Below are 72,089 nucleotides of genomic sequence, written 5' to 3' on the forward strand. Positions count from 1 at the left end.
ATCTAACTCATGTTTATCCATATGCAGAGGACATTCTTGATTGAGATCCTGGTTGAGAGACATTCTTGTTCCAGATATGAGGACCGGCCTAAAAGCTGATGTTGTCTACAGTTTCTTTAATCCAGAGATTGGCGTGCTGAAAGATATGATAGCACTGATTACGCCTGACCATGTGGGGATGTTCTGTGAGGCTTATGGTGGTATTCTGAAGATGGTTTTCAGGCTCACAGACGAGGATAAGAGCGCCATCCATACTCTTCTCCAGTTTTATGATCCGAGTTTGAGATGTTTTGTCTTCCCGGATTACTTGTTGGGACCTTTGATGGAGGACTATGCCGGTATCCTGGGTATTCAGATCAGAAACCAGATTCCTTTCTATGCCACTAAGGAAGAACCTGACGTTGGTGAGATCTCTCGTGCTCTTTATTTGAGCCCCGAAGTGACTAAGGGAGGTTTGAAGGAGAAGGGAAAGTTGCTCGGTTTTCATCTGAGTTTCCTGGAGGTTAAGGCTAAGGAACATGTTGCTTTGGGCGATTGGAAGACTGTCTGTACTCTGCTTGCTGTAAGCATCTATGGAATCATCTTGTTCCCTAATAAGAAGAACTTTGTGGATATTAATGCCATCCGGGTGTTTGCTCAGGGGAATCCCATTCCTACCTTGATTGGGGATGTTTATTACTCGGTCCATAATCGGAACGAGAAGCGGCGTGAAGGATTGGTTAGATGTTGTGCTCAACTGTTATACAAATGGTTCATGGGATATTTGCCTTCTAGAGGTGCCTTTGTCTTTCTTGATCATACTGTCAAGTGGGCAACCAAGTTGATGGGTTTGCAAGCCAAGGACATAGCTTGGACTCACAGTGGTATGGCTGGACGAGATTTCATTTGCAGTTGCGGGAGTTTTCCCAATGTGCCTCTTATAGGAGTTCAAGGGTGTATTAATTACAACCCGGTGCTTCTTAAGAGACAAATGGGATTCGCTATGGAGGTTCCTCCTCTCGAGTGTGAGATTCAGGAGTCTTTCTACTTCCCGGTTGAGGGTAATCAGACATTGTTGAGGCAAGTGTCTGGAGCATGGCGCCACATTCAAAGGAAAGGCAAGATTCCTTTTGGCAGAATTAATAACAGGTCTTTTCCTCCATACGATGATTGGCTTAGAAAAAGGGTTGAGCTCACTCGTCTACCATTTCCTGTGGGTGATCCTTGGTATCCGTTGATTGAGGAACCACGTTCTTCTGTCAGTATGGAAGAATTTCTTGAGATGAAAAAGGCTAGAGATCAACTGCAAGCAGAGAAGACTGAGTAGGAATTGAGTGTTGCTAGAATTCAAATGGCTAATCAAGAAGTCAAGGGGAAAGCAGAAGACCAGGCTAAGAGACATGCTCTGGAGGTGAAACGTTTTGAGATAGACACCGCCTATTACTGTAAGATCAACCAAGCTTTAGAGTCATCCACGAAGGAGAACGACTGCACCAAGGAGAAGTTGGCCAGAGCGTTGAAAGTCATTGAAGATTGGAAGAGGAGACAAGTCCTTGTGAAGAATCAGAGGGAAGCTAGAGCCAAAGCCCTCACCGCCGAGTGGGAAGCAAAGCTGAAAGTTAAAGAAGAAGAGAGCGTGAAGATTATGGCTGAGAGAGATCATTATCTTGCGGAGAGGGATCATTATTTCCGACAGATGAAGATTCATCAGAAAGAGGTGGGAAGACTTCAGCAGGAGAACACTGAGCTTAGGTTCGCTATGAAGTTTACCAGGATGGTTGATGATGCAGAGCCTTCTGTGGGACCTTCTTCAGTTTAGACTTTTGTTGCAGTTATTATCCTGTGTTGGATTACCGTCAGGCATGTTGACGGAATTCGCTTTCTTGTATTTCTTTCTGATTCTGGAGAATTGTAAAGTTGATTTGTATCAAACATGATGTATGATATTCGCACGTGTGGTGCACTTTTTCTATACAGTGGTTATTATCGGTTAATGATTGATCTTCAAGCTTTATTTGCTTTTCTGTGTACACTCACATAACACACACATGGTCGGGTGATATCTTTGCTAAATCATAATTCGCTGCTCTGTATGATAAAACCAGATGATTGATGTCAGAACGTTGCTGTCAGATTATTATCTGTCTCAATGAAACCAGGATCGGAAGACAGAGTGTTCCTCATATGGATAGACATTGCATTCATGCATGAATCATAATAACTTGTCTTCTATTTTGCAGGTGTCGGTTTCTAACGTGTTTGATTGTTACAGGAATCATTGGTCACGCACGTAGAATCATTCCTTTGCACGTAGCTCGTCCGCACAGATACCCTACCAGGCGCAACAAATCCAAACTGATGGATCCACCCAACGCTGACATCCTCGAGCTGGAAGAGAAGATGGGAGAGTTGATCAACGTCATGCAAGGGTTTGCCTTCGGGCAGAAAGCACTTGTTGAGAAGGTGGAAAATCTTGAGCGGGCTTCGGCTGCCAATAGTGGCAATAATCAAGAGGGTGTTTCCAACAATGGTCTTGGTGGTTCTAGGGATGGTGGCGATCCCAGAAGGAAGGCAACTACATCTGGTGTAGTGATCAACAATGGTGGTGGTTTTGGTTTCGCTACAGGCGGAGGGCTAGGTCCTGTAGGCAACAATCTGAAGGATAATCAGTTTCCTCCTTTCTTTGGGGCCATGGAGGATAAAGAAGAAGATCAGTTCTCTGTGCTGAACGAGCAATTTGGTCAATATGGTGTTCAACCACCAAACAAAGAAATTCAGGTACTGGCAGAGAAGTTCAGGGCTCTGGAAAGCCATGCTACTCCTGGGGCTATCAACATGACAAACATGGGGCTAGTTGAGGGGATTGTGATCCCACAGAAGTTTAAAGTGCCCACGTTTGATAAGTATAATGGGAGTTCTTGCCCAGAAACTCATCTCGAGGCCTTTGTCTGAAAAATATCTGCCTATACCATGGATCAGAAGCTCTGGATGTACTTCTTCCAGGACAGCTTGTCTGGTGGGTCTCTGGAGTGGTATACCAAGTTGAGATCATCGGATATCAAAAGCTGGCAGGATTTGGGAGATGCTTTCTTTAAATAGTACCAATTCAATGCTGACATGGCTCCTAGCCGTACCCAGTTGCAGGGTATGTCTCAGAAGCCAAATGAAGGGTTTAAAGAGTATGCACAAAGGTGGAGGGAGTTGGCTTCCAGAGTTCAACCACCGTTGGTAGATCGGGAAATGTCTGATCTGTTCATGGGTACCCTGCAGGGGACTTTTGCTGAGAGAATGGTGGGTTGTCCCGTCACTGGTTTTGCAGATATAGTGGTGGCAGGTGAGAGAATTGAGAGCTGGCTGAAAATGGGGAAGATACAGGGAAATGCTTCGTCGTCTGGATCGAAGAAGCCCTTTGGTAACGGTCAGCGTAAGAAGGAGGGTGACACGAGTGCTGTGTATGCCCAGAGAGGACATGGTAGGGATCGTTACTACCAGCATACTGCTGCAGTAACAATTCCTGTTGATAATCAACCTGCACAACAGCAACAGCCACATCAACGACAGCCATTTCAGCAGAGAACACAACGGGTCGGGTATCAAGTGAGAGGGAGGATGACGGAACGTCAGTTTGATAGGCCACCCGTGACGTATTCATTTCTGTTAAAGAAGATGAAGGATCTTGGGTTAGTACAGCTGAGGACGTTGGCTCCGTTGAGACCAGACCAGAGGCCTGCCAACTATTATGAGAATGCCAAGTGTGAGTTCCATTCTGGTTCCCCTGGACACAATGTTGAGAATTGTAAAGCCTTCAAGCATGTTGTCCAAGATTTGGTAGACTCCAAGGCCATCAATTTTGCATCATCGCCGAATGTTAATGCTAATCCCATGCCGACGCATGGTCCGATGGGGGAAATGCAAATTTGGAGGGTGAGAGGAAAATTGGGGTGATGGAAGTGGATCGGTTGAGGACTCCAATGTCTACGGTCAAGAGACAGCTGTTGGAGAATGGAGTTTTTCTGGGTTGTGATGATTGTTGTGCCACATGCACTGTCGCTCCAAATGGATGTGTGATGTTGAGGGAGACGGTTCAGAGGATGATGGATGAGGGAAGTCTCAGGTTTGAGAAAGTTGGTTTGGAGAAGGAGGATGTTTCCACCATAACCATTTATTTTGATCCTGTCAACTTGTCAGCGCCAGCAGATGCAGCTCCAGTTACCATTACGGTGCCTGGGCCTATTCCATATGAAAATGACGATGCTGTGCCGTGGGATTATGGTGGGAAGGTATATTGCAATGGAGAGAAGCAGGAGGATCAGGCTGCAGGTGAAACCACCGTTTCAAAGGTGGATAATGCCAGACCTAGTGGTTTCATTCGCAACGGAAGGTTGTTTGCGCCTGACACATTAAGGAGTGGGGAGGCAGAAAAAGAAAAGAAAGATAAGGTCGAGGCTTTAGCCAGGGCAAGAGGTAAGCATGTGGTGAGTGAGGGTACTCCTATAGCGGCACCGGCGCCTGTTGGGTCGGAAAAAGAACTTGATGATGAAGCCGAGGAGTTTCTGAGGATCATCAAGAAGTCTGAGTACAAACTTGTTGACCATTTGTAGCAGACTCCGTCCAAGATTTCGATCTTATCATTGTTGCGGAGCTCAGAAGGGCATAGAGAGGCTTTGTTGAGAATCTTGAAGAGAGCCTATGTCCCGCAAGAGATTACGATCAATTAGCTGGAGACAGTGGTGTCAAATGTCAATGCCAGCCATGGGTTGGGTTTCACTAATCTCGATCTTACTGTGGATGGGCGTAATCACAATAAGGCATTACACATCTCGATGGAGTGTAAAGGAGCAGTGCTTTCGCACGTTCTGGTTGATACCGGCTCGTCACTCAATGTGTTGCCTAAGAAGGCCCTGGCAAAGTTGGATTGTGAAGGAGTGGTGTTGAGGCCCACTGATTTGGTGGTCAGAGCATTTGATGGCTCTAAGAGGGCTGTGTTTGGGGAAGTTGAACTCCCTGTGAAGATTGGGCCCGAGGTGTTTAAGTCTGTGTTCTATGTCATGGATATTCAGCCGGCATACAGTTGCTTGTTGGGTCGACCATGGATACACTCTGCAGGGGCAGTAACTTCGACTTTGCACCAGAAGCTAAAGTATATCTGGGACGGGCAGGTCGTAACAGTTTGTGGGGAGGAGGATATTTTCGTCAGCCACTTGTCATCGTTCAAGTATGTGGAAATGGACAGTGAAATATTTGAAACACCAAGTCAGGCGTTTGAAACCGTCAAGGTGGAGAATGCCATTTTTGCCAAGGAAGAGAAAAAGCCGTCCATTGCTTCTTACAAACAGGCCGTTGAGGTGGTGAAGAGCGGAGAAGCCCCAGGTTGGGGAAGAATGATAGACATCGCGGCAAAGGAAGACAGGTTTGGGGTTGGTTATCAGCCGGGCCGAGGCTCGTCTGGACAGAGCAAAGGACGTCGTCAGCCGTTCACGTTCACCAGTGTTGGAGTGCTAGATCCAGATCACGCCTGTGCGGTGGGTGAAGAGATTGATAGTGACTGTGAGCTCGACTCGTGGATAAAACCGTGCGTACCAGGGATGGAGATCCAGAACTGGAAGGCCGAAAAGATCATCACTGTCACTCTACGTGAAGAGTAATATTTCTGTTTTTCAATTCTGTCTGCATGAAAACCATGCGTTTTGCCCGAAACGTAATGGTTCATTGTAAGGGCCGCCTCATGTGTTTCACTTTGCAATATTTTCATCATTAATAAAAGGATGTTTTTCACATTAAAAGCGGTGTTCCCTGTTTTTCATTTATTTTTGTAGTTTAATAAAATAAATAAAAATGGCAATGTTTGTTTTCATTTTCCTTCTTTATTTGTAGCGTCCCGACTCTAAAGCAATGCATGAATCAACATTCATGCAGATGCAATCATTCTCCGGATCTCATTGATAACAATCCTGTTACACCCTCATATGACTTCGACAATCCGATCTATCATGCCGAAGAAGAAGGCGAAGAAGATTGTGAACTGCCGGAAGAATTAGCCAGGTTGTTGAAACAAGAGGAGAAGGTGATTCAACCGCACGAGGAGCAAGTCGAGATTGTTAATCTGGGTACCGAGGAGGTCAGAAAGGAAGTGAAAGTCGGGGCCGCTTTGGAGGTGAATGTCAAGAGCAGAATGGTAGCACTGTTGAAAGAGTATGTTGATATCTTCGCCTGGTCCTATCAGGATATGCCAGGGTTGGATACCGATATCGTTGTACACAAGTTGCCATTGAGAGCAGATTGTCCTCCAGTGAAGCAGAAGTTGCGCAGAACTCGACCTGAGATGGCCATGAAAATTAAAGAGGAAGTACAAAAGCAGTTGGATGCTGGTTTCCTAGCTATCACTAATTATCCGCCTTGGGTCGCGAACATTGTGCTAGTGCCGAAGAAGGATGGAAAGGTGAGGATGTGTGTGGACTACCGGGATTTGAACAGAGCTAGCCCGAAAGACGATTTCCCATTACCTCACATCGATGTGTTGGTAGATAATACAGCTCAATTCTCGGTGTTTTCCTTCATGGATGGCTTTTCTGGCTATAATCAAATTAAAATGGCGCCAGAGGATATGGAGAAAACAACGTTCATCACACCATGGGGCACTTTTTGTTATAAGGTGATGCCATTCGGTCTCAAGAGTGCCATGGCCACGTATCAAAGAGCTATGGTGACTTTGTTTCATGATATGATTCATCATGAAATCGAATGCTATGTTGATGACATGATAGCAAAGTCCCAAACAGAAGAGGGGCATTTGGCGGATCTGGCCAAGTTGTTTGACCGATTGAGACAATTCAGATTGAGGTTGAATCTGAACAAGTGCACTTTCGGAGTGCGGTCCGGTAAGTTGCTGAGGTTTATTGTAAGTGAAAGAGGAATCGAGGTTGATCCTGCTAAAGTAAAAGCGATACAAGAAATGCCTGAACCGAGAACAGAAAAGGAGGTTCGTGGTTTCTTAGGTAGATTGAACTACATTTCACGGTTCATATCTCATCTAACAGCCACGTGTGAACCCATATTCAAGTTGTTGAGAAAAGATCAAACGGTCAGGTGGAATGATGATTGCCAAGCGGCATTTGAAAAGATAAAAGAATATTTTGCAGGAGCCTCCGATTCTGATGCCTCCTGTGGAGGGACGACCGTTAATCCTGTACTTGACCGTCCTCGAGGAGTCTATGGGGTGTGTACTGGGGCAGCATGACGAGTCTGGTCGAAAAGAGCATGCAGTTTACTACCTTAGCAAAAAGTTTACCGACTGTGAAATAAGATATTCACTGTTCGAGAAAACTTGTTGTGCTTTGGTATGGGCTGCTCGCCGACTGAGACAGTATATGCTGATTCATACCACTTTGTTGATTTCCAAGATGGATCCGATCAAGTATATATTTGAGAAGCCAGCATTGACCGGACGGGTTGCGAGATGGCAAATGATTTTGACTGAGTACGATATTCAGTATACTTCTCAGAAAGAAATAAAGGGGAGTGTATTGTCTGATTACCTCGCCCAACAACCCATTGAGGATTATCAACCGATGAAGTTTGAGTTCCCTGATGAGGACATCATGTTTCTCAAATCGAAAGATTGTGAGGAACCGATCCCGGAGGAGGGGCCTGACCCTGAGTCCGAATGGATTTTGATGTTTGATGGGGCCGCTAACGTGAATGGTAGTGGAGTTGGTGCTGTTTTGGTTACGCCGAAGGGATCCCACATTCCTTTTGCCGCCCGGCTAACGTTTGAATGCACCAACAATGTGGCTGAATACGAAGCTTGTATCTTGGGTATCGAAGAGGCGATTGATTTGCGGATCAAAAACCTTGTTATCTATGGAGATTCAGCTTTGGTTGTGAACCAGGTTAACGGGAAATGGTATACGCATCAATCTCACTTAATTCCACGGGATTATACAAGGAGATTGTTGACGTTCTTCACCAAGGTGGAATTACACCATGTGCCGAGAGAAGAAAATCCTTTGGCAGATGCTTTGGCTACTCTGGCCGCCTTGATTAAGGTGCAGTGGTGGAATCAATTCCCTAGTGTTGAGGTGGGACGACTGGATAGACCGGCTTATGTGTTTGCTGTCGACACATCGCCTAATGATGAAAAGCCGTGGTATTGTGACATCAAACGGTATTTGGAGACCCAGGAGTATCCCGAGGGAACGTCTAAGAAGGACCGAAAGACTCTGAGGAGGTTGGCCATGGCGTTCTATCTGAATAAGGATGGGGTTTTGTACAAGCGAAATTTTGATTGGGTGTTGCTCAGATGTGTCGATGACAAAGAAGCAAGTCAATTGATGAAAGAAGTGCACGAGGGGTCGTTTGGTACCCACGCCAGCGGGAATGCGATGGTGAAAAAGTTGTTAAGGGCTGGATATTACTGGATGACAATGGAGGCCCAGTGTTTCAGTTTCGTGCGGAGATGTCATAAATGCCAGATTTATGCTAACAAGGTGCATGTACCTCCAAACGCGTTGAGTTTGATGTCATCTCCATGGCCGTTTGCTATGTGGGGCATTGATATGATCAGAATGATCGAGCCTACGACTTCGAATGGGCACCGGTTCATATTAGTGGCTATTGATTACTTCACCAAGTGGGTGGAAGCAGCCTCTTATGCAAACGTGACGAAACAGATTGTGGCCAGATTCCTGAAAAGAGACATCATTTGCAGATATGGGGTTCCCGAAAGAATCATTACTGATAATGGTTCTAATCTCAACAACAAGATGATGGCAGAACTGTGCCGGGAGTTCAAGATCGAGCATCACAATTCTTCTCCTTATCGTCCAAAGATGAATGGGGCGGTCGAGGCGGCTAATAAGAATATTAAGAAGATTGTGCAGAAAATGGTCGTGACCTATAAGGATTGGCACGAGATGTTGCCGTTTGCATTGCATGGGTATCGAACCTCAGTGCGTACGTCTACTGGGGCAACGCCTTTCTCGCTTGTGTATGGGATGGAAGCCGTGCTACCGGTTGAGGTCCAGATTCTGTCATTGAGAGTCCTGATGGACGTGAAATTGGAAGAGGCTGAATGGGTAAGGACTCGGTATGAAGAGTTGAGCCTGGTTGAGGAAAAGAGGCTGGCGGCCATTTGTCATAGGCAGTTGTACCAGCAGCGAATGAAGCGTGCTTTCGACCGAAAGGTGCGACCTCGTGTGTATCACATAGGAGACATGGTGTTGAAAAGGATCCTTCCTCCTCAAAACGATCGTCGAGGCAAGTGGACACCTAATTACGAGGGTCCATTCGTGGTCAAGAAGGTTTTCTCTGGCGGAGCCTTGTTGTTGACAACCATGGATGGCGAGGATTTTCCATCCTCTGTGAATGCAGACGCAGTTAAAAAATACTTCGTATAAGAGACCCGCTGGACGAAAAGAATAAAATAGTCCAGGCAAAAATGGGCATCCCGGCGAACCAAAAAAAATGAAAAAGGTTCGGGCAAAAATTAGGGATAAAAAGAGAAAAAATTGTACACCTGGCAAGTCGAAAACCCCACAAGGGCGACTTGGGCAAAAAAGGGTATCCCTGTGGACTGAAAACCCGAAAGGGAGGTCCAGGCAAAAGAGGGAATGAAACGAACAACTGCGTCTAGCATGGTCGTTTATACTATGAATATGACACATGGATAATCCCCGGCAGAGATCGGTTGGAAGCGTCTTGTTCAGAAGGCAGACAACACGGAGAGTCTTGAGGACATATGGGTGTAACCGTGTTGGAACTCGATGAGATCACGGTTTCACATTGCCATTAGGATAGATTTTCCTTTTGTGCACAATTACCTATTTTCAGGGATTGCTTCCTTTGTATTGCTCAGTTATGAGCCACCTTTTTCAATCAATAAAATGCATATTTAGTCAAATAATTTTGTTTTTATTTTCATTACCGTTTTGATTGCAAAAAGATCTGTTTATTTTGACAAAGAATCTTTGCATTTTGAGAACATACGGGTCCCTTCCAAGGCATGTTTATAGGATTGAGAACTTGAAATCTTATTCGGAAGGTTGAGTGACCTAGGTGTTGAAATTTTGGCACGCCTGGGGAACGTTTTTATCTAACGATCTCTTTTGCAGGTGCTGTTAGATATTTTCACTCACTTGCAGGTTGTGATGTGAAGCTTTTTGAAGAAAGATTCCTTCGAGTCCAATCAGGGACAAGAAATTGTAGGATGGTGAAGAGACGGCGAAAGAGTTGCGACGATCCTTGGGGGTTAATAAAGAAGACTCTTCAAAGTCTGTAAAAGTGGAAAGTTAACACTTCGGTTAGATGGTGAATGCCAGTGTTCGATGAGTTGGCAGGTGTTCCGTGTCAAACATTCCGTATCTCCCTAGCGGGTTTGAGGTCAGTGTTTCCTTGGCAGCCAGGCTTGAAGTGTGCTATTTCCCCTAACAGGGTGAGATTGTTATATTCCCAGCAAGTCGGAAGGTTGCTGTTTCCCCAGCGGAGGTATGCGTCGGTAGCTGTTTCCCCAGCAAAGTCCCCAAGCGGATCGGGTTCAGTGGGGGTCATCCTTAGCAAGGGTTGTCCTTTCCCCAGCAGCGGTGTTATCCCCAAGCAGGATTAGAGATTGGAGTGATATCGGGTTCCTCAACAGAGTTGCTCGTGTCGTCCCCTGAGGGGGATACTTTTTATACATTCATCATTTAGAAAAGCATAGCATATTGCATAATAAATTTCGTAGCATTCCCATGGTTATGGAGCATTACGCTGTAAAAAACTCATGCATCAGCATTGCAAGCATAAAACTAGTCTCGAGCCGTGGTTGTTGTTTGAGAATTGGTTTTGCTGGTGGGTGAAGATGTTACTCTGAGGAGTTTGGCATCGTGATTGTGAATCTACAATATTCCTCAGTAGTGCGATATTGGAGGAAAATTTCCGTCGTGCGGAGATGGGAATGAAGGTTGGATAACGTTACGCGATCAACGCGGAGATTGGGGTCCATCAGGAGAAAAGGAGACGCAGAGTGTCTTCTGGAGAACGGGGTTTGTTGTTTGACAGTAAAAATCAAAGAAGATTTGGGGTCCAAGAAAAGCAAAAATAATAACAACAAGGAGAAAATCCGCAGCGGATGTGGTATTCAGGCCAATTTTTCTGATGTTCAGATAGAAGAAGTTTCCGACGTTTAGGTCGAAGCACTTGTAGCATTCAGGCCAATTTTTCCGATGTTCAGATCGAAGAAGTGTCCGAAGTTCAGGTCGAAGCACTTGTGGCATTCAGGCCAATTTTTCCGATGTTCAGATCGAAGAAGTGTCCGACGTTCAGGTCGAAGCACTTGTGGCTTTCTGGCCAGCTTTCCGGTATTCAGACCGAAGTGGCCTTCGGGCCAGGTTTTCCGATGTTCAGATCGAAGAAGTTTTCCGACATTCAGGTCGACGCAACTTGTGGCACTCGGGCCAGTTTCTCGGTGTTCAGACCGATATTAGTCATCTCATATTCCGATGTCCAGTATTCAAATTGATGAGCGGCATTCAGGCCATGGTTATTCCTGTGTTACCAATTATTTTGGTATCCAGATTAACATTCTATTTTGGTGTTCAAACCGACTATCACCGTACCAGACGGATTTTTCTTTAAGATCACCTCTTTGCCGATTCTGACAGGCATTGTTACTTAATTCCCAACGGAGCACAAATTGTTCGTCTTTTCTGGGTATTCAACCACTCTTCACCCTGATCATCTGAAAGCCGAGGCTGTTCATATCGACAGGTTCACAGTGGATTGAATAGGGGCAACTGTAACACCTCAAAATTTGCCCTCCTCTTCTTGAGACTAGTTTGAAACATTACATTTCATATTTTAGGGCATTAGGCATTACATTTTGCATATCATCTGAAAATAAGAAAGTCATCCTCCAAAGTCTTTTCAAAGATGAAGAGGTTACATGATTCAAGCCTGAGGGTTACTATGAATTGATGATCAACCATCTAAGGGTTTGCTTTTCATTAGGGTTTCTTGATTCTTCTAAGGTCTTGAGCATCATCTGGTGTGCAAGGATATATTACCATCATCATGGTTCTATCATCATCAAGAGTTGCAGAGCTTATCTTCAAGTTCCTTTGGATAAGGGTTCTGACCTCTGGTTAACCCTAATCAATGCCATTATTCAAACTAGGGTTTCTCAAGGAGATGAGGCATTTTCTTGGGATGAGGATCACATGATTGTTATGAGGAGCTTACATGATCTAGGATTTCATTTTTGAGCAATTTCCTCAAGTGGTAGAGGCTCAAGCTGATCAGGGCATTTCAAGGTCATCTAAGGACCCAACAAGTCAACTGTGCAGTCAACTGAGGGCTCTGAGGTGGGGAAATGAGTTGAGACACCTCAATCATATTCAAAAGTGGTCCATTTATCATTTTAAACATCTATCTTGAATATTTTGAAGTCATGGCAAAAGTTTCCAAAAATGGAAAATGACCTGTAATTTCAAGTTTCCAAAAATGCCAAGTTTCTGGTTCATATTCAATTTGATTTTTCAACATCAAAGAAGTTTCAAATGGATTTTTGGTGAACATGAAAGTTGAAGATCTTTCTCTCCCCTTTTCAAAAAGTCCTATTTCATGATCATCTGATGATTGGTTGAGAAGTTATGACCAAATGATCACAAAGTATACATGGAAGTTCAAAGTGACATAACTTTTGATACAAAACTCCAATTTGGTCCATTCTTTTAACACATCATATAAAAGCCAAACCCTAACTGTTTTTGCTCATAACCGAATTTGAGATCTAGAATTTTCCATTTCCCTCCAATTTTTCTCTCACTTTGAATTTCAAATTTCTTCACACAAACCTTCAATTTCTTTGCATATTCATGTTCATCCTACAATTCTGAGCAAGAATCATCATCTGGATTGGACAATTGAGCAAGATTTGGTGCATATCAAGAGCTTGAACATATTGATGGAAGCTTGAAATTGAAGTGGATTTAGCTGTTTTCATCCATTCCTTTGTGTACAAAGCTTCAATAGAGATTCAGTGGAGTAGATCTGGAACTGTAGAGGCCTTGAACACGCGTGAATAGTGCACTGCATCTCAAGTAAGTTGAAAATCGATTCTCTCCTTTTGCAGTTTTGTGTACATGATTGTGTAGATCTTGCATGGCTGAGCTTGCTGATATGTTTGGATTTGAAAATGGATGAATATTGCGCATGCTATGTTGAATTAAAGTTTTGCTCATGATAATGTTTGCCTTCAATCCAGAAGATATAGGAAGAATTAGGATTAGTGAATATGATATTTGGAATGTGTGTTGGAAGAGCTTTCGAACGGTGTGCATTGCATGAAATTCTGGAAAAAATTTGTTGAGCTCCGCCGGAATTCCACCGGGGAAGACGACCGGAACCACTGTTCCGGCATCTTTGCGTGTTCCTAGGGTTTGGCTGATGTGGCTGCCTCGTGTTCGCCTGCTTGTCCAAACGCTTGGATCACGTTAGCTTGACCAGGCCATGTGTCCTTTGACTCGCTTATGTGGCTGCCAGCGCGTTAAATGAAACGCAGCGTTTCATGAGCGCCTTTAATCCTTAGAGCGTGTGTTCGATTCCTGGCTCATGCATTTTCTGAACTTCATTCAAATTTTGTTTTCCCTCCATTATTTCATATTATTTCATTTTATTTCTTCGACTTTAAAAAATCATTAAAATTGGAAAAATGCTTCAAATTGAGTCCAATTTTTTTTTCACATTCTTGTTTTTGATCTCTAGTTTTTATAGTGTCAATTTCATGATTTGTTTGTGTCTGGTTTTTTAATTGTGAATTTTTGATTGGACAATGTGTTAATTGGACATGTTATGATCAATGCTTTGTGAAATGCTATGTGTTGATCCAATTGATCTGAAATTTTGCATGCTTAATCTCCACATGTGATATGAATTTTTGATGATTGGTTTGGAATTTTTATCCTATGCTATCACTGTTTTTGACACATGATGATGTAGTGTGACAATTTGTGTCACATTTTGGATGTTGCATTTGTGCATTTTGATTCATCTATCATTTGAACTCTTCTGGATATGATTTTTTGCACATTGTTTGTTCATAACACGAGTAGCTTGCATAAACAATTTCAAGGCCATTGGATGCATTTCTGTTTTGATTTGGATTTTCTAAGTTGGATGTCCAATTTGTGCACCTTTGCTTGCCTTTGCTTTACATTGATCATTTGATGACTTTGCTTTGTGAATTGATACTGGTCCTTTTGAGGACATTTTATTGATTGATTGAATGTGCATTATGCAAAAAATTGACTTCTGTTTTGATCATTTGGTTTGGTTTTGAACCTAGTCTTTGAACTAGTGTTTTGTACATGAACTAATTGTGCTTTGTGTTTCAGGTTTGGACATTTAGCATTGATGGTTGGATTTGGTCTCACCTTGTGAGATGCAAATACCTTTGAGCATTAACTATTGTTATTTTGTAGGTCAATTGATGTGATGAACTCATTTGAGTGTTTGTATTTGTGCCTTGCATTGAGTTGTAAATATCGGAAAGTTCCACTGTTTGTCTGTTGGTTTTCTGATTGAGATATTAACTGTTTAAGCTTTTGTACATGTACATTAGTTGCTTGCTAGCTTTGCTTTTGCTTAAGCTTTGGATTGTGGTTGATACACCACTGAGGTAGTTTAGCCTTCTTACTCCATGTAGTCTGGAAGTCCTGTCACCTTTTGGAAGGCATTTTGGCTGAAGTCCTCCTTAAGAGGCTCTGTTTGTGTTTATTTACATTTGTGCCAAAGACCTCCAAGTGAGGCATGTTACTTGATAAGTCCTCCTAAGTGAAGAGGCAATTGACAGATAGAAGGGATTAGTAGCCAATCCCCTGTTATTCAGTGAGTCGTTCTTTATGCTCGCACTATGTGCTGATGCTCTAGAACATGTACCCAAGATCTTTGTATAGAGTCAGTCAAGTGGAATAAGGTCCCTCTTTCTGGATCCCCACGCTTTCATTGTCATGAGCTCACCCTGGCCAGGGTTAAGAGCAGGAGGTCTCATCCTCATTACCATTTTGATCTGCTCACCCTAACTCTCAATGTTAGTGGTTAAGAGCTTCTGTTTACCCTTACAGTTTGGCTTGTTTGTCGAGGTTGATATGACCCCTCTTGACTAAAGCCTACCCATTGTTTGGGCCTCTTGTGTGGATATAGTGTGTGATACTTGTTCACTGGTGTTGATGTTTTTGAGCTGACTTGCTTCCTGTGTGAGTTAGGTTCTGATTAGAGACCTCAATTTAGGGTTTGTGGATTGCATGACAACTATTAGGCTCGAGTTAGTCTCCCTTTTAGTTTGTTGTTTACCTGGTCTTTGGTTAGGAGAGTGTTGTACCCCTGTTAAGGGGAACTACGTCGCCCTAATTCTCATACCAGATGAGATACGTAGGCAGGAGGTTGTAAGCAATCTCTCCAGGCACCCTTTTGTTTTTTGAGTGTGTTCAACCTTTTATTTTTTGTTGATTTGTGTGTGTACCCTTTATTTGTTTCTTTGGTGGGAGTACTCTTTTGTTTAGCGTGTGTATGTGATGTGCTTATACCTTGAGGATTTTTTTTGTTATAATTGGGGGTTCAGATTGGGGTTCACTTATATTGATTTGGGGTTTACCATGTATCACTTGGGGTTCATATTCGGGGGTTCATTTGTGATGATTATTCACTTGGGGTTCATCTTTGGGGTTTATCTTTGGGGTTTGCTGATTAGCATTTGTTTTGTTTGGAGTCGGATGTAAGTCCATGTATTGGCATTCTGTTTCCTTTTGGTTGTCAGGAGTCGGATGTAAGTCCATATATTGGCATTCTGTTTCCTTGTTTGTGTTGTTTGTTTGGAGTCAGATATAAGCCCATGTATTGGCATTCTGTTTCCTGCTGAGTGTTTCTTTTGACGTCTCAGCGTCTCTTTTCAGTGTTTTGTTTCGGCGTGCGTTAGCCGAGCTACGAGTGCTCTGATTCTTACTCTGGATAGAGAAGATACGTAGGCATAGGATGCGAGGTCCTGGCGAGCATTATTTCCCATTCCCCGAACTACGTTGACTCTGATGTTTGTTGCTGACAAACTACGTAGGCCCAGGATGCGACATCCTGCCGAGTCCACTTCCTCCATCTTCTTTCACCTGTTCATTCTAGTTTGTGCATATTTCTTGGAGCAGTTTTTTATTAGCAACCTTATCCTATTCTTTGAGCTATCTTTTGAGCGTGGATCCCGTCGAGTACAGCGGACGTGAGGGGTGCTAATACCTTCCCCTTGCGTAACCGACTCCCTTACCTTGCAATCTCTGGTCGTAAGACCGTTCCTTTTCCCTTTCTTAGGTTAGTCATGCGCTTCCTTTCCGTCATAGGATGAATAGCGTCAGTGGCGGTTCTGTAAACAGTTTTTTTTCCGCCGGTTGTTTTTCGCGTTGCGACACTTATCAACACCCAAATTCTCAAGAACAATAATCGCAAGGAGGAAATTCAAAGCTAGAAGACACTCTCCAACAATTCATGCAAGCCTCCATGGCAAATCAGAAGAGCAACGAGGTAGCAATCAAGAATTTGGAAAGCCAAGTAGGTTAACTTGCGAAACAATTGTCGGAACAAACTGCGGGATCTTCCTTCTCCGCTAACTCTCAAACTAATCCAAAGGAGCATTGTAAAGCAATTTTCACTAGAAGCGGTAGAGAGTTGACAAGTGGAAAAAGTGAGGAGATTACATTAGAGAATGAGATGAGTGTTGTATATGAAAATAAGGGTGTGGATTGTGAAAAGGAGAAAGTGGCAGAAACTGTACAATTCGCGCCGCGATCTCCCTTCGCGCCGCGAAAAAAGCAGACCAGCAATTGATAGTAGAACAACAGTGTGAAGTGGAAATGAAGAAGGAAATCGAACCGAGAAAGAAGAAAAAAAGAGACAAAGGAGTGAATGTCATTCCAGTTCAACATCCACCCTATCCGCACGCACCATCAAAGAAGGATAATGCTAGACACTATGCACGGTTTATGGACATATTCAAACAACTTCAAATCAATATTCCATTTGCCGATGCATTAGAGCAAATGCCACGATATGCAAAGTTCATGAAGGATATTCTTACAAAGAAAAGGAGACATGTGGAAGACGAAACTATCTTGCTTGATGCACGTTGTAGTGCCATCATCAAAAAAACTCTCCCAAGGAAGGAATCCGATCCGGGCCGAGTCGTTTTACCGGTAACCATTGGAGGAACCTATTTTGCTAATGGTTTGATTGACTTGGGATCTAGCATCAATTTAACCCCCTATCCATTGTTAAAAGATTGGGAAATGTTGAGATCAAATCTACAAGGATGACTTTACAACTAGCTGATAAGTCTACCACTTCACCATATGAAGTTGCTCAAGACATGTTAGTGAAGGTGGACAAATTCTTGTTTCTGGTAGATTTTGTGATAGTAGACATGGATGAGGATCGTGATGTTTCTCTAATTCTTGGAAGACCATTCATGAAAACAGCCCGAATGATGATTGACATTGATGATGGACTAATGAGAGTAAGGGTGCAAGATGAAGAGGTAGCCTTCCATCTTTTTGAAGCCAAAAAGCAGCCTAATGATAAGCATGATTCTTTCCGAATCGATGCCACCAAGGAGGAACTAGTGGAGATCGCAAACCAGGTTCATGTTTCTAATCCATCACAGAGATCTCTTATCGGAGTCTATAAAGTTTCGACCGAAAATGAAGGAAAAGAGATTGAAGCAATGTTGCATGAATTAGAGTCTTGTGGAGAGCTTGTTTATCATGAAGAGACCAACGAAGGTTTGGATATGACAAAGAAAGTGGAAGAGCCAAAACTAGAGCCATACTTGAAGTATGTGTTCCTTGGTGATGATTGTACTAAACCGGTGATCATTAGCAATACCTTGTCCACAAAAGAGGAGAATCAATTAATATGAGTCCTAAAAAAGAAGGAAGTTGTCGAACTATTGGAGGCCGGGATGATTTGTCCTATTTCCGATAGTGAATGGGTGAGTGTGGTACAAGTAGTTCCGAAAAAGGGTGGTATTGGATTTTATCGAAGGTTCATCAAGAACCTCTTGAAGACAACAAAGCCCTTGAGTAAGTTGCTCAACAAAGCCGGATCGTGAAGAGAATCATTGAACCTTCGAGCTCAAAACGACGTTAAACAAAGCGCTTGTTGGGAGGCAACCCAACGTTCTAAGTCTGCATTTTATATTTTGTCAATTCTGATTGTTATGATATTCTATTGTGTTAATTTTTGTGAAACTTGAGTTCTGTACACTGCAAATTAATTTTTTCAAAAATTCCTTCAGTTCGCCCCGCGATCACTTTCGCCCCGCGAACTGAGCGTGGCAGAACCACTTAAGTTCTGTTTAGGTTATTTTCAATGTCATCCTTATTTTCACAAACTTCAACTTGTCTTGAACACTCTTACTGCCCCACTTCCAAAACTCAAATTTTTCCTCTCCATCTCCCAAATCCCAACTTGTTAACAAAGAACCAATTCAACTTCAACAAGGTATGTTTGTTCTCTTCATTTCCTCTCCATTCCTTTTGGGTTTCTCACTTAGGTATGAATAGGGTTTTGCAAAGATTGGAATTTGATACTTGAAATAACCTTGCATGTCTAAAGTGGATTCAGATTAGGATTATGATAGAGATTGTGATTATGACTGTGGTGGTGCAAACCTTAGGAACCCTAGAAGGCTCCTAGAATTTTCCTGGTTCGCAGAGTTCGCGCCGCGAACGGGCCTTCGCGCCGCGAACTGGGAAATTCCAGTCTCATGTTTTATGCTTTTGATTGCTAACTCCCCTTATGGTTTGTTGTGTGGTTGTTCTGATTTTTATTGCAGATGTCTAAAAGAACAAAAACCATGTCTTCCGGTCCTTCTCGTTCATTGAGACGGTTCACAAGTGATGAACATGAAGAAAGATTTGAAAAATCAATCAAGCGAACCATCCAACCCGAGAGATTCATCCGATTGTCGCCGGGTGGAACTTATCGGAATTTGGTATCAAATTTTAAGAGGAGAAGATGGAGCAAACTGTGTGAACCAGAGTCGGCAATAAATTACGATATTGTGCGAGAGTTTTATTCCAATGCTCTGCATCTTGAAGAGGGAGTAGCTTTCCATTACCAAACAAGAGTGAGAGGCAAGGTTATTTCTTTCGGTAGAGATGCAATTAACACGTATCTAGGTAATCCTCTCACCTTGGGAGAGAATGAGCGGTGCGAGTATCGTACCAAGGAATTGGCCAACGATTGGGATCTTCCAACGGTGAGCGCTACTTTATGCCTTGAAGGAAGGACATATGACTTAAATGATCAGGGGTTTCCAAAGTCATGGAAAAGAGAAAATCTGAATCTGGAAGCAAGGGCATTTTTGGTGCTGCTGTTGAACAATATTCGGCCAAGGAGCTACAACACCACTATCCCTTTGGATGTAGGGTGTTTATTGTATTACATCATGATAGGCAAATCTGTTGATGTAGCATCCATTATTGCGGGGGAATATGCGCAAGATGGGTATAAGCGGAACAAAGTTTGGTGGTAAAGCAGGTGTTCTTGCATACCCGGGGCTGATTATGGGACTTTGCCGAAGGGCAAATGTTCCCATTCCGGATGAGGTACATTTGTCTATTACTAGTGTTATTAACGATGCTTATCTGAATAGGTTCTGCCAGACCAGATGGATAGAGCCGAAGGAGCTGGGACTTCGTCCTCTAGACCCCGAGCCCGCAATACTCCAACATTCGATCAGATGGCGTTTGCTAATTATTGCTGTGAGAGATTTAAGGCCTCTAGGAGGTCTCAATCATTCATCTTTGATGCTATGCAGCAACAATTTCAGAACACTTTCCTTGCACCTGAAGCCCGCACATTTCCTTCCCAGGCGGAATATGTTGCTTATGCTAATTGGCCTGAGGGCAGGCCAACTTTTATGGGGGGTGCAGGAGGTGGTGCGACCCATGGCGATGAGATGGAGGACGTCCTTGGATCTGTTGGTGGTGGCCAAGAGGAGGAAGATTGAGGAGTTTGTGAATTTTAGAGTTTGTTTTTATTTTGAGTTTTCTTTGTATTATTATTGCTTTTGTAAAATTTTGATTGTACTTTTGGGTGACTCTAGTTCACCAAAACTTTGGTTTGTTAGTTTGTTTTGTTAATTGCATGAATACTCTGTGAGATTTAAGTGTGTTACAATGAATTTGGTTTACCAACATTTTTTTGTTTAATTGTTCTTACTCTTAAGTCAAGCTTAAAGCAATCAAGAAATGTTCGCAAAGAAAGAAGCATAGGACACTTCGAGTGGTGATGATAAGAATTACTGTCGGCATTTCAAGGTACACTTTATCGCTTTCTAGACTTAACATGAGTAGTTTGATGGTGTGTTGCAAATTCCATATCATAAATTCATTGAAATACATGTCATTTTTGAATCAAAATAGAACCTAACCAATTGTGAGGAGGCTTTCCATTGTACACTAAAATGCGGGAAACCGAACATTATTTCAACTCATTCTTATCATGCTAAATCATGCATTAATCTATTTTTGTGTGAAAATATTGAAAATGATAGAGGCATTGTTTGTTGAGAAAAACCACTTGACCAAAAAGTTTTGAATCAACGAACCTTGTGAGGAGTAACCCTTAGTTAACCCCATTTGAGCTTACTTTAGGATTCATTTGATTGATAAGTGCAAAATCAATTGAAAATTTTGTGAATAAATGATTCCTAATTTCTTTCGTGTCAATTGAACCCTCAAACCGAGTTGTTTGCAAATTTTGCCTTTTGCTTATGTCTAAGTAGGGAGCATTATTAAATAAATTTGGTTTTGGAATCTAAAGTTGGGGAGAGTAAAGTAAAAAGAGTTGATTAGAAACTTGGAAAAGTGAGTTTTTATGAAAGGGTGAAAATTTGAAAAGAAACAAGAAAAAGAAATCACCCTTGAAACCATAGAGCAAAGAAAAAGAAAAGAAAGAAAAAAACAAAGAAAAGGCTCATGGTTGTGTGGATGTAAAAAAAAGATGAGAAAAGGAAAAAGACGGGGATCAAAGAAATGGAAATTGTGTAGAGTTGAGTGTTTGGGAATGCTCCCTTAAGATAGGCAACTTTGTTGAATTCTCTTAATCATATCCTTTCTTGTAACCCAAGCCACATTACAACCCTTGAAAGACCTCTTGATTCTCATTTTTCACATGATTTGGTATTTGTTTGATGAACGCATGATTTGAGTTGTTGTTGATTTAATTGCTTGGATGAGTGAAAGTAAACCTTCATGTTATTCATCATTATTATGATGTGTGTGTAAGTTTGATTCAATTTTGACATATATGGCTTTGAATTCCTTGGTATGATTTTTGCACCCAACCATTGCTCTTATTCACGTTTTGTCTAGCATTGAGATAGGTGGATTGAGAAAGTGCCATACACTTTTGAACCATTTGAATGTCCTTGGTTAATCCTTGTTTCAATCTTTTGTGTCATTGCTTTGGTTGTGTTTGTGAAAACTTTTGTTTAGGGACAAACAAAATGCTAAGTTGGGGAGAGTTGTTAGGGACCAATTAGTACTACTTTTTATATAATTTTATTGGTCCCTTTTACCAATTTTTGATGTAATTACACACTTTTATTCTCACTATTTTGTATAAATGCAATTAGGTTTAATTGATGTTGTCTCGAGTAGTTATTTCACATATTTGTTAGTTTTGTAGAATATTTGGACAAGAGAGCTTCGGAATGCATAATCATAATTTGGAAGAAGTGCTGAATGCAATTTGGAGGCCTATTTTTGAAGATTAACATTTGGAAGAATCTTGGAATGAAGTTTGCAAGGCAAGGAAGCTGAAGTAGCTTCAGTTCGCGCCGCGAACCTTGCGAATTCAGCAAGCTGTTTTGACCAAGTGTGCTATTTTCAATGCCAACTGTTTTTGACAATTTTGTATCTGTTTTAGGAGGCTTTTCAGTTTAAGATGAAAATGAGCATTTTAGGAAAGGTCAACCCTTTTAGAAAACAGAATGGAAATTGTTCATTCATTCATTCATAGTTTGATATTTTGTAAGAGAAAAAACAGAGTTTTTACCATTGCCTTTTGCTTTCCAAAATGATGATGAGGAGCTAAACCCCATTTTGTCAAGATTGGAGGTAGTAGCTATGCCTATTGTTTATGTATTTCATTTGACTCTTATATATGATAAAAGATTGTTGATGTATTGAATGATATTTTGCCCTAAGTTGAATATTAGATTTGAGTAGTTGTTGAAAGAGATTATTTAAGTCTTGACATAAAATATATTTTCAAGTAGTGAATAAGTTGTAGAAATAGATTTATTCACTACTCTTCTTTTGTATCAACCATTAAAGATTTCTATATTGATAGTTAGGTGGAGAAATCGTCTAAAGATTAATATAGTGATTATCACAATATCATTTAGACATAAATGATATTGAGAGGATACTTGAACATCATCAATAATCTTAAATCTACATAGTTGTCATAAGGAATCATAAGCAATTTGAATAGTGAACTCCAATCTTGCCAAGCCTTTTACATTTGATTAAAACTATTTTATTGTTTTAGTGACATTTTACTCAAAAGATAACTTTTCAAACAAAACAACTTGGTTACTTTCTAAACTTATAACAATTTGGATTATAGAACGGCGGTAATAACAACCAATCTCTGTGGATACGATATTAAAATATTTGCCGAAAATATACTTTTCAACAGCTTCATATTAGCTATGACAATATCAACCAACAGATCAGGATGAATCATTGAGATAAGTATTTCAAGAGATTTGGCGCCTCTTTCTCTCTTTTCGGACTTAATTCTTTCAGCGACTCTGCCTACTGAATGGATACTCTTGCTAGTTCCACTGCCATCTTTCTTAGCGATAGCACGTTTCATTATTCATACAGGAATTCCACCCAAATCGAAGTCATCTTTCAAGGACTTCATTAAGAACCTGATGTCTGTATCAGAAAGCCAGGCCTTCCCACGCATAAACGCAACAACAGTAGGTGGTCGAGCCTTAACCTGAATGAAATACTTGATCTTTGGCTGTGTTGCCTGGTCTTTCCAAGAATTCCTGCTCATAACCTTTTGCAACCAATGGTTAAGACGAGCTGTAGATAATCTTGTACACCATTTTTCATATGTATCAATGACTTGATGCAAGACAGTTGTCCAGCCCCTTCCTTCTAATGCTGAAATAAATAATACTGGGATTCTGGTAACCTGAGGTATAACTGTCTGAATTTCTTTTTGAACAACCTCCATAATCTGCTCATAGGATGATGATTTGTCTTTTCCCCTTAGAAGGTCCATCTTGTTCACAATCACAACCAGACCACGTCCCTCTTCCACAGCTCGTCTGGCTATAACTACTTCAGCATGTTTCATACTTTGTTTAGCATTTACTATCTCGTCTACATATAGTACCAAAGCAACTATATGAGCCTGGAGTAGACTCTTTCTTGATTGCATAATGCTCAAGGATGATGCTCCTTTCTCCAGTTTTGTCCTCTGTAACTAGCCGGCAGTATCAACCAGATAAATTATTCTTCCTTGAAATTCAAACTGAGTTCTGATTGCATCTCGAGTCAAACCAGCTTCAGGACCCACAAGAACACGGTCTTCTTGCAACAAAGTATTCAGTAAGGTTGACTTACCAACATTGGGGTGTCCTACAATTGCTAACTGCAACGGTACTTTGCTTTCATCAGCCTCGGGAGAACTAGGCTCAATATTGCGTTTGTTGCAAAAAGGCAACCACTTCTTTGCAAACTCAGCTGTTTCTGATAAGGCTTCAAAAGTCAGCATAGCTGAACCATCATCTGATACATAGCAGGAAACCTTGTCGACAGGGTAATCAACGGAGAGTATAGACAAAACAGTATTTGCAGTGATAAGAGGCGGCTCTTTGAGAGGGTTCTCTATACTGACAAAAACGTCAATAGGGGCCAACTGTGATAGTTCTCTATCACGACCGTATCTTATAGCAAGCCTGTCAAGATAAATCTCACGGTTAATGGGCGACCACTTTGGAAACTGATCCAAAATCCCGAATAACGCAAACCAAATCTCACAGATAGCTGATGTCAACCACAGTGGATATGCTATTTCATGGAATAGCTGGACACTAGGGAGAACCGACATATTAATATGCCTTTTGATAATCCCTTCTACTTCCTTGAACAATTGGTCACGATCCTCCCAACAGCAGACACACTAAAGTGTGTGTAGGAGATTGTAAGTTTAGAACCTTTCCTTCTGTATTTGTTTTATTCAAAGAACTTTCTAACAGTAGCTTGCTTTCTTATGTTCCAAACTTGACATGATAGTAACAGTTTCGTAGCATGGTCTAATTATTATTATTGAACTGATGCACACTTTATTTTGCTTGTTTGGAGACAAAACCTGCAGATTTGAGGTATGCATCATGGACATGTTCAAAACCATTATGAGAAGGTAAATCATTTGGCTTGATCTCAGTATCTGATACCGAAGCTTCGGGCAAACCATGAACATCCGAAGACAAACTCATGGCATTTTCAGAAGTGCTTGAATGAACTTGCTGCGTGTTAACAGTTTCCAGATCAGTAGATCCATCCCAAGCACGGGATACATGGTTTTTTTGTGTGTGTTGAATTGTTCCTAGAACACTGACTTCAAATTCAAATTCTCTATGATTCTTAGTGATTTTTCTTTTCACTGCAGCCTGACTACTATCTTTACATGTTGCCTTTATCCACCGCCAGATTATCAAGAGTATATTGTCTCATCGAATTCCATTTCCTTTCCACAAACTAGACAGTTGTCACTTCTCTCCATCCACTCATAGATGCAGCTAAGGTGAAAATGATGAGAGCATTTTGTCATTAACTTGGGATTCTCTTTAGTGTATTCTTCTAGGCAAGTTGGACAGATATCCTCTTCTTCCGATGATGACATGTAAACAAGCCCAACTCCAGGTGTGTATTTTGCTGATGAAAGTTCTTAATGCAGACTTAGAACGGTATATCTTCAATTCATCTTCTCGGGCACATTCATTCCATTTGTCTGCTGAGTTTAGAGGCTCTGCATCATATTGGTAAGGGCCTTGGAGGAGAACGGTACATGTCCGATAGAGAATTATCAAGTGAGGCTGCAGATGTCATGGATGTTGTTCCTTGAAGAGATGAAGAAATTGAAAGTTCTTCGCCTCTTCGGAATATTGATGCACACGCATTCAAAAGATTCTATACCAAGCAACTGAGAGACACGCCGTTCCTATACGCAGGATTATTTGGGTTCACATAATCTTCTACATCATCACAACTCAAACAACAGCAAACATAGCCCATTATTCCAACTAGCTTCTAATCTTTCCCACTCTTCAGCCAATCAATAGAAACTAAATGGTGTTACATGCATGTTTTTTTTGAGAAAAATAGTGTCCAACAACATCGCACCAACTATGTTTTCCATCCTTCATAAGTTCAGATACACTTGCAACATGGATAAGAACACCGTTTATCTTGCTCACCTGGAAGTGTGAAATTGAGAAGAGTATACAAAAGTTTTGAGGTGAAAGTTTGGATTTTTCGGTGAGAATTGATATGAAACTGCGAAATTGAAGCGATACTGTATTTTGTTGTTGTTCTCTTTCTTTTTGTAGTCTTCCCATAATCTTCTCATTTCAGCCAACCGATGTGGAGGAAGCTCTTTGATGTCCACTGCCAAGTCTTCTTTTAGCAAGCCACCATTCCAATCATTAACATCTTTACCGATGGGCGAACTTTAATGTCTTCGTTTTGAACAAATGCAAAAACATGCTGACTCTCTGAAACTGACAGGGCATTGCTAAAAGCTGTTGTGTTATCAATTTTGTCCACCAACACCAACTCACTTTTATTTGAAATTTTAATGAAAATGAACATTGGAATTGATTTTTTAATGTGAAGAACATTGGAATTGATTTAAAGAACATTGGAATTGGTCTTTAGTTAAAAGAGCAATGGAATTGATTTTTTCATTAAAAGAACATTGGAATTGGTCTTTAGTTAAAAGAGCAATGGAATTGATTTTTTTCATTAAAAGAACATTGGAATTGATTTTTGATGTGAACAGCCCTTGAAGCCTTCAAGGCAAATCCTTATCGAGGTCTGGAATCTGCTTAAACTTATCACTTGAGACTGATAATGATTCCCCAAAAGTTCCAAAGGGAAGTGTTATACGATTAACAACTCTCCATTCTTAGTATTCAAATCATACATGTAAAATGTTGAAGAGCCAACAAAGGCAACTACATAAATCACTTCAAGAGACTGAACAATATGGTTAACTTCAATGCTGTCACTGACAAGATCTTTCCTCCAGAGAATTTCACCGCCTATGCTAGAAATAGCATGGAGATGCCCTTTACAATAAACAAAAATCAAATCATCTTTGCCAGCTTTCAATTTTTTTTGGAATGTTTAATATCGACTTTGATTCCTTTGATCCCTGAAGGGAAGACTTTCCAATATCATCTGCCTATCAAGTAAGTTCCATGCTTTCAAAATACTTCCCCCAGAGGAAAGAGTAATGACGTATCTTCCAAGGGCAATGCCAATTCCATCAACAACATCATTGGTGCCAAGAACATGCCTCCAAAAAATCTCTCCAAGGCGAAAGTCGAGTGAGGCCACAATATTCTTTTCAATGGAAACTAACACACACTTGCGCCCAGTCTTTAAGCATGAACCACAACATGTTTTATCTCCCCAATATACTGTTGGTGCCAATTCATGAGAACAACTTGATCTTCGTAAATCGAATAAACAAGATTGGTTTAGCGATATAAAAATAAGAAAGGTGAGAGAAACCCTAATCATTGTGGTGATGGCGATTCGGCCGCACGGCAGGATTTGAAGAGTGAGCGAGTGAGCGGTTGGGAAAGGTTTTTAGGGCCAAAATCAGGGTATGACACTGCCAACAACAACCAATCATCCGCTATCATCCTATCCTCAGCAAAAAGTACCAAGCAGACATTGGAGAAAGGTCCGCTTCCCGGTTGGGGCAAGGTCGTCAATGTGGCAAAAAAGCGTGACAGGTTTGGTATCGGTTATCATCCAGAAACACGCAGAGCAAGCCCGAAGAAAAAGCAATTCAACCCAGTCAAGTTCAGCAGTGCCGACCATCAAAATGAGAATACCGTGGCAGTTATTGGAGAGTCCAGTGGTAGAAAGCCAGGGGCACCCAATCTTGTTCGCAAATGTCCTCCAGGGTTCAAGCTTCCCAATTGGACGACCACCGTGGTTCCCATGGTGTACTCGGAAAAAATGTAATGCATTTTGTTTTCTCCATCCCTCGTCCTCGCTCGAGACGAGAGGATAGCTTGTAAGGCCCCGCATGTTTAAAAGTATTATGCGAATATATAAAAAGTACTTTTTGCATGCAAAACTTATGTTCCCTTTCCTTCAGTTATTTTCCGTTTTCACTAAAAACAACAAAATGGCAAAAGATTTCTTTTTCTTTTTTCCACTTTTCTAAAAAAAGCATACTAAAATAAGCTCATCATATGCAGAGCCAATAAAACCATTGATTCCGACATGGCTAAAATCAATTGTAAATCTAGATTTCCAATCAACCGAGCTGAAGACGACAGTGAGGAAGATTGTGAATTACCAGCTGAACTAGCACGACTCCTTGAGCACGAAGAGAAAGAGATTCAGCCACACAAAGAGCCAGTGGATTTCATTAACTTGGGTTCTGAAACTAACAAAAAGGAGGTAAAAGTTGGGGCATCTCTTGCCGAACATGAACACTCCAAGTTGGTAGAATTATTGCGTGAATATGTTGATGTCTTCGCTTGGTCGTATCAAGATATGCCAGGATTAGACACCAGCATTATTGAACATCACCTGCCACTCAAGCCTGAATATCCTCCAGTCAAATAGAAACTCAGAAGGACTAAACCCGATATGGCACTCAAGATCAAGGAAGAGGTTAAGAAGCAGCTAGACACTGGCTTCTTAGCCATTTCTGAATATCCGCAGTGGGTTGCTAATATCGTTCCAGTTCCGAAGAAAGATGGTAAAGTCAGAATGTGTGTAGACTATCGAGACCTCAATAGAGAGAGCCCAAAGGATGACTTCCCTTTGCCTTATATTGATGTTTTGGTTGACAATATAACCCAATTCTCCGTCTTTTCTTTCACGGAAGGGTTCTTCGGGTACAATCAGATAAAGATGTCATCAGACGATATGGAGAAGACAACTTTTATCACGCCTTGATGAACTTACTTCTACAAAGTCATGCCATTCGGCCTGAAAAATGCAGGGGCAACATATCAACACGCCATGGTAAGCCTTTTCCACGACATGATCCATGAAGAAATCGAGGTTTATGTGGACGACATGATTGCCAAATTCAGAACTAAAGAAGATCACTTGGTGAGCCTGAGGAAATTGTTTGTCAGACTCTGAAAGTTTAAACTGCGCCTGAATCCGGCTAAATGTACTTTTGGGGTCCGATCCGGTAAACTCTTGGGTTTCATAGTCAGTCAAAAGGGTATTGAGGTTGATACCGACAAAGTTCGATCCATCCAAGAAATGCCAGCTCCCCGAACAGAACAAGAAGTCTGAGGCTTCCTTGGGTGACTCAATTACATCTCTAGATTCATATCCCACTTGACGGCTACCTGCGAACCGATATTCACATTACTGAGAAAAAACCAATCAATTGTGTGGAACAATGATTTCCAAGCGGAATTTGATAAAATGGAAAAGTACTTCCAAGAACCACCAATCTCGATACCACCAGTTCCTGGTAGGCCCCTCATTATGTACCTCACGGTACTCGATGAATACATGGGTTGCGTTTTGGTTCAACACGACAACACAGGCAAGAAAGAACATGATATCTACTGTCTCAACAAGAAATTCACTAAGTGTGAGACTCGATACTCACTTTTAGAGAAAACTTGTTGTGCTTTGACTTGGGATGCTCGACGCCTGAGGCAATATATGATTTGTCACACTACTCTATTGATATCCAAGATGGACCCGATAAAAGGGAGTGTTCTATCTGACTACCTCGCACACCTGCCTGTCGAAGGTTATCAACCGTTATGGTTTGACTTTCCAGATGAGGACATCATGTTTATCAGAGACTTCACTATGCTAGGCTTCAAGGTAAGCCCTGAGGAAGGTCGCGAATCAGGATCGTGATGGACACTCGTGTTCTACGGTGCTTCCAATGCTTGAGGCCATGGTATAGGTGTTGTTATCACTTATCCAACAGGTTTCCACCTTCCGTTTACCGATAGATTGTTTTTGATTGCACCAATAATATGGCAGAATATGAGGCATGTATCTATGATTTAGAGGCGACACTCGACTTGAGGATCAAGATTCTTGAGGTATTTGGTGATTCAGCTCTGGTAATCAGTCAAGTGAAAGGATATTGGGAGACTCGGGGCAAGTTGATACCTTATAAAGAGCACATCAGAAAACTGGTACCCTATTTTGGTGAAATCTCTTTTCATCATATTTCTAGGGAGGAAAATCAGTTAGCGGACGCTCTAGCCACGTTGGCATCTATGTTCAAAGTCAAATGGAAGAATGAAGCACCATCCATCCAGATTGACCACTTAGATGAACCAACACATTGTCTAGCAATTGAGGCCGATCCTGACGATAAGCCTTGGTTCTATGACATAAAAACATTTCTGGAGAAACATCAATATCCCGAGGGTATATCCATTACCGATAAGAAAGCTCTGAGAAGACTCTCTTCCAAGTTCTTCCTAAATGGTGATGTATTATACAAAAGGAATTATGATTCTGTACTGCTCAGATGCGTGGATAGACACAAAGCTAGTACAATCATAAAGTCCATACACGAAGGCTGTAAGGGTGTACATGCAAAGGGTCCTGCTATGGCCAAGAAGATCCTTCGGGCTGGTTATTATTGGACACTAATGGAGGTTGATTGCTACAATTTTGTGAAAAGATGCCATAAGTGTCAGATATATGGTGACAAGATCTTTGTGCCACCAACTCCATTGAATGTTTTGACTTCTCCATAGCCTTTTTCTATGTGGCGCATCGATATGATTGGGATGATAGAGCCTAAAGCTTCCAATGGACATCGATTCATCCTAGTCGCCATCGATTACTTCACGAAATGGGTCGAAGTTGCTTTGTATGTTAATGTCACTTGACAAGTGGTTACCCGATTTATCAAGAAAGAGATAATATGCCGCTATGGGGTACCTAGCAAGATCATCATTGACAACGCCAGTAACCTAAACAACAATATGATGAAGGAGTTATGTGAAGAATTTAAGATCGAGCACCACGACTCTTCACCATACCGGCCCAAGATGAACGGCATTGTAGAAGCAGCTAACAAGAATATCAAGAGAATCATCCAAAAGATAGTCAAGACATACAAGGAATGGCACGAGATGTTACCCTTTGCTCTGCAAGGTTATAGAACCTCAGTCCGCACATCCATTGGGGAAACTCCATATTCATTGGTATATGGGATGGAGGTCGTCCTACCGATTGAAGTCGATATTCCTTCACTCAGAGTCATCATGGATGCTGATCTTGATGAAGTTGAATGGGTTCAATCACGGTATGAACAACTGAATCTGATAGAAGAAAAGCGTTTGACAGTCGTCTGTCATGGTCAGCTATACCAAAGATGTATCAAACGAGCTTTTGACAAGAAGGTCCTTCCCCGTGAGTACCGCGCTTGAGAACTCGTGCTCAAAAGGTATTTTGCCATTCATTCAGACCCGCGAGGCAAATGGACTCCCAACTATGAGGGACCTTTCGTTGTAAAAAAGGCCTTCTCAGGTGGGTCTCTAATCCTCATAACAATGGATGGGGAGGATTTTCTCTCCCAAGTGAATGCAGACATAGTCAAAAAATATTATGCCTAAAAAGAAATGATGAAAGCGTGTTAGATTAATCTCCGCAAGGTTGATCTAGGAAAAATTGGCTATCCCGATGGACCCAAAAATGAATTGTCCATGCAAAAGTTAGGGAACACATATGAAGCTCGCTAAGTCGAAAATACAAAATGGCGACTTAGGCAAAAAGGAGCATCCCGATGGACGAAAAGAATTGAAATGTCTAGGCAGAAGTTAGGGATAAAGGCATTGCCTATGATCCTTGAGCCTATATGCTACAAGCTAGATATTAGACGGTCTAGGACCAATCCAATCATCGTCAGCCGAAACAAGGTCTCGGGGTTCAGATTCTATGGTAGACTAAGGCCAATGATGTAATCAATGGAGAAAAATATACAAAAATATTTCCCATTGCCATTTAAGTTATTTTTCAATTTTTGCAACATCCTCATTAAGGATGTCTGCATCCTTGTACTCACCATATGTACAAATTTCATATCAATAAAATTCAGTTGTTCCAGCAAACATTTTCTTCTGTGTTTTGTATGCAAAATAATTTACTTGTCTTACTCACATAATGCTTTAAAATTTCAGGGAATAATAAAAAGTTATACTAAAGAGAAACATTTTGCATTACTGTTAAAACCCGATAAACTTGAAAGATGACCGGTGACTCAAAAATGGTTTTACTTGAACGCCTGTGACAGCCAATCAGCTGGGATGCCACGTTGGTTCCAGCATTTCAATGCTCCTCAACAGGCAAAGATTCCTTGACAGCAGTGTTGGCATTATCTAAGTTTCTTGACAACTATCTTCCAATCTTCGATGACGAGTCGAAGTTCCCATCGTAATAAAAAACTCACCCCCATAAATGAAAAATAAGTGTAAGACCCCAATTTTGACCCTAAGATCCCTCATGCAATTTCATCATAAGCATTAGAATTTGGATCATACCTTGGCATCTTCCTTACCCCTCTTTCATTGGGTTTGTTTTGGGAGAGATCACCAAGCACCATTCAATTGTATCATGCTTGTATATTATCATTTTACTAACCAAAATACAAAAAATGTCCTTGCATTTGCCTAACTCTTTTGTAGGTAAGGCATGATCCCATTGATTTATCAAGTTCATATCTAGGGTGTGAGACCCTCATGACAAAGAGCACAACCATGAATTGATCCAGAATGGTTATGAGCATCATATATGAGTTCCATTGATTCCTACATGTTATATTGATCAAGTTTTCTTCAAGATTTTGAGGGTGATTTGCCTTGGAAACCCTAGTTTGACTGGGTATCTTGAGTAACTTCTCCAACAAGCTATCTCACCAATTGATCAAATTTCTCAAGGTACACTTCAAAATTCATCATCTTATGCATATATGATCTACCATGAGCCAAGAAAGTCCAAATAATTGAAGGTTAGCAAGTTGGTTGATGGTGCTTGGCCAGATGAATTCATCTGATCAAAACTGGGTCTCCCTAGACCCTATCTCCTACAATTATCACCATATGAAAATGATTCCAAGATAAATGTTACTCTAAAGGACATTCCAAACAACTTTCATGTTGATACCTAGAGCTATTTTTGCTTGGAAAATCATTTTCTATGCTGAAACATTATAGGTCATTTTGTTTAAACCCTAATTTGAAAGTCAACTTCCCAAGGCCATAAATTTCTCATTTTTTATGAGATGAAATATTTCCAAGTTGCACAATCAAATTAAAGGTGTCTAATTCAACTTTGATGTTTGGAGTGAGAGCAAATTCAACTTTTTTGAGCATGTGATATGAGGTTACATTATATGTCACTTTTGACCTATACCATTGAACAAGTGATTTTTCCACATTTCAAAAATGCCTAACTCTATCATTATAAATCCAAATGACATGAAATTGGTGACCATTTTGAAGGTCTTTGAAAGAGCTACAACTTTGATGAAGACACGTATATTTTGAAGCTCACATAAAAAGTTAAGCAAGGTGGAATATTGAGATATATGACTTGACACTTAGAAATATTTTCAACATGTTGAAATTTCCAAACTTCCACCTCAAAATTATTCATGTTCCAAGATCCAAATGAAAAAGTGTTGAACATGAAAGTTGTTCCTCTTGATCTAAACTTTCCAAAAAGTCCAATTTCATCCATTTTGGAAAAGATTTGTTAGGGCTGCGCATGGCTGGAACATTGCATCATCATTTGGCAAAGATCAAACTTCAAGCTTCCATGTACAATTGCCTAGCACTCCAATTTGATTTCAGACTTGTTCACACTCAATTTTGGACCAAATGGAATGATCTCATGGGCCTGTACACACCCATGCACACATGAATCACTTATTGCCAATTTTGCAAACTCATATGGAAGGTGCAAATATCACATGATCCAGCTATAAATAGAGCTCCATATGCTCAGAAATGAGGACCCCTTCGCGCCAGCTTTGATCCCAAACACCAAACCCTTCCATTTGAGAGGATAATCATGAGAATTTCCTTTGGAAATTGAGTTTGAATCTCACTGTTTTGAGATTCAAAACTCCAGGGATCCAAGACCTTTTGTGCATTCTAATCTACTTCTGCAAGCATCCCGAGTAAGATCAAGCACGAGCCAAAGCAAGAACAAGTGAATCCAGACCTGCATTGAAGGTATTTTCTAGAAAATTTCATCTCTTCGATTCTCTCTCAATTCCACTTAATTCTCTTGGATCTTTGGTTGTCTGAAGTCCTACAAATGTAGGCAAGAAGATTGAGTTGCTTAGAGGTCAAATCGAAGCAACTCAGTTGACACACCTCAAAATTCAACTCCTCATATCTTTCTATATATGTGGAGTTAGTTAAAATTCTTGTCAGATTCGTGCTCTACGCCATTTTTTCTTTCAGATCATGTCCTCCTTTTTCATTTTCTTGATGGTGATGAGTGAACCAGTCCGGTGGACCTCGCCTGAGAAGGTGACCGGAGGTCCAGCGCCGGTGGTGTGCTGGACAGGTTCTGAGTCGTTGATCTCATTCAAATTTTTTAATCTCACGCGTTGCTTGTAATTACCATTTATGTTACGCATTGACTCGTGACTATGGTGGAAAGCTCGCTGATGGCCATTTGATTTGCCATCTCAATTAATGAGGGAGATCAAGTGGTCCACGTTTTTTCTGATTATTTGAATTTCATTTCAATTGTTTTATTTTCATCAATTCATATTAATTTTAAGATTGATCCAAAAAATATGAGAGTTTCACCAAAAAATTTCAAATAATTTTCTCTTTTATATTCTGAATTAAAATAATTTTTTGGATCATTATTAATATTTTTCATGATTTAATTGATTTTTCATTTGTTTTTAATTGTTTAAAAATACTTTTAAGTCTTTAAAAATTCTGAAATTTTTTCTCCAAGGTCCTTTGACCTTGTTTGACCTATGATAAATCTCATGGCCATTTCTTTGGTGTTTTGATGAGGTTTTAGTAATTTGACAAACCATATTTAATTTAAATGCCTTATTTTAGTATTTTTAATTTGAATAAATGCCAAATAATTTTGTTGACCAATTGTGATCACTTGTTTGTGTTTGACTCTTGTTGTTGGACCTTGGTCAAGGTTGATTTAACTTTGTTAAGTTAATATCATTGGATTTAGGGGATTGATGGAATGTATATTCCATCTCCCAAAATGAATGGATGATATTAATTTGGTGAAATTCCTCATTTGATAAATTTGAGTCTTGATCCATTCCCCCCTCTTCATCTTATTCCCCTTCTTTATGAATTCATCTCATTTGGTCTATGATATCTCAAAATCTTAAAGATAGTTGATTGAAAAATTAACATGAGTATGGATGAGATTAGGCCACTTCTTTTGCATATTTCTTTTTGTGTGTGGTATGTTTCATGAGTATAGTCCATTATACTATGTCTCTAACATGCATTAACACCAAAATTCTATTGTCCGACCTCAAATAGTTATGACTTTTACATAAGTCCAATTACGATTGCTTAACATAACGTTAAATTTATAACATAAAAGGCATAGCATTCTAGTTAGTGAGATTGTAAGTCTCCCCTCTTTAATGGTATTGTGTGGAAACTTGGTCTTTTTTCCTTCCTTTGGAAGATGTCTTGGCTTAAGGATCCATGCTTGTGATAAGTGGGTTGAGTGTTCTCCAAAGAATGTCTAAAAAATGAAAAGAAAAAGCAAAACAATACTAACTTCTAACTCATTAACAACTGACTTTTAATTTCAAGCCATTTACTTTAATGTCATTTAATTCTAGCCTTTATTCATTTGCCATTGTTCATATCAGTCTAATTGTTTATGTTAATGAAATTTTCACTTTTTCCACTTGGACCATATTGTGTGATATTTCTTGTTTGTGTGGTCTTTGACCATTAATGTACATAATAACAACAAAAACCCTAGAAAACGTTTTGTGTGGACTGTTGGCTTGATCTTGGACAAATGGACTTAGAACTTAGGCAACATTCCTATGCTAAAGGACTTGGTCAATGCCAACTTATTGAGAAATCAAGTGCTTGAAATTTGAAACTTCATCTGATATATCATTCAAGATCCTTCTGAGTTCATCTGCAACATGATCATTGTGTATCTGTTATTTTGAACCTGTGACTTGTGGAATTCATCTGCTACATGGGCTAATTTTGAGGAAGATCATGGAGTGAATAAATCTTGGATGTGGCTCTCTTTATTTGATGCCTTTACTCTTTAAGATAATATAATTTTGCATTTGTGTGTTGCTTGATTCTAAATGTCCAAGGGAATTATGGGTTTCTATTGACATTCTTGTCTATTGGATTGCTACCCATTTGGTCAGATATTTTCAACCCTTAACTTTTAATTTTGAGTTGGTGTAAGCCCTAGAGGCCAATACTTTTGGTACTTGTATCGAATTATTTATTAATAATAAAAGGCATTTTCTTTATTATGGTTGATTAATAAAGTCCCTAGAATAGATAGTCCGTTTAATGTATTAAGTGTGACTTAATCATGAGAACACATTAAACATAAGGGCACTGTTCTTAAAGTATCCGTAGTCGAGCTTTAATGTGAAGTGGGATAACATTAAAGCATTAAGACTATTATGTTTGTAGACTGATGATCACATCTCATGGATCATGGATAAAGAGTTATCAAGTCTTAAACATAGGTATGAATATTAGGAGTAATATTTATACCGGATTGACCCGCTATGAGAATACTATATAGAAAGTTATGCAAAGTGTCATAAGTTATTCTCATGGTGATAATAGTGTATACCACTCTTCGACCTGAAACCACTATGGATCCTAGATGTAGAGTCGAGTGCTTTATTGCTGATCCAACATTGTCCGTAACTGGATAACCATAAAGACAGTTGATGGGTACTCCACGAAGGATGCTGAGGGACATGAGTGTCCTAGATGGAATTTGCCAATCCTGCGTAACAGGATAAATGTCTATGGGCCCAATATTGAACTGGACAAGGGTGACACGGTCTATACCTTGTGTTCAATATAGACATAAGGGCAAAGGGGTAATTATACACATAATTATTATCACAGGAGGTTTTGTCAGATCACATGACATTTTCGTGACTTGGGTAGCAGTGATGTGTTGCTAGATACCGCTCACTGTTTATTATGTTAAATGCGTGATTTAATATAATTGCCAACGCCGCGAAAACCTATAGGGTCACACACAAAGGATGGATTGATGAGAGATAGAATAATTAAGGAATATCGTAAGGTACGGTGTACTTAAGTAGACAACGAAATATGGTAAGGTACCAAATACTTAACTGATTTTGGCATATTATGAGATATGGGCCAAAATGCACTTAAGTGGGCTTTTTGGCTTGAAGCCCACACAAGTGATTCTATAAATAGAACCTCTTGGGTAGAAGCATTGTCACTCCATAGTAACTCATTGAGACAGAAAACACAACTGAAGAGTTGGAATTTCGTATCTCTCTCTCACTCAAAGCCTTCATTCATAACAGCTAGCACTACGATTGAAGGAATCCGTTCGTGTGGACTGGGTAGAGACGTTGTCATCGTTCAACGTTCGTGATCGCCCCGTGGATCTGTATCAAAGGTTTTGATCATTATCAGAAATCTGCACCAAAGGTTTGAATCGCCACAAGAGGTAACGATTCTATCACTGATCATGCCCATTCGTAAGGATCACTAAATGGAGAAATTTTTAAATTCCGCTGCGCCTTGGATGGCAATTCTCCTTCATTTTGTGCATAGGATTAGTCTCTTCATCTTCTCCCTATTTCTTTAATTTAAAAATCTCTCCCTCCCTTTTTCAAAATATTCTTTGATTGAACTTGTTTTGTTCTAAAGTTTGACCACTTTGCAAAAAGATAGAAACTTTGGCCTTATGCCATTGCATTTTCAAACTTCTCTTTCTTAAATCAAACTTGTAAATAAACTTAACTATACTTGACTTAAACTTTCAAAAAGCCAAAAAGAACAAACTCATTCAAACCATTTTTAGGCCTTTGTGCCTTTCAAACTTAATTTTTGTTAAAATCAATACATCCACTTTGATATTTGTATCATGAACTACGAGGTTTTGATCCCTAATTTTTATGTTGGTACTTAGGCACAAGTCCGAAAGGCTTGTCAAACACAAAAATATAATTAATGAATTCTTTTCTCATCCCCCCGTTCTTTTTGTTTGTAAACATCAATTTGTACAAAATACATATGCACATAAAGAGGGCTCCATAGGAGTACCTAGGACACTTTGGGTGCCAACACCTTCCCTTTGTGTAACCAACCCTCTTACCTGTAATCTCTGACATTTTATTAGTATTGATTTGAAAACCTCTTACTTTTGGGTTTTGTTTGTACTTTTTCCCTTTTCCCTTGGAAACAATAAAAGCGCGGTGGCGACTCTTGTTATTTGATCTCTAGCTTATCCATAGCTTGATGGTCATGAATTTACCGCTACAGAAATTAAGTAGCGACTCTGTCGGGGAGTAGTCTCCAGTGGGTTTAGCCTACTTTTTATGTGTATATATTTGTATATATGTATGTTGATATAATTTACTTGTTGTGCTTGGTGATCTCTGAGTGGTGAGATAAGTTCTAACCCGAACTTGAGTGCAATTAAGATAGGAGGATGGTATAGTCATGTTCGACTTGTGTGGAGTAGTCCTTAACAGGTTGGCTTGAGATCCATCTGCTCAGTGGAGACTCTTTTGGATTTGGAAATGTCACACAAGTATTTGTGGTTAGGCATTACTATCTCTAATTTGGGTCCGAGAAGATGAGGACCGTAGAACATTTACCCCCTCTTGGCCTATTTAGGACGTAGTGCGGAAACTGTTCAAGTGTAAACTTGATAACAGTTGTTACGCGATACTACACTCAGACGAGTTTCTCTTGAGAATATTATGGGTCGATGAGTCAGTCATCTTAACCTGTAATATCCGATAGATGGAATTAAGACTCTGGGAACTTTTTGGAACATGATCTACAGGTTTTATCCTTAGTTGACTCCTTCGGGATGGTTCTTACACAGACTCCATGCTCGTGACTTACAACAAACCCTTGATTCTTGGTTGATCCAATCAAGTCTTGTCAATATCAATGGAACTTGGGTATTGATAAGGTGTAAACCATAATCCACCAAAATGGATGGTTGATCTTGACAATGATTTGATTCATCCCTTGACCTTTGTTTTCCTTGTGTGTGATCCATTATTTGTGATTATTGCATTCATGCATTCATGCGCATCATAACATTCATCACACAAAAATTTCAAGGAACTGAGGTATTATTTGCAAATATTTTCAGACCATGGATTGTGGACGAAGGAACACTAAGAAGTACATTTTCAGATGTCCAGATTTGAAACAGTTAAGGAGGCTAGCATCTTTTGTATTAGATCCATTGGACTTCAAACAACGTCATGGGAAGCTTCTACCTATCATGTCTGCTGATGTCGTTGAAGGACTCTTGAGTGTATTGGTGCAATTTTATGATCCTCTTTATCATTGTTTCACTTTCCCAGATTATCAGCTTGTGCCTACATTAGAGGAGTATTCTCATCTCTTGGGGATACCTGTTTCTAGTAGAGTGTCTTTTAGTGGATTAGAGGAGATTCCCCGATCTAATCTTATTGTTGAAGCTCTTCACTTGAAGAAGTCTGAGATAGAGGCTCATTGGGTGAAGAAAGGAGGATTGTTTGGGTTGCCATCTGATTTCCTCATCAAGGAAGTTACTGCTTTTGCTCAAGCCGGTAGTGTGGATTCTTTTGAAGCTATCTTTTTGTTGGTCATTTATGAATTAGCTTTGTTCCCTAACATTGATGGTTTTGTTAATGTTAACGCCATTAGACTTTTCTTGATTGGGAATCATGTGCCTACTTTGTTGGGTGATATGTATTTATCTTTGCATCTAAGGAATTCTATGGGTGGTGGAACTATCGTCTGTTGCATTCCTCTTCTGTACAAGTGGTTTATTTCGCACTTGCCTCAGACACCTGCTTTTGTGCTGAACAAACAATGTCTAAGGTGGTCTTAGAGACTTATGTCTCTCACTAATGATGATATAGTTTGGTATGATCCGTCTTTAAGCAGTTTGGAGATTATTGATAGTTGTGGTGAATTCTCTAATGTGCCCCTCATTGGTACACAAGGAGGAATTAACTACAACCCTGCTTTGGCTCGCCGTCAACTTGGGTTCCCCTTGAGAGACAAATTGAATAACACTTTGTTAGAAGGTCTTTTCTACCAAGAGGGTAAATATCCCCAACATTTGAAGCAGAAGATTGTGCATGCTTGGCATAATGTGCATAGGAAAGGAAGATCCGAGCTTGGTCCACGCAATTGTGTAGCTTTGGAGGCTTACACTCTTTGGGTGAAGAAGAGAGCTTTAGAGTTGAAGATTCCTTATCCTTGTGAAAGACCTATGTATATGGTTGTGGTTGAGCCATTAACTCTCCCTAACCAAGATGTAGAGGAATTGGAAGATGCGCTCATCAAGATGAAGCAAGAGAAGGACATGTGGGAAGAGCGTTTTCGTGCTTTGAGCAAAAAGCATGAAGAGTTGCAGTTAGAGTCTAAGGATAAAGATGCACTCATTGAGCTACTTGAAGACCGAGTGACGAAGAGACAGAGAGAGCCAGAGGTTTCATCTTCTAGCATGTCTCAGCCTTTCGTTGCTTGGAAGAAGATTGTTTATCAGCTTGTCCTCGAGAAGACTCAGATGAAGGCTTCTTTTGAGACCGAGATTTGACGCATTCGAAGGAAGTACGCACCTTCAGCCAGGTCTTCTGACATCGTTGTTAGGGATCCTTAGGATGACTAGTCTCCTTTTCTCTTGTATTTTTCATTTGGTTTCTGAAATTGTACTCAATGTAATCCTTCCAATTATATAAATAAAAAGAGATTTTATGGTCATATTAAATTGTTGCAATTATTATTATATATTTGCAAATGATATAGTAAGTTCCTTGAAAACAAAAATAAATAATCAAGCATTGCATTTCATGCATCATTTGCATAAGCAGGTTTCTCTTTCGCCAGACATCTCATTGGTGTTTCTTTTGTGCTTTAGCCAAGCTGACTCATCGGTACAACACCTGCGCCAATCATCTAAGAATTATGGAGCATCTAGAGCAAGAGAACATAGAGCTGAAGGACGAGATCGCCCGCCTGACTGCCATGATGGAGTCAGCTCTTGCTGCTCAGGGTCAATCTTCTCTAACGCCTGCAACTCCTCCTGCGAGGACAGTTATTTCAGAGGTGCCTACCTCTACCATGCCTGCTGCTACCGCTCATTTTGCACCCACTGTGCCTGCCGAATTCTCGTGGGTAATTTCGTCTAACTTTAGGCCTGAAGGCTTTGCGCCTACTTTTGCTTCCATGCCGATATCTAGCCTAGTCATGTCCGTGCCACCTCCTGTTGTGCACACCTTACCTTGGTAGAGGACACCATTTATCACTCCAAGCCGTCTGAGGGTCCGAATGTCTACGAGAAAATGGATGAAATGAAGGATCGGTTTCTTGAGCTGCGCAAGGAATTGAAGACATTAAGGGGTAAGGACTTGTTTGGAAAAAGTGTTGTTGAGTTGTGTTTAGTGCCCAACGTCAAGATACCGGTGAAGTTCAAAGTGCCTGACTTTGAAAAGTATAAAGGGAACACTTGTCCGCTCAGTCATATGGTGATTTATGCTCGCAAGATATCTACTCAGACTGATAATGATCAACTATTGATTCACTATTTCCATCACAGTTTGACCGGTGCTGCGCTCCGTTGGTATATGGGGTTGGATAGTGCAAGCATTCCCACATTCAATGACATGGGAGAGGCTTTTGTCAAGCAGTATAAGTACAACATGGACATGGTGCCTGATGAGACCAGCTGAGGTCTATGTCTCAGAAGGATAAAGATACATTTAAAGAGTATGCACAGAGATGGAGGGAATTGGCTGCCCAGATCACTCCTCCTTTGGAGGAAAAAGAGATGACAAAGATCTTTTTAAAGACCCTGAGTTCATTTTATTATGAATGAATGATTGCTAGTGCCCCCAGCGACTTTACCGAGATGGTAAATATGGGGATGACGCTTGTGGAAGGAGTCCGAGAGGGACGTTTGTCGAAAGATGAGGCATCGACGAGTAAGAGGTATGGCAGTAGTTTCAGCAAGAAAAAAGACCATGAAGCGAATGCAATAAGCAGTGGGAGGTAGAGGAGGCCTCAAACCATAAGGAATCCAACACCCCATCAACATCACCATCAAGTATCTTCCCTTATCCTAGTATTTTCTAATCAACAATCAATACCAGTTCAACAACCACAACGTCAACAACAACAACCGCAACAACGAACAAACGCCTACAACAACAACAATACCAACAATCATCATCAACAAAACTTTGAGAAGAAGAAGGTCTCTTTTGACCCGATTCCTATGTCTTACGCATAACTCTACCCGTCTTTGGTTCTCAAGAACCTGATCCAACCGAGAAACCCGCCGCAGATTCCAGAACCACTTGCATGGTGGTACAAGCCTGAGCTCTGTTGTGCTTTTCACCAAGGGGCACCCATACTTGATATTGAGAACTGTTATCCGCTCAAGTATGAGGTTCAAAAGCTGATGAAGAGTGGAATGGTGTCTTTCGAGGACCGTGCGTCGAATGTGAAAGTAAACCTATTGCCCGCCCATGGGAACTCTTATGTGAATATGGTGGATGGTTGTCCTGGTGAGTTCAAAGTTTTCGATGTGCATTTTATCAGGAGGTCCTTAGTGCAGATGCATAAGGATGTTTGTTTGGTAAGTGATTGTGCGCATGACCATGATGGTTGTGTTGTTTGTAGTGTTAACCCGAAAGGGTTGTGAAGTTGTGAAAAGGGACATCCAGCAACTGATGGATTAAGGCATGATTCAAATTGTTCAATCCCGTCATGTAGATAACGATGTGTGTAACACCCTTCTAAATACCCCAAAATATTTAATTAAAAATAATAGACATATATTAATCAGAGTAATTATGCCCTCCGAGGGTGTCACACAATCACTACACACCTGTTCCAAACCTATCAGTCATGCCCTTTATTTAATCAAATGAACGTTTGCATAAATCGCAGCGGATAAAATCAAATCAATCAAAACATGTGACAATTACATGTAAAATGGTTCACAACCAACAGTAAAACATTTAAAACCATCCCTTCCCGATGTTACATCTATCAGAGCATGACCCATAAGAAACTACTCTAGACTCCAAGCATTAGCTTCTACTCAACTCATTTCTCGTTACCTGAAAAATAGGTGTAAGGGTGAGTTCCTCAATCAATATAATGAGTATTATAAGATATCATGTTATGTTAAGTAATTCAACACACTTCCTCACCCTAATCAAAACATACATTCAGAAACAGCATATCAATTCCAACATCATACCCAATAACAACACAACAATACCAACACAACCACACGCGTAATATTGGAATACATCCATTCATATTACACGCCATACATATATTATGCAATGAGACTCCATGCATGCGGTACCGACTATTTTGTGAACATATAGTTCAACCTCACCGTCCAAATCCAGGCACGGCTACCAAGCTCACTAGTCCCACTCATTTGAGACACAGTGACTCACTCACTAATTCCTCACCATGGGAATTAGCTACCACCCCAAATGGGCCATGCTATGCACGCTAATCACCTAGCATGCAAACATCAACAACAACAATCAAAATGATTTACTCACTAATCCCTCACCATGGGGATTAGCTACCACCATAAGGCCACAACATGCATGCTAATCACCTAGCAATGCAACATCAACAACAATTTAGGAATAGACACATGCTCACACTCTAAGCCACAAAATAGTCTATTCACCAATGCATACATTCACATCATCATGTATACCATCACATATCATCAACAAAAACATATCATACCATGCCATATAATCAATCATAGTATTAGCACACTCTACCAATACCTATGCTACTCAAAACAACGGGAATTGATCCCTATTACATCATACCTCAGCTAAGTCACATTACTCAGCCTAAACAGCCAAAAACTGCACAACAACAGCACAGAAAATCACAATTCTGCCCATACGCGTATTGCCTATGCCCATACGCGTATTGCCCAAACCTGACCAAGTCCATACGCGTACTGCCCACTCTCATACGCGTATGCTACGCGTACCACATCTTCATACGCGTACCAACAGAGACAATTTCACGTTCAAAACCTCATCCCTTTCACTCATACGCGTATGGCATACACCATACGCGTACCACTCCAGGGATACGCGTATCACACGCGTATGGCGCGTACCAGCGCCAAAACTCCCTTTTCTAAGCCATCCCATACGCGTATTGCCTAGTGCCATACGCGTATGACCAGAATCCAGTTTTCCAGATCTGCTATGGGTTTTCTCTGCTGCGAACCTATCCAAATTCAACCTTTCACAGTCCAATTTTATACAATAATCGTTCCTAGCATCTAACACGAATCATATCCTATTCAATATCACCAATCCTAATACTATTACATCAAATTCCTACGAATCCCATCAATTATCATCCAATTTCGTTCATCAATATTTCACAAATTCATCACATATCATTTCAATCAGAGTCAAATTCAGAGGTCTATCACTACCCATTACATGCTATCCCATAAGACCCATCAAACGATGATAAACCCCCCTTACCTGAGTAAATCCGGCAATTCCGTTAGCTTCAAGTTTTTCCTCCTCTCTTGTTCTGCCTCTTTGCCCTTTCTCTTTCAGCCGCTTCTCTTTTCCTTTTCACGTGAAGACCTTTTTCCAAAAATTGGGACTTTTTATTATTCCAACTTATATACTCCAATAATATTATTCCACTAAATAATTATCCCAATAATAATAATTCCCATAATATTTTAATTATTTAATTAAATTAATAAATAAATATTATTAACTCAATTTAAATAATTATCTTATTTTATTGGGGTGTTACAACTCTCCCCCACTAAAAGAGTTTTCGTCCTCGAAAACATACCTCAAGCGAATAGCTCCGGATAAGACTCCTTCATCTGACTCTCTAGTTCCCAAGTCACATTGCCACCTGCTGGTCCTCCCCAAGCTACCTTCACCAAGGCAATCTCTTTACCCCGCAACTGCTTCAACTCTCGATCCTCGATCCTCATAGGTGATGTTTCAACAGTCAGGTTATCTCTCACCTGTACATCATCTATTTGGACTACATGCGACGGATCATGAATGTACCTCCTCAACTGAGACACATGAAAAACATCATGCAAGTTCGCAAGCGACGGCGGTAAGGCGATACGATAGGCTACCTCTCCTATCCTCTCCAAAATCTGATAAGGACCAATAAATCGAGGTGTCAACTTCTTCGACTTCAAAGCTCGACCAACACCAGTTATCGGAGTAACACGAAGAAACACATGATCTCCCTCTTGGAACTCAAGTGACTTCCTCCTCCTATCATGATAACTCTTCTGACGACTCTGAGCAATTCTCATCTTCTCCTGAATCATCTTAATCTTTTCCGTAGTTTGTTGAACAATTTCCGGTCCAACCACAACACTCTCACCGGACTCATACCAACATAAAGGTGTCCGACATCTCCTACCATACAAAGCTTCAAACGGTGCCATACCAATGCTCGAATGAAAACTATTGTCGTAGGTAAACTCAATCAAAGGTAAATAACAATCCCAAGCACCTCCTTTTTCCAAAACACAAGCTCTCAAAAGATCCTCTAATGACTGAATTGTCCTCTCAGTCTGACCATCAGTCTGCGGATGATATGCAGAACTCAATCTCAGCTTAGTTCCCAAAGCTCTCTGCAAACCTTCCCAAAACTTCGATGTAAATCTAGGATCTCTGTCCGAAACAATACTCGACGGAATACCATGCAAACTTACAATCTTCTCAATATACAACTCGGCTAATCTCTCTAACGGATAATCCATTCTGATCGGAATGAAATGAGCCGACTTCGTCAATCTATCAACAATCACCCAAATAGCCTCAAAATTCTTACTCGTCCTCGGTAAACCAGAAACAAAATCCATACTGATACTATCCCACTTCCACTCTGGAATAGTCAACAGTTGCATTAGCCCAGACGGCTTCTGATGCTCAATCTTTGACTTCTGACAAGTCAAACAGGAATAAACAAAACTCGCAATTTCTTTCTTCATTCCCGGCCACCAAAATAACTTTTTCAAATCATGATACATCTTCGTAGCTCCAGGATGAATACTCAAACCACTACGATGTCCTTCTTCAAGAATACTCTTCTTAAGTTCTGTAACCTCCGGAATACACACCCGATTACCAAATCTCAAAACACCATTCTCATCAACTCTGAATTCACCACCTTGACCTTGATTCACTAAAGTCAACTTATCAACCAAAAGCATATCGGATTTCTGACCCCCTCTGATCTCATCCAGAATACCACTCGTCAACTTCAGCATTCCCAATTTAACACTATTGTGAGTACTCTCACACACCAAACTCAAGTCTCTAAACTGCTCAATTAAATCCAATTCCTTAACCATTAACATAGACATATGCAATGATTTCCGACTCAATGCATCAGCCACCACGTTTGCTCTACCCGGATGGTAATTCAAACCAAAATCATAATCCTTCAGAAATTCTAACCATCTCCTCTGTCTCATATTCAGCTCTTTCTGATCAAACAAATACTTTAAACTCTTATGGTCACTGAAAACTTCAAATCTTGACCCGTACAAGTAATGCCTCCATAACTTCAGAACAAATACCACGACTGCCAACTCTAAATCGTGTGTCGGATAGTTCCTCTCGTGAATCCTCAGTTGTCTCGAAGCATAAGCTATAACCTGCTTATTCTGCATCAACACACCACCTAAACCCAACAATGAAGCATCACAGTAAACCTCAAATAATTCCGACGAACTTGGTAATATCAGAATAGGAGCAGTAGTTAACCTTCTCTTTAACTCTTGGAAACCTTCTTCACATTTTGAATCCCAAACAAACGCTTGCCCCTTTCTAGTCAACATCGTCAACGGTAACGCCAACTTAGAGAATCCCTCAATAAATTTCCTATAGTAACCTGCAAGTCCAAGAAAACTCCTTATCTCAGAAACTGACTTCGGAGCTTCCCACTTAGATACCGCTTCTATCTTAGAAGGATCAACAGCAACACCTCCTCTTGAAATCACATGACCAAGAAAACTAACTTCTTCTAACCAAAATTCACACTTGGACAGTTTAGCAAATAACTTCTTTTCTCGTAGAACTCCTAAAACCACTCTCAAATGTTCAGCATGCTCTTCTTCAGATTTCGAATACACCAAAATGTCATCAATAAACACCACAACAAACTGATCTAGATACGGATGAAAAATCCTATTCATATACTCCATAAATACTCCAGGCGCATTAGTCACACCAAAAGGCATTACAGAATACTCATAATGTCCATACCTTGTTCTGAAAGCAGTCTTCTGAATATCTTCAGTTTTCACACGTATCTGATGATACCCAGATCTCAAATCTATCTTGCTGAACACACTCGCACCAACCAACTGATCCATTAAATCATCAATCCTCGGCAAAGGATACCGATTCTTGATCGTCACTTTATTCAGTTGCCTGTAATCCACACACAACCTCATAGTACCTTCTTTCTTCTTAACCAACAACACTGGTGCACCCCACGGTGACACACTCGGACGAATAAATTTCTTATCCAACAAATCTTCCAACTGACTCTTCAATTCAGCTAGCTCAACAGCAGACATACGATAAGGAGCCATCGATATCGGTCTAGTACCAGGTACCAAATCAATCGAGAACTCAACTTCACGCTCTGGCGGTAATTCATTCACTTCTTCCGGAAACACATCAGGAAAATCACACACCACAGCCAGATCGCCAATCACCAGTTTATCTTTAGCCTCCAAAGTCGCTAACAGCATAAACAACTCTGCCCCATCTGCCACTTCCTCATTCACTTGCCTTGCTGATAGAAACAAACTCTTTTCTTCCTCAACTTCAGGAAATATCACAGTCTTATCAAAACAGTTGATAGAAACTCGGTTAAACACCAACCAGTTCATACCCAAGATAACATCAATCTGCACTAATGGAAGACACACAAGGTCTATCCCAAAATCCCTACCAAAAATACTCAAAGGGCAACTTAAACAAATGGAAGTGGTAGTCACTGAACCCTTCGCAGGAGTATCAATCACCATACTACCCAACATCTCAGATATCTCTAACTTAAGTTTCACAGCACAATCCAAAGATATAAAAGAATGAGTCGCACCTGTGTCAATAATAGCCACAAGAGGAAAGCCATTAATATAACACGTACCTCGGATCAAACGATCATCTGCAGAAGTCTCAGAACCCGATAAAGCAAAAACCTTGCCTCCTGACTGATTCTCTTTCTTCGGCTTAGGACACTGTGGACTGATATGACCCACCTCTCCACAGTTGAAGCAAGTCACCGTCTTCAACCGGCAATCTGCAGCCAAATGACCACCTTTTCCACATTTGAAGCACTTCTTCTCATTACTGGTACACTCATGGATACGATGTCCAGCCTGACCACATCTGTAACACTTAGCAGGAGCACTAGAGTCTCCCCCACTAGGCCTCTTCATCCCACTCTGCCTCTGAAAACCTTTGCCAGCTGCATACGGTTTTCCACGATCAATCTGATTCTTGCCTTTCCTATCAACCCTCTGCTGATAGCTCTCAGCTCTGGCCTTGGAATCCTGTTCAAAAATCCTGCAACAGTCAACCAAATCAGAAAACACTCTAATCCTCTGATATCCAATCGCCTGCTTGATCTCGGGACGCAACCCGTTCTCAAACTTCACACACTTTGAAAATTCCCCAGCAGCCTCAGCATAGGGAGTGTAATACTTCGACAGCTCTGTGAACTTAGCAGCATACTCAGTAACAGTCCGGTTACCCTGCTTCAATTCCAAGAACTCTATCTCTTTCTTTCCTCTGACATCCTCGGGAAAATACTTCCTCAGAAATCTCTCTCTGAACACAGCCCAAGTAATCTCAGCATCTCCAGCAGCTTCCAACTCAGTGCGGGTAGCAACCCACCAATCATCAGCTTCCTCTGACAGCATATGCGTACCGAACCTGACCTTCTGGTTATCAGCACACTCAGTTACTCGGAAGATTCTCTCGATCTCCTTCAACCACTTCTGAGCGCCATCTGGATCGTATGCTCCTTTGAACATTGGAGGATTGTTCTTCTGGAACTCACTCAACTGACGAGCAGCTCCCATTCCCATAACATTCGGATTTCCTCCAAGTACTCCAGCTAGCATACCCAGAGCCTCAGCAATTGCGGCATCATCTCTACCTCTTCCAGCCATCTCTATTCTGAAAACCCAACAAGCCAAAACAATAAGTACTGATAGGGTTACACAACACCTATCCCGTACAGGGGAAACAGAATAATTACGACTCGACACGACCGACTATGCTCTGATACCACTAATGTGACACCCTTCTAAATACCCCAAAATATTTAATTAAAAATAATAGACATATATTAATCAGAGTAATTATGCCCTCCAAGGGTGTCACACAATCACTACACACCTGTTCCAAACCTATCAGTCATGCCCTTTATTTAATCAAATGAACGTTTGCATAAATCGCAGCGAATAAAATCAAATCAATCAAAACATGTGACAATTACATGTAAAATGGTTCACAACCAACAGTAAAACATTTAAAACCATCCCTTCCCGATGTTACATCTATCAGAGCATGACCCATAAGAAACTACTCTAGACTCCAAGCATTAGCTTCTACTCAACTCATTTCTCGTTACCTGAAAAATAGGTGTAAGGGTGAGTTCCTCAATCAATATAATGAGTATTATAAGATATCATGTTATGTTAAGTAATTCAACACACTTCCTCACCCTAGTCAAAACACACATTCAGAAACAGCATATCAATTCCAACATCATACCCAATAACAACACAACAATACCAACACAACCACACGCGTAATATTGGAATACATCCATTCATATTACACGCCATACATATATTATGCAATGAGACTCCATGCATGCGGTACCGACTATTTTGTGAACATATAGTTCAACCTCACCGTCCAAATCCAGGCACGGCTACCAAGCTCACTAGTCCCACTCATTTGAGACACAGTGACTCACTCACTAATTCCTCACCATGGGAATTAGCTACCACCCCAAATGGGCCATGCTATGCACGCTAATCACCTAGCATGCAAACATCAACAACAACAATCAAAATGATTTACTCACTAATCCCTCACCATGGGGATTAGCTACCACCATAAGGCCACAACATGCATGCTAATCACCTAGCAATGCAACATCAACAACAATTTAGGAATAGACACATGCTCACACTCTAAGCCACAAAATAGTCTATTCACCAATGCATACATTCACATCATCATGTATACCATCACATATCATCAACAAAAACATATCATACCATGCCATATAATCAATCATAGTATTAGCACACTCTACCAATACCTATGCTACTCAAAACAACGGGAATTGATCCCTATTACATCATACCTCAGCTAAGTCACATTACTCAGCCTAAACAGCCAAAAACTGCACAACAACAGCACAGAAAATCACAATTCTGCCCATACGCGTATTGCCTATGCCCATACGCGTATTGCCCAAACCTGACCAAGTCCATACGCGTACTGCCCACTCTCATACGCGTATGCTACGCGTACCACATCTTCATACGCGTACCAACAGAGACAATTTCACGTTCAAAACCTCATCCCTTTCACTCATACGCGTATGGCATACACCATACGCGTACCACTCCAGGGATACGCGTATCACACGCGTATGGCGCGTACCAGCGCCAAAACTCCCTTTTCTAAGCCATCCCATACGCGTATTGCCTAGTGCCATACGCGTATGACCAGAATCCAGTTTTCCAGATCTGCTATGGGTTTTCTCTGCTGCGAACCTATCCAAATTCAACCTTTCACAGTCCAATTTTATACAATAATCGTTCCTAGCATCTAACACGAATCATATCCTATTCAATATCACCAATCCTAATACTATTACATCAAATTCCTACGAATCCCATCAATTATCATCCAATTTCGTTCATCAATATTTCACAAATTCATCACATATCATTTCAATCAGAGTCAAATTCAGAGGTCTATCACTACCCATTACATGCTATCCCATAAGACCCATCAAACGATGATAAACCCCCCTTACCTGAGTAAATCCGGCAATTCCGTTAGCTTCAAGTTTTTCCTCCTCTCTTGTTCTGCCTCTTTTCCCTTTCTCTTTCAGCCGCTTCTCTTTTCCTTTTCACGTGAAGACCTTTTTCCAAAAATTGGGACTTTTTATTATTCCAACTTATATACTCCAATAATATTATTCCACTAAATAATTATCCCAATAATAATAATTCCCATAATATTTTAATTATTTAATTAAATTAATAAATAAATATTATTAACTCAATTTAAATAATTATCTTATTTTATTGGGGTGTGTCATACCCCGATTTTGCTCCTGAATTTTTTATGTTTGTTTGGCATGCTTGACCTAACTTTGCTTTGTTTTTATATGAGGATTGGTTTTGATTCAAAGTCATGGTGTTTGTTCTTGAGATTGTTAACATGTCTATGATCTGGGTCATCTGAACAACCGGTTTCCTTGTGTTTCAAGCCACTTTCTAGTCATGTTATTGGTTCATGGATACTATGCCAAAACCCTAACCTTATGGTCTCATTTCATGGTTTTGTTCATACACATTATCAGTCAAGTTTTTTTTCTTTTTTAAAAAAAAAAAAAAAGAGTCAAATATTCAAGTCATGATTAAATCAATTGTGAAACCAATTCCCAATAATTTTCAAACCATTTCAATCTATTTCATCCATTTTAAACCATTACATTGAATTCCATTTACAAGAAAAATACACAAAAATTGACACTTTGACCAATTGTTGACTTTGGTCAACAGTTGACTTTTTGGTCAACTTTGACCAAAGTCAACTTGAATTCTTTTCTATCCTAAACCACCAATTGTCCAATCCTAGTCCTAATCCCATTTTACAACTCCATCTTGATTTTGTTTTGGCCATTTGTACATGGTCTTCAATGCCATCATGCCATGAACTTAGTTTGAGCCAATAAGCCTAGCAAAATAAAGCCATGTTGCAACATAGAGGCGATGTTGGTAAGCACTTGTAGAACCATTGGCAAGTCAGGACATCCTATGAAACTCCACATCAAGGCAATGCATTGGAGTCAAAGTCAAGACAAGTTGCAACCATTCTGCAACATGACTACAGGGCAGAAGAACGAGATTAACAACAAAGAAAGGAGCATTATTTTGAAGCAGCAAATTTGGACGTGAAAAAGTTGGATGTGTTAAAACATTATATGGTGAAGCCAAACAATGACAATGAGATAAAGACAAACAATAAATTAGAAGAGCAGGATAGAAATAAGGAACATTCTACTGCATTGTCAAATTCCAAAGTTCAAACAATTGCTCGCTGTATCAGGACCGTCGGGCAGTCTCTCTCCCATTGGATGCACGCCTCCCTTGCAGACAGTTGTGAAGACAGATAAAACCACTGGCTCATCAACAGCACAGCATGTGAATTCCGTTTTCTCTCAACTACAACGAAAGAGATGCGAAACCCATTATCACATTGCTCGTAACATCCTACACCAGCAGTTCACAAAGACAGACCCCCTTTTGTCAGCAGGATCTGGTTCAATTTATGCCACAAAAAGGAACGATGTCAACTATTGTGCACAAGAGAAAGGGTTGGCTGCCACAAGTGATCGTAATCTCACTGCAACTAAAAGTTCCAAAACTGCCAATCCAGTAGATTCAACACATCAGATGCAGTTTATGCTACAAGGTCAACATCCCGGGTCAACTGGGAATCTAGTGCATGGTCCTGCTTTCATATTTTCTCCTGTCCATTATCAAGCATCAGCTGTAGGAGCTTCTAATCAAGCAGGAGGTGCGAATTCTCCCGGCAATGCTTCCTCATATAATAGGTCCCAGCATTCAATTGCCGGATCTCCCTGTACCTCCTCAACTTTGCCAGCAGCTGCTTCTACAATAATGCACACAACAAAACGCAGGTTAAGTGAAAAATGAAAACATGCCGGAGTCGAACTATGGCCAATTATCAATCTACATCAATAGCAGGAAAACAGCCGAGTAAGATTTACAGTGCATGAGCTGAAGGTTACGGTCATTACCTATCGAAACAGAAGCGGAACGGTGAGGTAAAAGTTGAAGTCAGCCGCCAATCGTGTCGGCATAGCAGCACCCTGCAACACCAAAGCCATTCATTAAATTTCCCAAGAGTTTCGGACATCCAGATTTTCAAAAGTTGAATTCAGAACTAGAGCCAAAGCAACAACATACCTGTAACACACTTGGTGTAATGCCATAGACCAAATATAATACAGCCTGCTGCAACCATGTAAAACCTGTATCAAGTTGATACCAAACCTATCAAACCAATAACCCAATAACCATCATGGAATCCTGTCACGATTTCCCCTACAAATCCAGCTGCAATGCCCGTAACGGTTCCTTCTCCTATACCTGCTGTTACAATATCCTGTCAGCAAATTCCTACAAAGCCATGGTCCTGCCGCCAAGCATCAACAGCCTGCAAAACCGACGAACACATTGTACACCAAACCAACAGCTCCTTTTGGTGTGCACTCATGAACAACACAATCTGCAGCTTCCTTTAAAGAAAGGCCTTTGAATTCCATTATCGCAGCCATATCTCTTGCTACGGTCCCGCGGATTATTGCTTCACCTATTCCTGTTGCAGAAACTGCACAAAACTCATCGGCATATGTTCCAGCACCTATGACTGACGTGTCACCAATTCGACCAGCCATTTTGTTCACCAATCCACCAGTTGATGTTGCAGGAGCTAGATTCCCATTACTGTCAACAACTGCAATAGAAATTATAAATTGATCAATTATAGTTGTTCACCAAAAGCTTCTTTGAAGCTGCTAAGGAGGAATCCAAATCCTTCAACATAATTGCTGATATCTGATTCATGTCCCAACCGACAACTTTACAGACAACTTGTGCATAAGCCCGGTGAGCTCGCTTCCTTTTCGTCCTTAGTACAGTAGTTGAATGCTGAATCAGTACAACACAGTCCTTAAACCTCTTCCACATTTTCTTCTTAATACCGCCATAAACCAAACAATAAAAATCTCCTTTTTTACAATTGTCCTCATAATATTTCTTCAAGCCAACATCTTCCGCAAACACCTTTTCAAAGAACTTGTAATGTTCAGATTCCTCATCAAATTTTCTACCAACTCATCTTCACTTTCATCCTCATCCTCGTTTTTAACTACATCCTCATCACTGTCAGAATCATCCTCAGGTGCTAAGAACTTTTGGGAAACATCAATTGCATTGTGCTGTAAATGCAAAACTGCAACAATTGCTTCTTCGTTCCCCACGGGAGAATAAGGGTAAGAATATGGATTAGAGTTGAAGGAAGGCTATTCTGAAGTCGTTGAAGATAATCCATCATTGGTAACCCATTTAGTATCAGAAACCACAGATTCGGGAGTTACCTACATTGAAATTAATTACTAATCAGAAGTAAAGCATATGTGAGAATCAAGGGATTAAGAATGTAGCTATTGGCGGAACTCACACTCATGCAGGTCCTGGGGGTTATCTTCAATATTTGTTGTATATTATAACTTCTTACGGATTTGTGCGTCAGTCGTTTGATGTCATTGTTGATGGTATTGAGAAAAGCATTATCCAGGCTCATGAAAATCTCCGTCCCGGATCAGTATTTGTTGATGAAGGAAAGCTCTTAGATGCTGGTGTGAACCGAAGTCCAAGTGCTCATCTCAATAATCCTGTTTCAGGAGAAGTAAACATAAGTATGATGTTGATAAAGAAATGACTCTTTTGAAGTTTGTTGATGACGATTGGGATTCACCTGCATACAATTCAATCCACCATTTGTCTAGTTACAGCAGCTTATATCACAGGGTGCATCAGTCCTGGTGTAATGGACCAACTTGGCCTACCACATCCTTCAACCAAACCCAAATATGTCCTGCAGCATTTGGAGAAAACCAATGCAAGGTGCAACATGAACCAAGGCAATGCTTTCTGCAGCATCACCAACAACCATGTCCTGCAGCATACAATAACATCCCAAGCTACAATGCAGTCCAGTACAACAACCTGCAATTCCAAACCTGCACAAGCAAACAAGTTTAGAACCAGAAACGCATCTCAGTCATGAGAAACAAAAGGAGAAGGAAGGAAGATCTTCAATTGCTTTTCCTCAGTGGAATGATAGTCCCGTAAAGCTGGCCAGAAGGCAATTAATAGTGAAAAGGATGGCCAAACGTGCTGCCGAGCTGGTAAAACAGGATGACGAAGTTATTGTAAAACTTGAAGATTCTGCTATTGAACGTTCAAAATCAGTTGATTCAGCAGTTCTAGGTAAATACAACATTTGGAGGAAAGAAAATGAAAATGAGAATGATTCTACCGTTCGGTTGATGCGAGATCAGATCATTATGGCTAGGGTATACTTGAGTGTTGCGAAGACGAAGAACAATCTTGACTTGTGCCAAGAGCTGCAAACACGGCTTAAAGAGAGTCAGCGTGCTTTAGGTGAGACAACTTCCGATGCTGACCTGCACCATAGTGAACATGAAAAAATGAAAGCTATGGGTCAAGTTCTTTCTAAGGCAAAAGATCAATTGTATGACGGCAAGTTGGTTACCGGGAAATTGAGGGCAATGCTACAAACTGCTGATGAGCAAGTCCAGGGCTTGAAGAAACAAAGCACATTCCTTAGTCAGTTGGCTGCCAAGACCATACCGAATGGAATTCACTGCTTATCGATGCGCCTTAGCATAGATTACTATCTCGTTCCACCTGGAAAGAGAAATTTCCCCATGATTGAGAATTTGGTTAATCCCAGTCTTTATCATTACGCCCTATTCTCAGACAATGTTTTGGCTGCATCTGTTGTTGTCAACTCAGCTGTTTTGAATGCGAAGGATCCTTCAAAGCACGTCTTTCACCTTGTTACGGATAAATTAAATTGTGGAGCCATGAACATGTGGTTTTTATTGAATCCTCCTGAAAAGCTACAATTTTTGTTGAAAATGTTGATGAGTTTAAATGGTTGAACTCATCCTACTGCTCAGTCCTAAGACAGCTTGAATCTGTGGCAATGAAAGAGTATTATCACCTAGCCCAAAGCCTCCAACCTGCCATCAAACAACAAACTGCAGCAAGCAATGCAATCAACAGCTCATGCCACACATAGAATGCTAAGTCATGAAATCAACCAAAAGCATTGGCCTTAGGCTTGCAAACAAAACCAACTCACCACGAAACTACCAAAATTCAAACCATCCTTCAGATGTTGAAATTATCCCAAGTCAAACCAAGCTCACCATTTTTTTTACTGCAGTAAAAAAGGGACACATTAATCAGTCAATTTGCAAAACCTAAAGTGCAAAACCATTAACCAACAGTCAGAGGGCAAAGTCCAAAAACATCCCAAATTGGTATGAGGTCAAAGCAGAAAGGAAAGATTGTGAAGGATACCTTTTCTTGAATCTAACATGGAAAAGGTCAATCCAATTTCTGAGCATCCAAAGTGCTTTGCAGAGCTACTTTTGAACACAAGGGCACCAATTTGTAACCCTAATTCACAGAGGATAAATAGAGAGCAAATCAGTAAGAGAAGGAGGAGCACAACAGAAACAGAGAGGCAAAAATCAAAAGAGAAAAAACCCTAATTTCTAAAGGTTGGAGGAGCGGCCACTGTTCACAGAAAAGCTAGAGGCGGAAATCTGAGGAAGGAAAAAGACCTAGAACCGTTTACCTGGAGGCCGGCGTCTATACGTTCTTCACCGCCACCACCACCACGACACTTTGTAAGTATTTCTCTTTCTTTCTTTTTATCTTTCTCATGTGCTTGCTGTCGAAAATATTGTGAGAGTTGAGAGTGATTGAGAGGGGTTTGTTGAGAGCGAGAGAGGGATTCGTGTGAGAGATGGAAAGATGCCATTGTTGCTAAAGGTTTGAGCTCGTGTGAGAGAGACGAGCTTCTGTTTCCATTTTCCTTTTTTTCTTTTTATTTATTTCTTTTATTATTTGATCTTATTTCATTTTTAATAAAAAATCAGAAAAGTGTTTATGCTTTTATTTTCTTTTATTATTATTATTTACTTTTTATTTATTTAGTTTATTTTTGTTTTTTTAACAGAGATAAAAAACCCACAAAAATATTTATTTTGTTCTTTTTAATAAAAAATCAGAAAAGTGTTTATGCTTTTATTTTCTTTTATTATTATTATTTACTGTTATTTATTTAGTTTATTTTTGTTTTTTTAACAGAGATAAAAAACCCACAAAAATATTTATTTTGTTCTTTTAATAAAAAATCAGAAAATGTAAAAATGTTTATTTTGTTTTTTTTTTTTATTTTGTTTTAAATCTGTTAGTCCGGTTCATATAGTTAACATAGTATCTTAGTAATAGATAGTGATGAGTGGCCTAGTGGAGAAGGGCAGTGTTCATATTCTTGAGTGGGGTGGGTTCAATACTCATGTGGGGCTGTTTTTGGCATTTTATTTCTTTTTGCTTTTTTTTTATTTGATTGTATCTTCCTTTAGCATTTTTTTATGTTGATTAATATCTTTTTATGTTTATTATAATTTCATTTGTTAATAATGCATAGTTATTGTATTTGAATTTAGTTCAAAAACCATTTTTTTAAACTATAAAAACCATACTTTCTCGATTTAATATCGAGCCCTTTTTTTCACACCCTCGTAAGTCGATTGCTTTTTAAGCATCGCCGTCGACCTCACGTAGCTTACTCTTGGGCTTTCTTACAATGAGCCGGTTCCTTTGCACTTACACTCATACATTGTTTAATGCTTTATTATTTCATTATTTGATTCGATTATATATTTGTTTATACCTTACTTGTTTGATTAACTGAGGCCTACTTGTATGGTGTATGAGGCATATACTTATATTGCTTGATTGCCATGTCAACCCCCATTCATAACAAATGTATCCCTCTCCCATGAAATGTATAATATGTATTCTTTCATTCTTTATTCACCTGTTAATACAAAAATTAAAATGAACATTCGATAACCATTTCAAAGCAAGATCAAAACCTCGATCCAACGTCGAGTAATCATTTTTCAAAACCTAACAGAACCAGCACGTATTCATCCACCCTTTTGTAAGTCGATTGCTTTATGCATCGCCATCAACCTTGTAAGTCGATTGCTTTATGCATCGCCATCAACCTTGTAAGTCGATTGCTTCATGCATCGCCGTCTACCCTCATCCCTAACACTCCTCCTTGCTCCTTTCGTCGATTCTTGTTCCGATTAGGTAGCACCCATTAGATAGAACCCTTTTGTATGATAACATAGGTAGAATCCCCATTTCCTTTGCATGCTAACATTAGGTAGATATTCCCATTTGTAAATCCTAACACTTAAGTACATATTGCATGACAACTCTAGGGCAGAGCTTCCCCACTTCTAGACCTTTCCGAGCGTCTCCGATCTTGTGGCATGTAGTCCGTTCTATTGCAAAGAGGTAACTGCCTAAGACTCGATTCAGCGAGCTGCGACACCTACTGCTAGGACGTGAACACATTGCCCACTCTCCTTTGACACAACTGGTGTCCTCCTTTTCTAAGTCCATGTTCAAATGGCAACCCCTATGTAGGGGAACTACATCGCCCTGATCCTTGTTCCAGACGAGGTATGTAGGCAGGTGGTCGTGCGAGACCACTCCGGGCACCTTTCTTTTTCTTTTTGTGTGCGTTTTGGTTCGGATGCTGATGTAAGTCCAGTGATTGGCAGTCGGGCTCCACGTTTGCCCTTTTGTGTGTGTTTTGGTTCGGATGCTGATGTAAGTCCAGTGATTGGCATTCAGGCTCCACGTTTGCCTGTGTTTGTTTGCGTGCGTGAGCCGAACTACGGCAACTCTGATTCTCATGTTCAGATGAGATATGTAGGCACAAGATGCGATGTCTTGCCGAGTTTGACTAACGACTAACAACTAATCTTTGTTTGCTTTCGCCCTCGTTGCAATCCTTTCTCTCGCCCTCGTTGCGATCGAGACCTTCCCTTTCTCTTGCCCTAGTGGCAATCGAGACTTTTGTTCCCGTAGTTAGCTGAACTACGTTTTTGCTCTGATTCTCATTCCAGATGAGATACGTAGGCATAAGACGCGATGTCTTAGCGAGCACACATCTCTTTCACCCATAGGTACCCGAGCTACGAAGACTCTGATTCTCATTCCAGATGAGATACGTATGCAGTGGATGCGATATCTGTGCGAGTCATTTTTCTCTTGACCCTTTTAGTAAATAGTACATTAGATAAACATACACCCTTTAGACAAGAAACAACAAGAGTGGATCCCGTAGAGTACTACGGATGCGTAGGGGTGCTAATACCTTCCCTTCGCATAACCGACTCCCGAACCCAAGATTTGGTTGCGAGACCTTGTCTTTTCCTTTCCTTTCTCCAGGTTTACTTCGAGCGTTTCCTTTCCCTCCTTTGGGATAAATAACGCACGGTGGCGACTCTTCTGTCTTTTCTTTCTCGCCGGTTGTTTTTTTCGCACCACCGTATTTTTCGGGTTGCGACAGCTGGCGACTCTGCTGGGGATGATAGTTTCCCTAAGCGAGTCCCTCCTAGCTTTTGTAGGTTTCTTGTTTGTTGGGTGTTTATTCTTTTGTACAGTTATTTATTTTCCGTATTTACCTGCTTTACCTTATTGCATTCATGTACATATGCTTGCTGTATCTGTGAGTTGTTTGTTTGTTGGGTTGGGACTGTTCTATGAGAGATAAGCCCACTACCCAGGCTTGAGTGTACACATAGGTGCTAGAGTGGATAGTCATGAGGCTTGCGTGGTATGTTGCTACGTTAAGTCGTTCATGAGACCCACATTCCAGACGAGGTTTCTTTTGGATATATTCTGTCCTATGGGTGTTCCATAACGACAGATATTCCTTTAGAAATCATCGACTCTGGTGACCATTTCCCGAGAACTCAGTCGAGGCCTCTCCTCCGAGACGTGATTATGTTAGCTCTGGTGGGCGCATTCTCGCTGATCAATCCGAGGACCCCGAGACTGGGAACTTGCTTTAGGATGTCCTGTTGAGGGGAGTCAGTAGAGGTCTTTTATCCCGTAATAATGCCAAACCTTCAGTGGTAAACGTATTATTCTCGACTGAAGGGCTGAAACTGACAAACTTCTGTTCTTAGAACCTACCAGTGAGGGGCGGGCTAAATTCAGGAAACCTTAACCTCCAACCAACCCGGTTTTCTGGAGCAGAGTTTTGGTCTTGTATTATATTCCTCAGTGGGTTTCTCCTCAGACAGTGCAACCCGACAGATGTTCAAGCAGATACAGCAGTTCTGATCACCATGTCACTGCATTGCATCACATCATTTTACATTCATATCATTTAACACATGTTTATCCATTTCTAGGGGGTTTACATCTTCTTCTTGATTCCGGTCGGGGTTTTCTGGTTCTCCTGAGATGGATATTGGCAGAAAGAGACACGTCGCTTACAAGTTTCCAGTGGTTTGTTTGGAGCCTATTCAACAACTGATGAAGTCAATGGATCACGATTCTCTAGAAGGATTCCGGAAGGATTACGGTCTGATTCTAAGCTTCGTCACGGTTCTCTCCAAAGATCAACATGATGCTCTCTTCACACTGCTGCAGTTCTATGACCCTCCATTGAGGTGCTTCACATTCTCGGATTATGTTTTGGTCCCTACTTTGGAGGAGATTTCCAGTTTTCTCAGAGTTCCTATTAAGTCACAGTTGTTATTCTACAGTTCTGAGCTTCTACTCGATCTCAGCATGGTTGCTTCGGCCACATATTTGGGGAAATCAGTCTTGAAGGCTAATATGTGTCAGAAGGGAGGAGTCAGCGGTTTTCATTTGAGTTTCTTACTGGGAGAGGCAAAGAAGAAGCTTGAAGATGGTGACCAGAGGGGTTTCAATGCTGTGTTGGCTCTTTGTGTGTATGGGATTGTCCTGTTCCCTAATGTTGCAAAATTTGTGGACATAGACGCAATACGCCTTTTTGTGTTGGGTAATCCAGTGCCGACCTTGTTGGGAGATTTCTTTCATTCGGTGCACCACAGGAATGAGAATAGAAAAGGAGGATTGTTGAATTGTTGTGCGCCTTTGTTTTATAAGTGGTTCAGTTCTCACCTACCCAAATCAGGAGCGTTCGTTGATGTCGAGGACTCGTTGAGTTGGTCGAAGAGATTGATGGGGTTGAGGGCTGAAGATATTGCTTGGTGGTCTGACAGGAGTTTGCTGCGGGCAGATATTATTCACAGTTGTGGGAATTTCCCAAATGTACCGTTGGTAGGAAGAAGAGGAGGAATCAACTATAATCCTTCTCTAGCAGTCAGACAGTTTGGATATGCTTTAAGAACTCCGCCTTTGGAAAAGGACGTGGAAGAATCACTGTTTTTCCATTCTTCGCCTGATTTGACTGTATCCCGTAAGGCAGCTGAGGCCTGGCTCAAGGTGATCAAGAGAGGAAGAGTTGTGCTTGGAAAAGGAGATTGTAGGACTTATCCTCTGTATGAAGAGTGGCTTCAAGGAAGAGTTGAAGAGTTTGGTCTGCCGTTTCCTATAGAAGAACCTTTGTATCCACCGACTCCTGCGCAGTCAACAATGGTGAGTCGAGAGGAGTATGACAAATTGAAGAAAGCCATGGAGGAGCTTCAAATTGAAAACTCGGAGTTGAGTGGGAAATTGCAAGACTATATGCGTCAATTCCATGAGGCAGAATATCAGAAAGGGGAAGCCGTCAGATTGCAAGGGGAAGCAGAAGGGAAATTAGCTGTGGAGGTGGACTTCTTCAGGAAGACAGACAAGGCCTTGGGATCATCCAGTTCTGAGTTGAAGCGAGTCAAGCAACAATTAATGGATGCTCATGGTAAATTAGCTGGGTGGCAAGAGCGATGGGATGCATTTTCAACTTCTCGGAAGGCAAAGGAGGAGGAGATGGTGACCGAACTGACTGGCCAGATGGAGAAATTGAAGACTTTGTTGAAAGAGAAGAACCATGAGCTTCTGTGTGCCCGTTCTACCAATGGTTACATCACCGATCAACTCAATGAGGCTCGAGGACAGATTGAAGAACTTAAGGTGTTGGCAGGTTTGAAGAAGTCCAGACTTGAAGAGGTATTCGGAGAAGATGATGGGAATTACTACAGAGAACACATCAACAAGTTGGATGGGGTTATTCACCAAAGAAATCTGCTTATCCGGCGTTTGATAGAATTCCCAGATCATCCTGACACGATAGCATTACTGGCTGAAGTGAGGAGCAGTCCTTATGGTTTGTACACAGGAGGCTGAGTCCTGATTCTTGTTCCTCCCTTTACTTATTGCTTTGTTGTTGTGTAGTGATGATCCACAGGCTTGTTGTGGAGATCCTCTTTTGATGTACTATTGGCTAAGACCTTTCTCTTTGAATTTATCTGTATGAACACCTTCTCCCTATTGCATCTTGATCTCCGAAGTTTATGGCTCGATTTTCTCGTGAGACTGGAATCAAGGGGGTAGAATACCTTTTTGAAGTGATAAACATGTCATTGCATTAACATTTCATTCTTGCATATTCTTGCATAACAGGTGTCGCCGCGGTGTTCTCATATTATTTGGTGTTCCATCAGCAGGATAGCCGATTCAGGAGTTCACCGGTACGGTACCCGCAGAAACCAGCAAAGAGCAATGGAGAATCTACAAGCAGAGCTCGCAGAGATGAGGGTCCGCATGAACCAGTTCATGGACGTGGTCCAGGGAGTAGCGCAGGGACAGCAAGAGATTAGACAAATGATACAAAGGAATCCTGCAACTACCCAACCAGAGGTTGTGACTGATCCTCCAGTTGGAGAGGTTAATGGACCGGGGGCTATCCCAATTCCACATAACAATCCTGATCAACAACCCATCCACGATGATCAAGATGATCAGTTCTTGCTGCCGGAAGACTTTGGCATGGGCCATGGCATGGATCCCATGTTCAGGAGATTAGAGGAGAGGCTGAAGGCGGTAGAAGGACAAAACCCTCTGGGGGTAGATGTTTCTGACTTGGGATTGGTCCCAGGCGTGAGGGTCCCACCAAAGTTCAAAGTCCCAATCTTCGACAAGTACAATGGTAGTTCTTGCCCGAAGACCCACGTGCAAGCCTACTTCCGGAAGATGGTTGCGTACTCTGATGACGAGAAGCTACTCATGTATTTCTTCCAGGACAGCCTAGCTGGGGCATCCCTGGAATGGTACATGAGATTGGATAGAGCCCATATCCGTTGCTGGAGGGATTTGGCAGAGGCTTTTGTGAAGCAATACCAGTATAATGCAGACATGGCCCCAGATAGAACTCAACTCCAGAACTTGTCTCTTAAAAGCAATGAGTGCTTCAGGGAATACGCTCAACGCTGGAGGGAGACAGCTTCCCGTGTTCAACCTCCCATGTTGGAAAAGGAGATGGCCAACATGTTCATGAATACGTTGCCTGGACCTTACCTTGAGCGTCTGGTGGGGTGCAATGCCTCTAACTTTGCTGATGTGGTCTCTACGGGAGAGAGGGTAGAGAATTACCTGAAGACCTACAAGAGCTACAATGGAGGTGGATCTTCATCTGGGGTAAAGAAGCCATTTATGGGAGGACAGAAGCAGAAGGAAGGGGGTGTGAATTCTGCGTCTTCATATCAAAACAGGAGGAATAATTTTCAAAACTATCATCAGCAACCGTATGTTGCGGCTGTGACTATTCCGGCTGCAGCACCACTACAACAACAACAACAACCACAGCGTCAACAGAATCAATACCAACAACAGCAACCACAACGTCAGCAAGCTCAGTATCAACAACAACAACAACCAGGTAACAGACCCACCTATCAACAGAGGCAGAGGATGATGGACCGGCGTTTCGACACTCTTCCAATGTCGTGCGCTCAACTGCTTGCCAATCTTCAACAGCTACAACTGGTGCAGCTACGCACTCTGGCCCCTCCTGTTGGTAGACTTCCGGTGGGTTACGATGCCAACGCTAGGTGTAGCTTCCACTCTGGGGCACCTGGCCACAATATTGAGAACTGCAAAGCTTTTAAGCACGTAGTTCAGGACCTGATTGATTCAAAGGCTATCAGCCTTGCACCGGCTCCAAATGTCGTCAATAATCCCATGCCACAGCATGGTGGTGCAAACGTTAATATGCTGGAGGGAGAAGCCGAGTCTGTTAAGGATGTGTTGAGGTTGAAGACCCCGTTGTGGGAAATTAAGGAATGCTTGTTGAAGGCCGATGTTTTCCCCGGTTGTGGGAAAGATTGTTTGGATTGCGCTACGCAGGGGAAGGGTTGCTTGAAACTGCAACAGGGTATCCAGGTTTTGCTTGACAATGGTACCCTCCAAGTTGAAGACTTGTCTGTCAAAGAATTTGCTGAAGGGGTAGTTGAAAAGGTGTTTGAAAACGCTGTTGAAGAATTCACAGATGTTGTTCCTGCTGATTGTGTATTTCCCATTGATGTATTTAATTTTCCAAATGTTGTTGATGATATACCAAACAATGTGCCTGATTTTGATGTAACTGAACTTGATTCCGGTATTCCAGATGTTTTTGTTTCAATGAATGAGGCTCCCGAGTATGACTATGATGTCGCTACTATCACCATCTTTTACCCGACTAATCAGATCAGTGTGCCAGAAGCACAACCAGTGCCACTAGTGCGACCGGCCGCTATGACAATCACAACCCCTGGTCCTTTACCTTTCACAAGTGAAAGGGCCATTCCGTGGCATTATGGGGGGAGTGTATACACACACGATCATGGGGTGGAACGACCTTTGAAGGTAGAAGAGGGTCGAAAGTCTGAACTCGAAGTTGAAGGTCCTGCAGTGGATAATGTTGGTGGAATCGGGCGATTCACCAGGAGTGGCAGACTGTTCTCACCACCCGTTACCCAAGATGATAATGTTGATGCTGCGGCGAAAGCCAAGGGCAAGCAAGTTGTAAATGAGGGTACCTCTGCACCCCAAGCCGGCTCTGAGCCCACTTTTGCGAAGGATGTGGACGAGCTTCTGAGAATCATAAAGAAAAGCGATTACAAGGTAGTCGATCAGTTGATTCAGACTCCGTCTAAGATATCCATTCTCTCACTCCTGTTGTGTTCAGAGGCACACAGGGAGGCACTTCTGAAGGTCCTTAATGCTGCATACGTGCCTCAGGAGATCTCAGTAAACCAGCTAGAAGGGATCATTGCAAATGTTCATGCGAGCAATGGGTTGGGCTTTACTGATTCTGACTTAACACCAGCTGGACGCAACCATAACAAGGCTTTGCATATCTCAATGGAATGCAAGGACACCGTGTTATCTCATGTTTTGGTGGATACAGGTTCCTCTCTCAATGTGCTACCCAAGAGAGCCCTGTCAAGGTTGGAAGTAGAAGGTTTGATCTTGAAACCTTCCGATCTCATGGTGAGAGCCTTCGATGGTTCTAAGAGGTCGGTGTTTGGAGAGGTAGAATTGCCAATTCAGATTGGATCACAAATCTTCAACACCGTATTCTATGTGATGGATATCAGTCCCTCGTACAGTTGCCTTCTGGGTCGTCCTTGGATCCACAATGCTGGGGCAGTCTCTTCAACACTACATCAGAAAATTAAATTCCCGGTCAATGGAAGAATTATCACTGTCTGTGGTGAGGAAGACATACTGGTAAGTAACCTGTCTACCTTCAAGTATATAGAGGTGGAAGGTGAAATTCAAGAGACTCTCTGTCAGGCCTTTGAGTCAGTTCAAATCAAGGATGCAGCTCCGTTAGAAGAGTTTAAAGCAGGCGCCCCTATCTCATCTTTCAAGCAGGCGCGAGCTTTGGTGGATTCAGGTATTGCTCCCGGTTGGGGACGTCTGTTGGAGTTACCGATGAAAGACGACAAGTTCGGGATTGGGTATCAACCAGCGCTAACTTCTACAACTTCAGCACTTCAGACTCGTCAGGGGCCGATTACTTTCTCCAGTGCTGGCGTCATCCAATATGGCCAGATCTCTGCAATCAACGATGAAGATGGGGATAGTGATTGCGACATCGACAACTGGGTGCGTCCGAGGATCCCGGGTGAAGTCATCAACAATTGGTCTTCCGAGGAAATTGTCCAAGTCACTCTTCTAGAGGAGTAATTTTTCTTTGTTTATTCATGCATGTCCAAGTCTTACGTTCCGCCCAGGGCGTAATGACTCATTGTAGGGCTCATCTATGTGACACTTGCATTTTTATCAAAAATAAAGGACGTCCTTTGCATTCAAATATTTCGTTCCCTGTCTTTCTATTTTTACAGTTTTCAAAATTTCAAAAGAATAAAAATATTTGGCAATGACTTTGTTTAGTTTTCACTCACTGTTCACACTCATAAGCACATACCATCACTCATGCAGATGCACATCACCGGATCCTATTGATAACGGTTCTGCTATGGCTCGCTTCGACTTCGAAAATCCAATCTTCCAAGCTGAAGAAGAGGTTGATGAAGACTGTGAACTCCCTGAAGAACTTGCCAGGCTGCTAAAACAGGAGGAAAGGGTCATTCAACCGCATCAAGAGTCTACTGAAGTGATTAATCTTGGCACCGAGGACGTCAAGAAAGAAATCAAGATAGGGGCTGCTTTGGAAGATGATGTGAAGAAGGGGTTGATTGAACTGTTGCAGGAGTATGTCGACGTCTTCGCTTGGTCTTATCAGGATATGCCAGGGCTTGACACAGACATTGTGGTACACCGCTTGCCTCTCAAAGAAGGTTGTCCTCCGGTCAAGCAGAAGCTCAGAAGAACAAGACCAGAGATGGCTGTCAAGATAAAGGAAGAAGTGCAGAAACAGTTGGATGCAGGGTTCCTAGCGGTTACCAATTATCCGCCATGGGTCGCAAACATCGTTCCAGTACCTAAGAAGGATGGAAAGGTACGGATGTGTGTCGACTACCGGGATCTGAACAGAGCTAGCCCTAAGGATGATTTCCCATTACCTCACATCGATGTTTTGGTGGATAACACAGCTCAGTTCTCGGTATTCTCCTTCATGGATGGCTTTTCTGGCTATAACCAAATCAAGATGGCACCGGAAGACATGGAGAAGACAACTTTCATAACCCCGTGGGGCACCTTCTGCTACAAGGTGATGCCGTTTGGTCTGAAAAACGCTGGGGCAACATATCAACGAGCTATGGTGACTCTATTCCATGATATGATTCATCATGAAATCGAGGTTTATGTGGACGACATGATTGCCAAATCTCAGACAGAAGAAGAACATTTGGTGAATCTGCAGAAATTGTTTGAACGGTTAAGGAAATTCAGGCTGAGGCTTAATCCGAACAAGTGCACTTTCGGGGTGAGATCTGGAAAGCTACTGGGTTTTATTGTTAGTGGAAAAGGGATTGAGGTGGATCCTGACAAAGTGAAAGCAATACAAGAAATGCCTGAGCCAAGAACAGAGAAGCAAGTCCGTGGTTTCTTAGGAAGGTTGAACTACATTGCAAGGTTCATCTCTCACCTAACAGCCACGTGTGAGCCAATTTTCAAATTGTTGAGGAAAGATCAGGCTATCAGTTGGAACGACGATTGTCAAAGGGCTTTTGAAAAGATAAAAGAGTATTTGCAGAATCCTCCTATCCTTATGCCTCCAGTCCCAGGGAGACCGCTGATTATGTACTTGACAGTACTTGACAATTCTATGGGTTGTGTTCTCGGTCAACACGACGAGACAGGTAGGAAAGAACATGCCATCTACTACTTGAGTAAGAAGTTCACAGATTGCGAGTCGAGATACTCAATGCTTGAGAAGACATGTTGTGCACTTGCATGGGCTGCTAAGCGATTGAGACAATACATGCTGACTCACACAACCTTACTGATCTCCAAGATGGATCCAGTCAAGTATATATTCGAGAAGCCAGCTCTCACCGGAAGGGTTGCTCGTTGGCAAATGGTACTAACAGAGTATGATATCCAGTATACATCCCAAAAAGCCATCAAGGGGAGTATTCTGTCAGACTATCTTGCTCAACAACCGATTGAAGATTACGAGCCGATGAAGTTTGATTTTCCAGATGAAGATATCATGTTCCTCAAGATGAAAGACTGCGAAGAGCCAGTTGTTGAGGAGGGACCAGATCCAGATGAAAAGTGGACTTTAATGTTCGATGGGGCCGTCAACGCCAGAGGAAGTGGAATTGGTGCTGTCATTACAACTCCGAAAGGTGCCCACATGCCTTTCACCGCTCGTCTGACTTTCGAGTGCACCAATAATGAAGCTGAGTACGAGGCCTGTATCTTGGGTATCGAGCAAGCCATTGATTTGAGAATCAAGACTCTGGACATCTTCGGAGATTCAGCTCTAGTGATCAATCAAGTGAATGGTGATTGGAATACTCTCCAGCCTACTCTGGTCCCCTACAGAGATTACACGAGAAGACTGTTAACTTTCTTCACAACAGTAAAGCTGTATCATATACCTCGTGACGAGAACCAGATGGCAGATGCTCTTGCTACTCTATCCTCCATGATCAAGGTGGTTCGGTGGAACCATGCTCCCAGGATCGATGTAATGCGCCTTGACAGGGCCGCGTATGTGTTTGCTGCTGAACTGGTAGTTGATGATAAGCCCTGGTATCACGACATCAAGTGCTTTCTGAAGAATCAAGAGTACCCTGCAGGGGCATCCAACAATGATAGAAAGACTTTGAGAAGATTGGCAGGCAGTTTCTTCTTGAATAAAGACGATGTGATGTATAAGAGGAACTTCGACATGGTTTTGCTCAGATGCGTGGACAGACACGAAGCGGACATGTTAATGCAGGAAGTTCATGAAGGCTCCTTCGGTACTCACGCCGGCGGACATGCAATGGCTAAGAAATTGTTGAGAGCGGGTTATTATTGGATGACCATGGAATCAGATTGTTTCAAATATGCGCGGAAGTGTCATAAATGCCAGATTTATGCTGATAAGGTGCATGGACCGCCGAATCCTCTGAATGTGATGTCTTCGCCGTGGCCGTTTGCTATGTGGGGTATTGACATGATTGGAAAGATTGAGCCGACTGCTTCCAATGGGCATCGCTTCATCCTTGTTGCCATCGACTATTTCACCAAGTGGGTCGAAGCAGCGTCGTTCGCGAATGTCACCAGACATGTGGTTGCCCGTTTCATTAAGAAAGAAATCATTTGTCGTTATGGGATTCCTGAAAGAATCATTACTGATAATGGTTCCAATCTCAATAACAAAATGATGAAGGAGTTGTGCCAGAACTTCAACATTCAGCATCACAATTCTTCCCCTTACCGTCCTAAGATGAATGGTGCTGTTGAGGCAGCAAATAAGAACATAAAGAAGATTGTGCAGAAGATGGTCGTTACGTACAGAGATTGGCATGAGATGCTACCCTTCGCCTTGCATGGGTACCGCACTTCAGTACGTACATCGACCGGGGCAACCCCTTACTCCCTTGTGTATGGTATGGAAGCAGTCCTACCTGTTGAAGTGGAGATTCCTTCTCTAAGAGTCCTGTTGGATGTCAAGCTAGACGAAGCTGAATGGATTCGGACAAGGTTCAACGAGTTGAGTCTTATCGAAGAGAAGCGAATGGCAGCCATTTGTCATGGGCAGTTGTATCAGAGTCGGATGAAGAGGGCCTTTGATCAAAAAGTGCGTCCTCGTTGTTTCCAAGTCGGAGATTTAGTGTTGAAAAGGATCCTTCCTCCTCAGACAGATCACAGGGGCAAGTGGACTCCTAACTATGAGGGACCTTATGTTGTCACCAAGGTTTTTGATGGAGGGGCCTTAATGCTTGCAACGATGGATGGTGAAGACTTCACTTCCCCGATAAACTCAGACGCAGTTAAAAAATACTTCGCGTAAAATAGACCCGCTGGACAGTAAAAGGAACAGTCTAGGCAAAAAAATGGGCATCCCGACGAACCAAGAAAATGAAAAAGGTTCGGGCAAAAATTAGGGATTAAAAATAAAAAAAAGATAGTACACCCGGTAAGTTGAAAACCTGAAAAGGCAACTTAGGCAAAAATGGGTATCCCGGTGGATTGAAAACCCGAAAGGGCGATCCAGGCAAAAGTTAGGGATTAAGCGAATGACTGCGTTCTGAGTTAGTTCTAAATCTCATCTTGTGTCGATGACTGGAAACTTTTAGAAGGGTAGGAAACAGTCCAATCACCTTTTTCAGAAGGCTGATCATCTGGAGGATCTTGAAGACGAGCAAGTCATAGCAGAATTGGAACCCAATAGAAATCCATTTCACATTGCCATTAGATTAATTTCTGTTTATTTTATCTTTTGTGCAATTACCTCTTTCCAGGGATTGCTTCCTGATGTAAACGCCTATTCAGAGGCCATTCAATCAATAAAATCATGTTATTCAGTACATCTCTGTGTTCATTTTCATCTTACAGTTTTGTTTGCAAAAATGACGTCCGAATTTTTGATAAACATTGCATCATGAAACATAAGAGCTTTACAGGTACATGCTCAATGAACATTTAAAATTGCTGTAAAGGTACACTCGGGACATTTCCTCAAGATTCCCAACAGTTTCTCACTACTGTACTCCCCAAGCGTTTGTTTCAGGACGTACACTCCCCAGTAGAGTTAACAGTGCCAGACTGTATATCCCCAGCGAAGTTGACAGTACCAGACTGTAGCTTCCCAGCAGAAGCAGCTGCTCCTCAGAGTTCGATGCCAGATCGATGTTTTCAATCCCAGATCGATGATCTCTTTCCTGGAAGCATAACCTCGGTACCGTATCGGTGTTTGCCTCCCCCTGTTGAGTCATCTTTTGTAGATTATGGTTGCCAGAACCACTATTGATTCCCCAACAACAGGTTTACAGCGCCGTTCTCTCCCCAGTCAGAGCCTCGGTATCTCGCCATTACTAGAACACCGCGCGGCCGGTCATCTTCCCACATAGTTCATTATGCCGTGCATCTCCAACAGTAGTGCCAGGGTCCGGAAGATTATAATCATTTCCCCAACGGGATTCCTTGCTTCATCTTGGCATTTTCCCCAGCATTTCGCATCCCTGCATGTAGAATCATATTGCATTGCATCCTCCCAAATCGCGTAGCATTTCCGTTTTCACGGAGCATTACGCCATCGTAAAATTCAAACATACGCATGCAAGCATAAAACATTCTCGGTATCCCAAGTGACAAGCCAGAAGTTTGTTTTCCAGTGCTCAGACTGAAGTTTGTTCATGACTTATTATCCCCAAGCGGATCGGGTTTGGAGAAAATCATCCCCAGTAGAGAGAAGAATGGGTTGCCTCCCCTAGCAGGGTAATCTCCAAGTAGTTCGGGTTCGATGGAGTGCATCCTCAGTAAGGTTTGTCTTTCCCCAGCAGGTTGGAAGTTGACGTGATTATAAGATCCTCAGCACAGTTCCTGGAGTTCCCCGGTGTTGTCTCTGGAGGAGACGTGTGTTTATGCATTCATCATTTAGATAAGCATAGCATATTGCATCATTAGTGCATAGCATTTCCATGATCATGGGGCATTGTGTAAAACAAAAAAAACTCATGCATCAACATTGCAAACATGTCCATTAGCCCTAGACCGTGGTGACCAGCCGAGATTGGGTTGTTGGAAAGAGTTTAGCATCGCGCCATCGGATCGGCTTCAGAATTGGGTTCATCAGCATGGTTGAGAAGTTGGTGTTTTCCCAACAAGTGACTCCTTAGTCGAGTGGGTATCCCCAGCAGTGTTACTCCCCAATTGTTAGCGTCTTGCCAGCTTGGGTCTGTTTCCCTAGCGGATGTGGGTGTGTCTGATCTCTCCATGTAGAGCCAACCCCTTAAGCAGAAAGTGTCTACCATTTCCTTCTGCGCTCCCCACTGAGTTATATCCTCGTGGATGACGGTTGTTTCCGTTCCCTCCCTAACGGGATGGGTTTTCCCTATTGAGTTCTGTCCTCATTAGGATGAGTCCTGTTTCAGTCTGCCTTTTTGGATCGACCCTAAATTGGCTTCCTGTTGGCTGTCTCCCGTGCTTCCCTGGGGCATAAATGAATAGTCACTCACTAACCGACACTCGTTCATCTTATCCTCAGCAGAATTGGTGGCTTCTACCTACAAACCGGTAGTTGTAAGTCCTATCTTTGTGGTTTTCTACCTACTAGCTGGTAGTTGTAAAATCCCACTTTCATCCCATTGGCAGAGTTAACCCTGTGTGCTCATCCTATCAATGACTGATTACTTTTCCGTGGTTTTCTGCCTACAAACTGGTAGATGTAATCCCCTCTTTGCAGTTATCAGTATCCAGCTTGCGGTATTGATACTACTTTCCCCTCTGGATACTTGCCTTGATCAAGCAGTATGGTCCCCAGTGGGTCTTCCCCTTTCATTCGGGTATTTGCTCCGAGTTAGCAACTTTATCCTCTTTTGATTGGTCATCTTTGGCGTGCGTGCCGGCTCACGTATCACTGTTTTGTTATCTTCGCCGATGTTGATAGACATGAAGAAGTTCCCGGTATCCAGACCGAAGTGGCATTCAGGCCAG

The 72,089-nt window shown here is 41.4% G+C and overlaps 1 protein-coding gene and 3 pseudogenes across 1 annotated transcript; 2 read left to right on the forward strand and 2 right to left on the reverse strand.

Moving 5' to 3' along the window:
- Positions 1 to 21,852: 21,852 nt before the first annotated feature.
- On the reverse strand, positions 21,853 to 24,132 carry LOC127123137 (uncharacterized; annotated as a pseudogene).
- A 606-nt stretch (positions 24,133 to 24,738) lies between these two features.
- Positions 24,739 to 25,319, reverse strand: LOC127121386 (E3 ubiquitin-protein ligase At3g02290-like; annotated as a pseudogene).
- A 3,971-nt stretch (positions 25,320 to 29,290) lies between these two features.
- On the forward strand, positions 29,291 to 30,028 carry LOC127123138 (uncharacterized). Its single transcript, XM_051053389.1, has one exon. The coding sequence runs from the start codon at positions 29,291 to 29,293 to the stop codon at positions 30,026 to 30,028; it is 738 nt and encodes a 245-aa protein (XP_050909346.1).
- A 24,090-nt stretch (positions 30,029 to 54,118) lies between these two features.
- Positions 54,119 to 55,764, forward strand: LOC127123139 (polygalacturonate 4-alpha-galacturonosyltransferase-like; annotated as a pseudogene).
- The last annotated feature ends 16,325 nt before the right edge of the window (positions 55,765 to 72,089 follow it).

This window comes from Lathyrus oleraceus, chromosome 2, assembly GCF_024323335.1.
Source record: "Lathyrus oleraceus cultivar Zhongwan6 chromosome 2, CAAS_Psat_ZW6_1.0, whole genome shotgun sequence".
In the NCBI taxonomy this organism is placed as follows: Eukaryota; Viridiplantae; Streptophyta; class Magnoliopsida; order Fabales; family Fabaceae; genus Lathyrus; species Lathyrus oleraceus.

Coding starts and splice junctions, on each gene's coding strand:
- LOC127123138 (XM_051053389.1), top strand. CDS start 29,291: ATGGCAGAATATGAGGCATGTATCTATGATTTAGAGGCGACACTCGAC.